Source organism: Coturnix japonica, chromosome 2, assembly GCF_001577835.2.
Source record: "Coturnix japonica isolate 7356 chromosome 2, Coturnix japonica 2.1, whole genome shotgun sequence".
NCBI lineage: Eukaryota > Metazoa > Chordata > Aves > Galliformes > Phasianidae > Coturnix > Coturnix japonica.
Window position 1 is genome coordinate 113487940 of NC_029517.1, and position 68523 is coordinate 113556462.

The following is a 68523-nucleotide window of genomic DNA, read 5'->3' on the forward strand; positions in this document are numbered from 1 at the left end:
CACATAGGCACTTTGGTTCTGGGATTTAGTAGTTATCAGAGACAATTGGAGAGTATTCACAACCATCCTTCTCTAGCTGAAATGAGAAACATGGAATGGAGAGGATCTTCTCTGGCCATGCAAGGAGTAGAGTTGTCTTCCAACCTGCTTTCTTTGATTTTGCTGTTAGCAAAGAGGGACACGAACAACAAAATCCTGTACAGGTTAATTCACTCCTGCTTTCGTGATGCTTTAGCCCCAGATCAGAGATGGCGCAATAAAATTCAAGATATAGAACTTCATCTTCCTTCAGGTCTGTATGTCCCAAAGTTAGAAATGTTCATGTAATCATTAAAATTAGTATTGATCATCTTGACTTTTGTTTTAGAAATAAGCATTGTTTTTAATAGTTATTCATACAATCATTTGTGTAATGCACATTGTTTTAAAAGGAGAATTTTGCCAAGGCAAGACAAAAGAATTTAGTCTTACTTTGATAAGTGTGTTCTGTGAGTATAAATACTCAAAATAAAATTATGGGAACAGAAAAACAAACATTGAGTAAAAGCTATTCTATAAAAGCTACACAGCCTAATTAGAAAGTCAGAAACAGAAACTATTGTAGTAATAAAGAATTAGAACACACAAAAAACGAATATAGATTTTAGATATTTATTGTGGATAACCAGCACCATGTATGGATTATGCAGCTGTGAGGAAGTCATTTGGATAAATGTTTGCTTACCAATGTAGAAAGTGTAGTTGTTGAGGACTAAAAGAGCATCCATTAAAATTACACATTTTTAATAAAAAATAAGTCAATAGTTTGGACAAAGAACATAGGGAGTATTTGTAAATTAGGAAAGCCAGACATCAGTTGCATTTGCAAGATTTGCTTCTAATTATTCCTTATAAGAAATGTAACTGAATTTGAAAGAAATTCTGAAAATAAAAAGAGGAAACTACAGGATAAAAGGTTTTTCATACTATGATAAAAAAAATCTGAAACTGCATTTTATGCAAAGCTTGAAGTGAATTCAGATCCTTTGTTATGGTTCACATATTTTCAGCTTCCCACGTTTAATCATAACAACCTCCTTGTGGTTTAATTATGATCAGAGTTCTGAAGATGATTCAACCACTTTCACTGAAAATTTGACTTGCATTGATCAGAAAAAAAGAAAGTTAAAAAAAAAAAAAAAAGTCTCCAAGTTCTAATTAACCATTTAACTGAAAAATATTCCTTTCTTGAGGCTGCCTTATACTATGATAAACTAAGGATGTGTAAGCTTTGAATCATAACCTGGGAAAAACATACAATAGCTGCGTTCAGTCTGTAAATAAGATTTCATTCTAGTATGCTGGTATGAGTTTAACCCCCTTGTACACAAGCTTTTGCATAGGTTTCATGCCAGAATTAATCTGATTTGGGGAAGAAGAGGTGGGTAGGTACTATGTACAATTGGTAGACTTCAGGTGTGGATGCTTTCTATGGGGAGCTGGTTCTTACAGAAACAAGTAAGGGATTTTCAGGAACATTCAATGTGTTTACATCACCATTTGAATGCTGTGGGTCCAAGGAAGGTGAAGGCCAAATATTTCCAAAAATCCCACCCTCTGCACATGAAGCCTCTTGACTACATCACCCATGTAAGAATAAGCCCTCTATGCATTCTACGCCAATTTGCCTCCAGTATTTAAGCCGAAAATGAAGGAAGTCTTTAATCTGTGGCAAAATTTTCACATAATTATTAAAGCATTTATTATTTATACACAATTTATTAGGGAACAATTATCAGACCGCTTACACCTTTTCTATCTCAGGGACTAGTTTGGATGTCTTGAATGAAACAAGTTCACGTAAATTTTGTACAATAAAACATTTTCTTCATTTCCCCTATATAATGTAAAAGAGAAAAAGTATAAATGTCTGAATGTACTTCTGAGGTCATCAAATGCATTGAAAAACCATCTCAAAAAAGCAACTTGAAAGGTGAAGGCACGTTGCTGTAAAATTTGCCCAACAATTGATTCCATACAACACTTCCATTTGAAAAATTCTCAGCTGCATAGTAATGTTAGCTTTAAATCAAGTAAAATCATGGGAAAATGAAAACACACCTGCTTACTCACATGAGGAAATTCCTCAAATAAAATAATGTCTTTTACATAAATATTCAGTGAGCACACATGTGCTTATCACGCACTGACCCGAACTTCAGATGAACAATACATAAGTATAAATTCAAAAATCTGTTCTTATTTGTATGAGAATGAGGCTTTTAACAAAGATTCCCACTTCTGCTAATCCCTAAGTATTAAGAATACTGGAAAGGAATTCCTGTGTATGCTGAGTTCTGTTCTCTGTTAATATTTAAATTCTTCAGTTTCCAGTCTTAATAGAAACTGTCTAACACACGCAGTATAGAGCACTCTGTACTGAGAAGGAGCTGCTGGACATTATCACAAATTCCCACCTTGGTAGAACTCTCAAGGTGTCAAGTTGTAACGACTTAATCAAGTGCAGATCTTAAGACCTTCAGTAATCACTCCTGCCTTTGAAAGAGGGCAGAAAAAATATATGAAGGAAGGAAATGTAAAATTTGACTCTATTTCCAGAAAATGAGTTTATTTTTTAATTTAAAATAAAAGCTGAAAATTACATGGAAATTAGTGTACACCAACCTTATTTGAGTTAAGATTAAACTGCTGCAATGCCAAAATTTGTTGTTGATAAGGAAGCTCAAATGTATTACACTATGTTGTATTTTGCCTCCCTTTCACTCAGAAAGTGTATTCATTATAATAAATTTACACTTTACTATGTAAAATTCATTCATATAGCCAGAAGCTTATAAAAAGAATATAGACTAAAGAGCAAGTTGCATAATGAGATCTAATCTATGTAAAATAAGTCCCAGAAGAAATGTCCTTTACTTTGATCATATCCCTTGAAACAAGATCCCCCGCTGGAAACCACAATAAAATGAGAGCTCGGGAAAACTCGCCTGGCAAGCAAGTTAGGTTTTTAAAAACAAAAGCTTGCCAATCCCACTGACCTCATGATCCCAAGCAAAATGTAATTAAGGCTAATAAAATCTTTCAGACTCCCTATGGCTTACTGAGCGAATGAAGATTTTGGGGATCTCACTGGATGCTCCATAGCCTTCCTCTTTCTTCCTGTGCAGCTGAACAGGTATGCTGCCAGGTACAGGAGAGGAACTGGCATCCATTCAGGAGGAAATAATCATGCAGGGATGCCCCTCTGCACACTCATGTGAACTAACAGAAGCCATAGCAGCTCTTCTGGGTCCTGGGGAGCTCTGGTGCTGCCCATTGGCTTTGATTTCACAGGGACAGTCTAACACTCTTCACTGCAAGCATGGTGGGTGAATCACTGCTGCTGGGAGATTATAATGCTAAATTAATTTTTTTAAGTGTTTTGCTGTTCCAGGAGGAAAGGTGTTATGCAAATGAAAAATCTTCTCTCTGTGAACTGCAGATTTGGGAGTATATGTGGTGGTGGCCTCTGGTTTAAGTTACCAGCAAATAGAACCCCATGTCTGGAAAGAAAATAAAGTTCACACATTTCTTCAGCAACAGTATCTTCTAACTGTTGTGCTTTACTTCATCATATCGTGGAACATTTAAAAGTCAAAAAACTAGATATATAACTGGTGGCTTGTCAGGGAACTACTGACCTACTAATAAAGAAATCAAATAATTAATATAGAAATGTATAATTTTCCTCCTGATGTGGCAGCCATTCTGAGAATGTTGTTGCAGGAAGACTTTGGAGTGCCCATCAGTACCAAGACAATCACAGTTTATGGGTGCAAGGCAGCAGCTGGAGGTTCCTATGTGCTGCTGCACTTCTCAGGACTCAGTGGTGGATCTGCCACCACCACAAGCCCCAAGGACATCAAAGCTGACACCAGCTTTTGGGGATATCTGGACTCAAGGAGACTAAGAAAAATTGTTGGTGGAATGTTGTGGAGAGCACCACAGCTCAGCCCATTTCATGGCAGATATGACTTGCCCTTTGTTTTGCCGCTCTCCGGCCAGTGGCTTATCACCAGCAGAACAGGTCTGTCTTTCAGAACAGGATGTGCAGTGCCAAGAGAAACCCACTGGCCCCACCACATCAAACCTACACCAGAGCTATTCCCCACCACTCCAAGGAGACCTGTGTGTCTCTACCAGCCTTTCCACAAGCCATCTTTCCCACCCTTTCCTTGTCCCCTTTCCTCGTAGAAGTTTGATCACCATAAAGGAAAAGAAGAAAGCTTTTTGCTCTCTCTCTCTGCTCCAGCACACATGAACAACGCTTCCTGGTCATTGAGGACGAAATGATGAAGACTAGTAACTGTTACAACATTTCTTTGATAGTTTTTTCCCCTTTTGGCTTCATTTCATATATACATAAACCAGTTTACAAATATTATTATCAAGCCTGAGTTATGTAAAGCTTATCTAACATATGACTTGCTTTAAAGACTGTTAGAAGAATGATTTCTGCATAATAAAACCTCAGGAATACACAAGCGATCTTAGCAAATACAGTATGACTGCTGTGTGGTTTCCCATTGCCTTTGTAGTTTCTAAGACACTATAACATTATTTAATTAGCTAAAATTTCCTCTCTCTTGAGGATGGAAACTCAATGAAATGTCAACAATGCTGTCAGTCTGCTTCAGGCTAAACTCATTACACAAAGGCTCACTATAAAAATAGTCCAAGACAGATTATTCCGTAGCAAAACATAGGCCCATGCAACTTATGCCTCAGAAACCAGATGTGAAAACCATGCAAGTGCTGCATTTTGGGGGTTAATAGGACTGTTATGTTCCACCAAGCAATTATTGATGCTTGTACTTTCATTGTTTTATGTATGGCTAATAAAAAGGAAAAAAAAACCAAAAACAAAAACAAAACACATTAAATCCTGCTAATGATTTCTCACAGGCTGTTTACTGAGGGACATTCTTACATCAGTCAAAGGCTGATATTAAATCTATATTTTTGCTTTAAAAATTCACCTTCTCCTGCACCTGAGAAAATGAGTAGATATAGTGTTTTAAATAAAATGTGGAGAGAAACAAGGAAGAAATTGTTTCGCTTAATCTGAATTATAACTGATGTTTCAGAATATATGTGCTCATTACTAAGAATAATAAAATTTGGCATTTTCTATTGTCAGAAGGTTTATAAAGGCTAAATTTCTTGATTTATTTAAATAGACAGATAGGAAAGAGCAAACTACAAAAACAAGTGCTATATACTGAAGGCATGTGAATTACCTCCTTCCCAAGGATAATGCAAATTAGAAGTATGTAAAGCTTTGTCTGCACCTGGGATCTTTAATGAGTATAAAGAAAAATCAGACGGAGATTCTCCTGGGAAAAGAGAGGATCGTTATTTGAATAACCTGCAGTGAATTCTAATCAATGCAACGTGACTTTGAAAATGAATGTGGTCTTTCAACCTGCTGTACATGAGCCATAATATTAATCATAACTTCATGGCACAGTAAAGCCTATGACAAATGGTTATTCAGTGGACTAACGAAAAGAGCATTCATAGTGGGAGGAAGGTAGGGGCTTTATATCCAGCATTTTTGTTGTTGTTTGCAAAACATCTGTCTGAATGTATATGTGCATGTATGTTAATGTGAGTGCATGTGTGCTAGCTCATATGTCACACATGTGCACCCTTGGTTTAGAACAGAAGCAGAAAACAGGTTTGTTTTCCTTCAGGTCTGACATGAACAAGCAGCATTGTATCCTGTTATGCTTCAAAGAATATGATCTAGTGTTACACTATTTAACACAAAGCTTGGGATCTTTTTTTTTTTTTAGAAGCAAGGCTTCCTGGACACACTAGACATATATATTTGCTGGTGTTTAATGCCTCTCCTCTGCCTCTAAAAGGCTGGAGGTAATTTGTGTATTCTCTCCGCTACTAAGCTTTGTTCACATTCCTATATTTGTAAGAAGAGATTAACATAAAGCATGGTTCACTGGCTACAAAGTAGAAACATGATGCTGATTTACTTTCCCAGAGCATAAAACAGAACTTTTATGTGTTTTTTTTTTTGTTTTTTTTTTTTTTTTTAGTTTCAAGAATTAAAATCAATAAACTTTTTGACATTCTCTCTATTAACATGTTTATATCAGTGAAACAAGCTGTGTCCAAAATCAGAATTTCAAAGAAGCACATCTAAAAGAAGTCAGATGTATTTCATGATGTATTTTAAGGAGTGAGTGCATATTTTAGCCAGAGGGTTATTTATGTAGGGTACAGGGAAGAAAATATATCTTGTTTGTTGATATGATGTGGTAAGGATGTTCATACATAAGCAGTAGAATGTGACAAGCTCTGCCATAAATTCTATGCACCAACATGCACAATGAGATTTTTTTTTCTTCCTGCAGGAAGAATTTGTCACCTTTGGTGGATGCACACCCTGGAGGTCTGCTGGGCATGGGGTCCAGTGTAGCAACCAAGCCAGTATCACAATGTGTTGTATTGCAGGGAGATAGCAACAGAATCTTTACAGTGCTGATGTAGCCACATTAATAGATTCACATATAGACTAAAGTACAACTGCTGCCCATGGCAGCCCTCAGGCAAAAGCTCCAGAAGAGCACAAAGGCCTTGAAGGTTAAGCTTGAGATCTGTCAGTCTGGGATATGAAGCACACTGCTGAGTTAAAGGTCTTCCACTTGCAACATCTTGGCATCTGACCCTGGCCACTCAAACTGGTAGCAGGAACCTATCACATAATTGTCAGTGATCTAGGGGAATAGAAGTTATCTTACCCATAGCTAAAAAACTAGAAGTATAAGAGAAAAATGTCAGGAGACTTACAAATAGGGAGAGTTATAGTGGATAACTGGCTGAACATGTTCTTGGAGTGCAAAGAGTAAACAAAATATTTGCCTTTAAATTCTATGTAAATGTCTAGAGGATGTGGCTTCACAAAGTTTGTTTGTTGAGTACTGCTTTGTTGTTGTTGTTAAATCATATCAAAAAGACAAAGTAAGAGCCACAAGGTAATTAGGGTCTGTTGGAAGGAGGTGGTTGCAGAAATCAGTCTAAGTAGCTTCCTAAGTTAAAGGGTCGAGTATGATTTTATCACAGTGTATATCTTTGGGCAGGAGATTACATAAAGAGGAGGAATGCTTAAATTATGGAACAAAGATCTGAGTATATGCAAGTTTTAACAGTAAGAATTCTTTGAAATAAGCATCAAGAAATGAGTCCAGTTTTCTGCAACTTCAATTTTTGAAGAGAAGATTAGATAGCATTCTAAAGCAGATGTCATCACTTCTTTGGAATCTGTGGGTTTGATGCAAGAATTGTTTGGCAAAATTTCATGTTCTACATTAATGCAAGTCAAATAAGACAATGAAAACTAGTAAGATGTTGTTTTAGGACTGTTTCTGCCTTTTCCTATTAATACCAGCCAGTCTGATGCACATTCTGTTTTACCAGATACTATGGAGTCCCTTTAACTGAGCAGTTGCATGATTGGGCCAATTTGCTCAAGCTTTAAAAACCTAACAAAAAGTTCAAGCTTTCTTGAAGATTTATGGAGAAGGATGACAGTAAGCCATTCCGCAGTCACAAAGAGGGACTGTCATCAGAATCTCCCAGTTGTTTTCTTGCCAGTACCTGTGGTCTTATCTGTTTTGAACTTGAAGTAAAGCTATTAAGGCTTGCTGTGGTATCTGGGAAGACAGAGTATCAATATTGTGCTGTACTGTAAAGGGCTCCATTTGCTTAGCAGCATTTTGTACTGTGAACACTAACCATTTCTTAGTTCTCTGTTGCTATTTTTAAATATTTTTAATATTCTGTTTTAAATATGAGGGAGATATTCTATAGGAAGAGATTAAATAACTACAGTGGGGGAACATGCCACATACTCATCTTGCAGCAGCTTGGAGCAGCTGAAAGTCAGGCTGTCTTCTTGTCAGGGGCATAGACTTAAGCCATCAAATGGTCTTTGCACAGCTTTCATGCCAGATGATCAGTTTCTCAGAGGAATAAAACTCGGTAGCCTGATTGTTCAAGGACAAGCAGGGAGCTTAAATCCCTCGGGGACATTCAGGATTTTTTCCGTGCTTTTCTGGAGGGCAACAAGTTCCAGATGAATTTCAGTAACAATGAACCAGCTACGTCCCTCTCTTTTGGGTAAATCACTGAAGAAAAAAAACAAATCAATTCACATGAAGCATGAGAAGAAAAGGGAAAATGCACTTTAGATTTTTTCCTAACTCCCTTTTTTCTTTATAGGTACAAATATATTGGTTTGATTAAAAAATATAAAATCCAAACCTTAGAATTTAACCATAGGTACTTGATATATCTATTTTTCAAATTCTGAAACAAGGCAGATGATCACAAACTTACAGTATTCCTGGCTGCATTTAGATAGTCTGGAATAATAATGTCATTTTTTCAGACCTCCAATGTGGATGATCTCTAGCTTGCCTCTGTATTTTTCCAGCATGGCTTTCTTTGACAGCCAGTATGGATGGTGTCACTTTCTTGAGGTTCCGTTTGTTTGCTTTGTTTGCCATTGTATTTTACTTTTTTCTAAGCTAGTCAGATCTGAAACCTGAATTCACTAGGACAAAAATTTCACCAGCTGGAGCTCCAACTGACTGATCCATGTTCTTATTCCCTGTCTCAGGAAGAAGAGCTTTGATATGATAACTAAGAAGAACGGTGCCAGTAGAATAAGATGATTAAACTAGGCTGCTCATACAATCAGATTTATGTCTAAGTCCAATTAAGTGGAAGATGGCTCTATTTTTGTTCTGTTTAGGTTATAGTAAAGCCTTGGATATTTATGGTACCAATGAAAAGTACGATCTTTGGTTATATATGTCTTCAAGTACAAAGTTTGTAAGAAATTTGTAATTCTGGCTCATTTTATTTAAGCCACTCTGTAACTGAACAGGGAACTGGATTTTAGACAGAAGAAAACTACCTGATACTTAAAAGAAAGCATAGGAGAAATTAAGCATCTCTAACAATTTATAAAACCTTCAAATGTAATTCCCAAGCTGTGCTACTAGTTTCATCTCTAATAAGGTACAGATTTTGCTGTAAGAATTTTATTTTCAAATCATTTTGATAGCACATCAGCTTAGGAGGGCCCTTAGGAGGGCTTTCTGCATGCCTGTTTTTGTATGTCCCACATGCGTGAATTGGATTTGAACGGAAAATCATTAATTCAACAGAGAGAAAATTTGAGTCCCATTGAAGTTGCAGAGTTTAGCTGCTGAATTGATGGAGGCAATATCACCCATGAGTTTTAACTGTATTTTCACACTATTTGAAAGTCATCAGAAATTCTGGAGTTATAGAAGAGAGAAAATAGCCCTTCCTAGCCAGAAAGGTCAAAGAAGAAAAAGCCTTCAGCTTCATCCATCAGAGAGTGAGAGATACTTTAAAATATTTCATCCAGAGCAGTTTAAAATAGTCAAACCTTTTCAAACTTGCTTGGACAGGTGTTGTCTTAGATTCCCCAGTATGTAGAATAGATAATAACCTCTCTTGATTCAGGGAGAAAAACAATACCTGAACAACTTTGTGAGCAGAGCAAATCTAGTGCCCTCCCTCCTCCTCCTTCCCCATTCTAACATTCACTATTCCTTGAACTCCTTTCAGATGTTGCTCCTTCCGCTTCTACCACCACAAGAGACCTGCAGTTCTTGTTTCTGGTGCTCAGATCCATACCAGCAAACCAGAATATCAGCATAGTAATAACAGCTGGCTAGAGCCCTTCTCCCTCTTCAGCCCTGCAGCTGTTCTCCCATGTCACTTTAACTTTGTCCACTTTACATTGTAGTAGTATACATGAGTTCCGAAAATATATTATAAAAATGGAATAAAACTGTGACACCTATTTCCTCCTGCTTCCTCACTACGGTCTTCTGTCAGTTTAGTCACAGAAGTAAAAATAGAAGCATGTATGAGGAGGGGATGTCACATGGAAGCAGATTGATATTGTATATCCAAGTAAAATTACAGCACCAAGGGTGTGCCCAGTTTCTCTATCTACTAAGAGAAGTGGCCTCTTGCAGAAATTTTTCAGAAAGTTTGACTAAGTGCCAGCATCAAATGAATAACAAACTACTGTCAATAAAAGAAATGATTCTGCTCCTGATAGCAACAGGGAAAACTGGAAGGATTAGACCCAAAAGAAAGAGTAATACAAGGGTCATATATCTGATTTCAGTCACATAGAAGGATTATTGATTTATTCGAGGGTTACTGAAATGAAGATCTGGCTCATGGTTCAGGTGAGGATGGGAAGAAAGTGATTACTGCTATATTACAGGCCTTCCCTGTAGATATGGGGTATGGAAATAACCACGGCTGATCTTACAGGGAGTGCAGCAGATGCACAGCATCTGGTCTCTGGTCTCCAAGGCTACATCTATACTAGTAAACTAAACAGGCTTAGGACATGTCTAAGCACTGCTCCGTGAGATCCATATTGTTTAACCCTTACTGCTGGCTCTGGCATTTGGCCACTGTCAAGCAATGCTGCCCAGGTCTGCAGGTGCTCCCCAGAGGCAGTGGGGATGAGCCTAGGGGCGAAAAGAATAAGCCATGAGCAGTGTGAGCTGATCTATGCAGAGCCCTGAGGCCACAGGAGGGGCAACCATTCATCCTATTTGTTTTCTTTGACATAGGCTGAAAGTGACCCCTTATGATCATGGGTTTCTGACCCTGCTTATAATCTCCATCCAGTGCATCTCGTTTTTTATGGAAATAAAATAAATGACCCAAGCATAGTAGTCTAAAATAAAGCTTAAATAATACTTAAGTAATATCCCACACCTAATAATATCCCATCATCTTTTTGATGCTGTGGGTAAGGGATCAGTTTATATCTCAGCTTTGTTCCCTACGTTTAGAAGAAAGCTCTTGTCTGCAATTGCAGCCCTTCGGCCACAGGGTAAATGCACAGAAATGTAACTCCAATGCTTAAATTGGATGTGGTCACTGTTCCTTGGAACACAGGACAAGGTGTTGGAACAGGATGAGTTCCCTTCCACACAGAATGTCAAATTCTTATTTTGACTTCAGTGAACCAGAACTCATCACTGGCCTTCCGGAATTCAGAATTACAGCCTAATGGGGTGGTATTTGTTTTATTATTATTTTGTCAGAGAACATGATGCTGTTATATTTCTCCACAGTCTCCAAGCATTTCCCACGTACAGCAGACTGGTAAGAGGGAAATCCCTGGTGGATTTTCTGGATTCTTTAGATCTTCTTTTGGGGGTTAATTTAATCAGAATTTTTAAAGGGATAATTACATTTTTACAACTTTTTTTTTTTTTTTTTTTTTTTTTTTTTTTTTTTTTTTTTTTTTTAAGGCAAAAATTTAAACCTTTTTACACTGAAGAAATTTGGAAGATGCCCAAGAATTCCTTTCAAAGTAACATCATCAAATAATATTGTCGTGTCTCTGAGATTTTAGATTCTTTCCTCTGCACCTTTTATTGTTCCTATTTACAGTGCACCTGAAACACATTGTGTAATTGGCAGAGAGCCCAGATTTTCCATTTAAGAACAGTTTGATGATTTCACTTTTTCTTTCTCTCTCTCTCTCTTTTTTTTTTTTTTTGAAAACAGCAGGTGCTCTACATTGTAAACAATGCCAGTCGCCATAATATTATTAGCTTTTGCATTTTTATTACATTTTTGCCTCCCTACATATTTTAAACTTCATTGCAAGGTATTTTTGGCACCAACTCAGAAAGCCTCTTATTTCATAAGGAAGATGGATGCCAGTGAACACAGTGCTTTGTTGTCATTTGTAATTAGAAAGAGCAAGATTTACTTAATCATTAAACCACTCGATATTTGTGGGTTTGTTTCTCATTTTCTGTGTGATACAGCCACACCTGTCCCATGCAGTACATTAATTCCTTTTTCTGCAATATGGATTTTTCAAACGTTTAACCCTCCTCTTTTCATGGTATCAAAATCATCTTTTCTAACATTGCTTTCCTCCTCCCTATCACCTCACCTAAGATCCTGTAAACTGCATTTCAGATTTTTCACAGTTTGATGGGTCAATAGCCAGAACTGACATAGTCCAGTGGTTCTGCAATTACTCTTACTGTGTACTGAGAGTTTATATTCCATTGGTTATTAAAAATGTGTGCAAACAAATGGAGTTGAAGAAAAAAAAAACCCACTAGGAAATCATTTTAAAAGAAATCCTGAAAAAAATATATGCATGAAGGAGCAGGTGAATACTCCAGAAATATAAAAAGTATAAGATAAGAACTGTCTTTTTGTTTAGTTTATCTTTTTAATGTTTGTGCGATTTCTAGATAGAGGAGATATCACTCGAAGAAAAGATTGAGGCTAACATCACGTGCAATAAATATTTATTTGTGGTTTCAATGAGGTCTTCATTAGCAAACAAAGGGAAAAAAATCAAGCTATTTTCATGTTTATACAGCAAGGATGTCTTTTGCTAAACTGCATTTTGAACTACATTTTTTTTTCCAGATCAATTCAATAAGTGAAAGCCCAACAGAGAACAGATGCAATATAAGAGCAATAAAGGGAAGTAAAAAAAATTAAAAATCCTTTGTTCTCCCTGCAGTACATCCGTAAATCTATTAGTGTTATTTTCCTTTCTTCTCTTTTTTGCATCCCAAGCCAGATCTCAAGTTCTCTGAAGCAATCCTTAATCAAGCTCCCCAAAGGCCTACGACTGCATGCAGCAATTTCTCCCCTGCTCTCAGCACAGATGTTTCGAGCACATTCCATTACACCTACATGCCATTACAGCTAATGGCTTATTCTGATGAAGAAAGCTGCTTTCTGCTCAGTGCAGCAAAGGGGAAAATAGCCTCCTGTACAGTTCGTACACTGCAACAATGAAATGTGGGGGCAGGTGGTACAACAGAACTCTCTAATGTTAATTACATACTGTATTACCCCCAAATTTGGCTGGTCATTAATTATGCTAATTTACCTTCCTGAAAATTAGCACCATTCATGTGAACATTTGAGCAGTTTTTAGCAAAATGAACTATGGTGTAGTGGTTTGTAAACTTAAACCTTGTGAAGCACCCGGATCCAGGCTGCAAGATGCGGTACGGGAGGGAGGCCAAGCTGGTGCAAGGGATCCCGCTGGGAATGGTGGGCCCACAGTGTGTCTCCTCTGTGACTTTGGGCAGGTTGCACCTCTGTGCTTTGTGCTTTGGTTTCTATCTGTGGAAAACGACGCCAGTCTCACACAAGCTAAATCTCCCAGTGTTTGAACGCAGCGCTTTGGTGCCTGAAGGATAGTGATTGCCTTATGCAGGACAGCACGCCTCAGACTGCTGAAAGAGCTGGAGGTGTCAGATAAACAGTCAAAAGGTTTTGTTCAGGCAAAGAGTATCTGTCTGTCTTAACAGACTAAAACAATAAGCAGTTGAAATCTTCATCTGGAAGAAATGATGAAGTTAAAGATTGCTGTGTTCTGTAGCGAGCCTGAATAGATTCCATGCCTAGCTAGAGAGAATGAAAAATACAAAGAAGACGAACAAAAAGCTCTTTTAATTTCTTAAACCTGTCCAGGCCATTCTGCAATGATTTTAGGAGGCATATATTTAGATTACATTAGGTGTCTACAAAGAGAGATGCAGTGACTTCAAGTCTGCCTATAGGTATTGATTGATTTTTTTTTTTTTTTTTAATTTAACTCTTCATAAAAAATTAATCTCTGTCTTCTTCTAACAAAAACTAGGATTTTTCCATATTGATTATAGGCCTAACAAAGTAAGGTATCAGATTTAGATTCAATTTGTTTTCCTATGAATTAAATACATTAAATCGCATTTCACTTCTGTTGAAATTGATTGAGTTTCAGAGCTAAACAAAATATCTTCTCTATGTTGTGAACTGTCTCCATTTCTTCCTCAAGGCTGCTGTTTTCTTCTATCCATCTCCAAGAAGCCATCATCATATTAACATAGATGACAATCTGGCAAGGAGGTGCTGATCAAAGATAAATTTCACACTCGCACTTCGCATTTTCTAATTACACCATCTGTGTCAGACTCTTTCGTGGCAGTTCTGCCCAATCTGTCAAATGCTGCATGCCTATGGGAATGCAGAGGAGCTGAGAAAATCGCCTCCATTTCCCCCACCAGCCGATCCATCACCCCAATCGGAGCTGGGTGGATATATTAGTCTAATTGGTACTGGAATGAAGGTTCCAGACTGCATATAAGATGAGGTGTTTGGGGGATGCAAGACATGAGATTTACAATTTGAATCATATTACAAGGCTTGCCCCAGCTTGTTTCATAGCAAGCTGAGAGCAAGCCATGCATGCAATATCAGCATGCGGAGGGATAAAAAAAGAAAGAAATGAGGAATATTTAAAAACAAATCATGAATGAGAAGGTGTCTCCTTTCATTACTCTTGGCTTCTTCCAGACATACTAAATGAAAATGATTACCAATAAGTGCAGATGAAAAGAATTCATCCTTGTGTTAGAACATAAGGAAAATAAACGTAAAGCATTATGTACCTTGACCTACAGAGATGGATAGATATATTCTAATTGAGTCTTGATCCATTAAGTCCAGCAGCCCTATCAAAATTGGGTTGGACCCTTTCACACTAAGTGGGCATTGCTTCCAGTCCACAATGAATAAGATTAAGTTGCAGAACGTGAGAAGCTGCAGCCTTCCTAGCAAGGCTAGCATTTGAAATTATCTACTTTGTGGGTCAGCTTCTTCGGGAAAATTCATCTCAGCTTTGTACCTGTGTTTAAAAAAAAATTGCAAACTACTATCACTGGGTGAATCCAATCTGGGGTAACATCTCTGCCCCTATGCAGTCACAGTGAGAAGTGAAAATGATTTGTACTTCTGAGCACATGAAGAGTGGTGTGTCTGTTTATACTGGGGTCTGCAAGGGAATGCAAAAAATGGTGTGATAAAAGGAAATTTGATTGTGCATTAACACTGGCTACATGCTGAAAAAGGGAACCATGTCTGGGATGTTATGTCATTACATCTTAGTACATTTGCACACACACTGTTTTTAAATTTTGCATTTATTTTTTCTAGATAAGAAATGCACCATGGAGGTACATTCAAGTCCATCTATTACATATGTGAGAATTTCTGGTCTTGAACTCAGGTTCCCATCCACTTTGGATATTGCCCTTAGCGTAAAACTGGTTCACCTAAAGGTTCTTTAATGTTAGCGTATTTAAAATGAGGCAGAGTTTTTTAAAAAAAAATAAAAATCTATGTATGGATTAAATAACTCTATTTTCAAGCCTACCTTTCTGAAGAACATAGGAATCAGGGTTCAAACACGTTACTTTGTGTTTCAGACTTTGGTTTATTTAGTACAGAACCAAAGGCATCACTGATGCAAGAATGCTGATGGCCTGCAGCAACCAAGGAGTAACGCTACCTGAGCACAATACTTTTAACACCCTTTTCTGCATTCAGAGTGAGCTGAGGAAAGCTGATCAAATATTCATAAAGGACAGAAGACAAATATTTGGCAACTCCCAACATTTCAGTGCTAAATCATTTAGTAAACACAGGCTAACAGCATTAACACAAGATCAGACAAAACTGCCCGGCATCACTTAGGGCTAGGTCAGCTGAAAGTAACCTTAATGCTGTAAATCAGGCTTTTACTGCCACATATTTGACTGAACTTGTGTCTTTACTTGAACTTTTGAATTTTTCCCTTTCAAAGAAACATAGAAGACAGCCTCAAGGTGGAATATGCCAGAATGACTCCACTTCAGAGGCACAATCAATGAACAGCAATTATCTCAGATATATTTGAGCTTTTTATAGACAAAGACCTTTGTCTGGATGGGTGCTGCATAACATAATGTGTCTGTATAGGCTACTTCTCTTTCCCCTGTGCATTTTAATTACGCTGACAATTTTTTTTTCTCCCCAAATAGCTATGAACAGAATTTCAATTACACTTATTCATGAGTGTGCAATGCTCATCCCTGCTTCTGGGAGCCTTGCACACAGGCATTGAGGAGGAGACTGGGAGCTGCTGAGAGGCAGGCTGGTTTCTGCAGGGGATGCTGAAGGGACCCACTGCTGCTTGAGGGTTGAGACAGGGCTGCAGCCTCCAATAGCACATTTGGCAAGGGATTCACAAACAGTTGAGGTGCACAGCTGCCTGAGAATGTGGTAGATGCTGCAAGGACCCTTCCATGCATGTCTCCATGGATCTGAGTCCAAGCTGCAGAGCAGGATAGGGGCTGCTGAATGCCTACCCCATGGGCAAGTGTTTTGGCATTGGGGGAGAGTAACTATTATGCTGAGGAGCAGCTGTGTTCTGTAGGTCCTTTAGTGTACAAAAAAAGCAGCTCACCAAATTTTTAGAAGGCAAGGACTTGGGACAGAGTCCTCCAACAAGCTTCTTGTTTCTATTAGGTGAGAAGTAGAGGACTGTATATTAGGAGGAAAAACTAAGTGCTTGCCCTAAAGTATAGTCGTCAGAATTCAGCCTTGATCTCCCAGAACTTCAGAAGCCTCCTTGCCCTGTCCAGTGGTCCCATATATTCTGTTGCCTTTGCCTATTGCTGTGCCTATGACACATGCCATCCTCCATTCTCAGTACCAAGCATACAGATTTGTAGTTTTGGTGTCAATAGGCCAGGCAGGAAGCACATGATCTAGATTTACTCTTCCCCTGTGAAGGGCTCCCATCCAGGTTTTATTCCTCCTTCAGCCACTGAGCTTCAGAAAATATGTGGGAGCTTCATGTCTTTGAGAGAGAAATTCCTGTCTTGTGTTATACTTGGCCTAGGAGTAAAGTTATCAGTGATGGGCAGGCAGATGGAGGCAGCATAGTTGTCAAATGATGGGGAAAAGGACACCACAGATACAGAAAATCAGAGAAACCTCTTTCTGGAGAGCTGTGCAACAGTATTGATAAGGTGAAAGTATGTCAATGAAATCTATAAGAGCACAATCAGCATAAACAGCACCAGTTAAACACCACGGGGTGAAGCTGTGCCAGTGTGCATACATAAAGAGCAACTGTTTGTGAAGTGGGAGAAGCTGTAACAGTCTCTCATATGAGATGTCTCTCTGTAGCCAAGGACATATTGACATGCTTGGAAAATCCCCCTTTTCTCTGCAAGGAAGCCCAGGCACAAACTGTCTGCTGTGGGAAAGCCAATGAACCTTCAGGCAAGTCTTTCAAAACTAAATAAACACGAAAGAAGAAATTTTCTTGGCTGCTCTTTGTGCCATTGGAAAAACACTACCTGTTTGTTTAAAACACAGTCTGGAGGGAAAGTCCTGGTGTCATCATAGTGCTGATGCCCTGTCACTGATACCCTTCCATAACACCACACGATGGATGTATGCAGGAAATATCCTGGTTTCCTGAAAATACATTATGTTCTCCAGAGAAGGGAAAACAGAATTATTCTTTCTGTGAAATTGGAACAATTTGCTTATGCAAATGACACGAAAAACCCTTTCTACTACTCCCTAATACTACAGGCCATGCAGAACCAGGCAGGGTTAAGCAGGATGAGCTGGATGGGGTTATTTACACATTGTCTGAAGGATCTTCGCCAGTCCCTGCTTGAGCCAAGGGAAGTCTTTGGAGACAGAGGGGCTGTGCATGTTGCACTGAGACAACTGAGCTGAAGAAACCTTTGTTATAGGTCGTGCTGATAGGTGAAAGGGAATGTGGACTCACAGTTATAGAAATTGTTCTACATTTGTAAAACAAATATATATGACACTAACATCAGTGCTGTGCAGCTGACTTTGATCTATGTTGTGTGGCTCTTTCAGGTTCCTTTCAGAGCAGGGCTGTGCTCTCTGTGGAGACAGTTTTTCAGAACTCATATGGCTGCAACCAGTAAGTGTATGTACCATTGTGGTTGAATAAATAAATATCCTCTAAAGGAACCTGGTTTGGAAGAGTAAAATAATTAAGAAACATGAAAAACATTACTGTCCATATCCAATTAACAGCTGAAGTATTGTTAGAAAGATAGATCAGTCTGGAATGATCTGACTAAAAGCAACAGTTTAGATAACTTGTCTGATAATGGCATGCACGAATCCCATAAATGCCTAGCAATCCCATATCATTAAGCCTTCAAGGACAAGCATGATTGATGGCAATGTACCTACAGGAAGCAGCTCAGATGGAAAAACTCCAGTGTGTGCCAGTAAAGTAATTACCTGGGGTGGTGGCTACCGTTTCGGTTAGATGGGACTGGGGCAGACACTACAGCGCTCTGAACACTTCCCTGGGCCCCTCTGAAAGGCAGCTCTGTGACCAGCAGCCGACGTGGTTCTTTGCATGTTACTTTGCACATATTGTACGGAACTGCAAGATCAACGTCTATGCCCCTTTACAGTATCTCTGCATTACTTTCACACAGCAAAGAAATATCATGTCCATCTACAGTGACTTTATGCTTTGTGAATCACTGTGTAAGCTGTTCCAAACACAAGAAAATTCAAGATGCACCAGAAATTTAAATCCAAAGTGTTGCCATCTCCCATATGCAGAGACACACAAGTTGTTTAACAGTTAACATTCACCAGCTATGAATCTATCCTTCTTATTTATTTTTTTCAAATCTCTGTCTCCTGTTACCATTCAGCATAAGGACTAAAAATAAGTATGTCACAATCATGCAACCCAATCCAAGTAATCAAGCACTCCTATTTCAGTAATGCTCTTTATGTATAAATATTTCAAGAATAAAGATTGTTTTTGAGCTCCCGAGTGCTGAAATACAGTATTTACTCTTGCAAAAGTAATACTTGGTGCAAGAATTCAGTGACACATCTTCCTCAGCTTCTCAACAAATGGAAGTTGTATTTTCTTCGCCATCATTAAAATAACTCATTTTAGGGCAGTAAGTGTGTAGAAATGTGAGAGATTGACAAATCTTTTTTGACTTGGCTGTGTCTCATTCCCAAGCACATAAGCTGGGCAACCCTCAGTTGAGCTCAGTTTTGTTTCCAGTGAAGTATAGAAAAGCAGGCAACAAAGCAGAAAGACTTACACTGAAACTTCTGGAGGTTATTCCTTTCCATCTTGCATCTGTTACTTGAATTAGCAGAGAGATTCTCAGGTCAAACAATTTCCCAAGTTAAAGGGTTTGAAAATCCAGTGAGGATCATCTCTCTAGTGAATTCCAGTAACATCGAGGCTGTTTAGGGAACACAGAACATCTCTTTTATGATACTTTAGCAGATGCCTCTTGTTTCCGACTCCTAAAAATTTGGCTCATGTCAGTCTGAGCCTCAAGGCTAAAGTAAGCCTTTTTCCTACTGTGTGCTTCCTTCTACAAAAGCCCTGATTTTTATCTAAATTGGTTTATTTCTTTCTAATTTGATTATTTCTTGGTCTATTCAGACATGTTGCCTTTGTTAGAGTCAGTGACAAGTGTCTCTTGGCAGTGGGACCTGTCCCAAGGAAGACGTATGTTAGTACACTTCTTTTTTTATGGTCTGCCTCTACTTCTTTTAAACAAGCTGTGATAGAGAGAAAAAATTGGCTACATTCAGAATGCTGATTTTGTGTCTTGGAATTATATTTTAAAAACTGCATTTAGCACATAGATTGAACAAACACCTTAAGAATCAATGACTATTATTATTTAAAAACATACAAATTTAAGTCTGCAGTAAGTACAGTGTTTTCCATTGAGTTATATGAGGTTGCCTCGAGTTGCTCAGAGAAACGCCTAGCAATATTAGTAGCAGCAATTACTCAGCAAAAGTAGGACAAATAAAAGGCTGAAATATTGTAAGTATTGCAACTGGATTCTGAGGGGAAAATAGTGCAGAAAATTTTCACATAGCTGTTCAAGGGTGTTTACAACTATCAGTGTTTATAATCCTACTTTCTCTCCACCTTTTCTTTTAGTGTCAAAATGGAATGTGGAAAGGAAAAAGAAGTACCAAAAATATGAGTTCATGAGTTTAAAGTATTTTATTTTTCCACTTTTTTTTCCCCCCCTTTTTTTTTTTTCCCCTATTTATTTTCTTTTTTTTTTTTTTCCCTATTTATTTTTCTCAGATGATTCTTGACTGGCTGAAGTTCTGTGTGAATTTTTATATGAGGCTTTTTACCTGTTAAGGCATCACAAATGCTCAGAAATTCTGGAAATATGGAAGTGGAATATGGAAGTAATTTCCAAGTGGAAATTACAGAGCTACTTTTGATAGGCCTCTAGTAACGTTTTTGGTGCCGTCATTTGGCTCTATATTCCTGTGAGTTGTTTACATTTTTGATATCGAAGATCCGCAACCCTTCAAGCCAAGGATTCAAGGTACTTTAAAATTAAAAGTAACGCAGTTTTTCATAGTGGAACAGAACATGCAAAGAAGCAGCTGTAATGTTAGAAGGAGAAGAGGTGTCTGTTTAAAATTTTAACACTGATAACACAGGGATAAATGAATTTAGTGGAACAGTCTACATGAGAAGTTACTTACATGCTTAAAAGTTTTGGGGAAGGATCTGTAGAGCATGACTGGATTTCATGACAGTCAACAGAAATCATAAAATGTTCCAGCAGTGACGTCAAGACAATGACCATAAACCCGACTTTGTTTGCCATGTTATTCTCATTATTTTTCGTCATGACAGATTTTATTAAGGCTATTTATTGTTAACACATGGGTTCATGGATTACTAATATTGCACATAGATATATACGATTCCTGTATTACTGCCCAATATAACTGAAATTTCAGTGGAAAGAGAGACTTGGAATTTTAAATATTGAATTCCAGATGTCTTCTCAGTAGACCTTTGCTACACAAAGATGCATTATGCATTTACAGTTTACTACCTGGAGAGAAAAGAATTAATATAGGAGTTGCACATGTCCAGCTTCTATGTCAGACTCAGCTGAGGAAATCAGTTCATACCACAGCTGGTCCAAAATCTATCACACTTTTACATTTTTGGCAGGATGTCACCTTAGGCACTGTAAATGGTGTATGTGTGCTATATAATTATATTGTCCATGGATTTATGCACCTGTGTTGCATATTTCATTACATTTTCTTGGCCTGCTTATTAGGACTACATTTTACATGTCTAATAATATGATTCAAATTCTACCAAATATGAAACACTGACTTTCAAGCAGAGCTAAATGAAGCTTAAGTAATTTAACATGAACCAATGGAAGACAAAAGAATTACTTTAATCATAACAAGGTCACGAGGTTCCTCTTACTGCTCTTCCACCCACATTTCCTTTCTCTCTGCTCATAAAAAAAAAATCAAGCCAGAGAGGCAATTTTTATCCATTTATTTACTGACAATGCAGCAGAAAGCTTTTTCCTTCTTTTGGAATTAAAGCGTTAATGGGACATTTAGAGGAAATCATAATAAGCTTGGTATCGTTTGCAGAATAGAATCAGAGTTCATACAACAAATATCACATGCATTTTGTTGTTTCAAAACATCAATTGGCCGTATAAAAAGTGTAATAGAAAAATTAAAATTTTGTAATTACAATGACATAGAGCACGTGCCAGCAACTCTGTGGATGGCTTTTTATCTCATTCCCTTAGTGAAAACAGTTAACTAGGCACTGGTGAGATATTCTGTAACTGCGCAACAAAAAGCTGGCACAACTGCCAAGTGTGGCATGCCAGATGTGTGAATACATTCTGGAGAGCAGTATCAGCAGCTCCAACAGAAAGCCATAGCCATTAATCTAGAGACCTCTGGGAGTTCAGGATAGTGCTGTAAAACCTAGACCCTGCCAAGACTGCATCAGATAAAGCCATCAATGCATTGTAAAAAAGACACAAAACCTATTTCATGGGCTGCACTGATCAAGCAATTACAATCATTGACTACATTAAGCAAAGAAACAGCGGGGTGCCCTATAAAATTGACTGCCAACTTGAATAATCAATAGACTCCATGTAGAGTAAATTAAATAACTGAAAAACTATTTGGAAAAGCTGAAGTTAAAAAGCCAATCTGTAATCCCTCATCCATGGAAAAACAATCCTGCATCCAAAAGATTCTTTAGCTTGCTTTCAGTCTTGTCACTGGGAAATACAGCTAATAGTAAACTGAGACGTTCTTTAACTACCTCATTCACTAGTTAATAATTGTTCATTTAACCCGGGCATTCATAATCAATGCATGCATTAGTATCATACCTCCCAATCTGCTAGGCTTCAAACATGGACCTGAATTGCAGGGCTGATATTCAGAATGAGGGAACCTAGAGATATTGTGTGTACTATGAGAGATTTAAAATGATACAGAATGCTTTCCCTAATACAAGGCATATTCAATTTGGCTTGATTCTCCTGATTATTTCCAACATAAACCATTTATAGCAATAGCCATAATTTTGAAATTGATAATAAAATGGATTGGAAATGCTACAATAGGGTTTCTTTTTCTTCCCCAAAAAAGATGCTGATTCATCAGCTAAACAAACAAACAAACAAAAAAGGTTGTAGAAACAGAATGTCATTGAGTAAATTGTTTTCTTCAGACCAATGAAGAAGGATGTTTAAGGGAAAGAAAATCCTCCTCTCTACCCCTGGAAAAGGGTGTGGGTTAAGGAAGTGTGCCCTCCCCCCCCCCTCTCCTCTCCTCCAGCAGTATATCAACACAGCTGAACCTACGTCTTTTGCAAAGACCACCACTCTGGGTTTTCCCTCTTCTGGGCCTCAAATGCTTTGCCAAGACACAACAGCTTTTAGATTTTGAATGAAAGAAAGCCTAACATTTTATTTCTTTCTTTCCCCTCCAATTTTATTATTATTTTATTTATTTATTTATTTATTTATTTATTTTAACTAGTAGAGAATATCAACTTAAATGGCTGCATAATAGGAGAGGGCTGCAGTGATGCTGTTGAGAAGTCTACATAGGTCAGCTGTCCACATGCAAATTGCTAAGACTGGGAGGGAGGAGTTGTATTTAATTGATTGCATTGCACAGTGTCATTGGGTCTCCTCCAGGTACCAGTTTGGAAAAGGATCATTAACTGAGGACTGTAAGTCTTTCAAGAGTGATACCTTCTTTGCAGTATTAGGACAGTTGGAAGCATATTGCAACAGCATAACCAAATTATTGTGTCTTAACAGGTACTGTTCATTGTATTAGATATTTCAGGGCACAACTCTTTGTGTGCAGTAAAATAAGTGAAGTATTGGCACACCAGATTTCAGGTATTACATCCTGCCCCAGCTGACCTAAGTGTCATTTCATGTAATTTTATACCCCAAAGAAAGTGGGTTCATTATAAGTAGCAAGAAATTGATGCCTATGCAAATTTTCTCAGTTTTCATTGCTTTGTTTTGAAATAAAAGTCCATCCAAACTGCCCCCCCCTGCTCCCCCCCCCCCCACTCCCCTTTCTTTTTCCCCCCCCCCCCCCCCACCCACACCGCACGAGCGGGAACAGCCTTCTGTTTTCATTCTCCCCAAACTAGGAGATATCAAAGACAGAGATGCAACATAATTTTGCTTTTCAGAGAATCTGAAGAAATGTGATTTAGCAGCTTTTTCCGAGTGGTGCAAATATTTTTTACTCACTCACACCTAACAATGATTTTTCTTTTATGCGGATAAATTAACAAGTAAGTAAGGGTGTTAGGCTCTATACCTATGGTAATCGCATGATTTGGGTTTCTTCACTGACAAATGTTTTCTTATTTTTTTTTAGCTGAAACATAATGTAGAACGTTGGATTTCACTCAGTTTTGGTCTGTGGATTAAAGAAAAACAGATGACAAACTGAAGTTAACTCCTCACTATACACTGCTTTTCTGTTGGGTTGGAATTGTACATCTAGAACATATTTAGTATATGCAGAATATATCTCCAACCATCATCACTACAAAAAATATACATTAAGGTGTCTGTGAAATCTTTAGAACTTTAATTCATTTGATCAGTATTTTGAGGATTTTTGTACAAGAAATTTTATTTTATTTTATTTTATTTTATTTTATTTTATTTTATTTTATTTTATTTTATTTTATTTTATTTTATTTTATTGTACAGTTTAGGTAAGCTGTCAATGAACAACCTGAGACATCATCATTATCTTTCTCAATTGTTCATAAAAATCAGGACAAAACCTCTGAGAACTTGTACCTTATAAGCAACTCACTGTAGCTGCAAGTGAAAGAAAGAGAAATATGATGAACTAAAAATGATTGTGGGTCACAATAAAATTTTCCAACTTGTCTGCTGATTAGATGGTAATGCTGCCCATAAAAGTGAGGGGTTATCTGGGGGGAGGGCAGCACTGCAGAGAACTTGATAAAGCATCCTACTAAAACCTATTGTATTACTACTTATTAGATCCTGAACTGAAATAGATCTTGATGTTGAGAGCTTGGTATTTAAAAGCCTTAAGATCATCAATTACATTACTCATAATTTCCACATCTGCCTGCTCCTAGCAATTCAGAAAGAGATGGCTGTTTATAAGAAAGTCTTTCTGCAACTTGATTACTATGAGTCTCTGTTTACAATGTGCACTTGAAATGCCTTTAAGGATTTGAACTCAACAGCATTTGCAGCTTTATGAACTCCTACATGGATTGCTTTTTGGTGATAGTGAAAATCAAATGCGTGGAGATGGCCCAAATTACCTGGAAGAAAAGCAGGGGTCCTTATCCACTCAAAAGGAATCCCTACAAGTCTGCCAAAAACACAGTAAATGCACTCTTCTTTCCTGTGTCATCTGGAAAGTGAATATGTATTTCAAATTAAGCAGAAACTCTGATTAGCTCTGTTGTTATGAAGCTAAACAGCAAGATGACTGTTTGCAGAAGGCATTTAAAAGCTGGAGGGAATCTTTCCTCCCTGTTGTGTCACACTTCAAAATGAATATTTTTAACAAATCTTTTTTTTTTTTTTTTTTTTTTTTTTTCCAGGGCACTTGCACACTGATCCTATATTCCATTAAAGTTAATGGAGAGCTACCTGTTATCTGTTATGAGATCTGGGTCACATTAACAGAGTGTACTTTTCTCATTAACAAGCATCCACATAGATGCTGCTTAAAGATAGTCTAAGGTGTTATACTGAGATCAACCTGACTCCAGAAACAGAAATACACTCTTAGTTACTATTCTGGCTGCTCCTTTGGTATTACGAGTACTACCTTTATTCTAATGCATTCTTGTAGAGAGTGGAATTCCAAAGGAAATGGATGCACCCAGCAAGTTGCAATTCTATGGAGGCCTGATGTGTAATCTTACTGAAATCAGTGACAGTATCTGTAAGGTAGTAAAGCAGGTATTGGAATAAATGCAAGTAAATGTACTAGCCTTCAGAATTTATGTATGTATTGTACTGTGATGTAGAAAGAGCCTGGCTTGTGCAAAATGGATGAATTGAGGAAAGCATATCATAGCAATAATGTGGAGGCACTCTTAGAGTTTGCAGAGAAAGGAGGAGATAAATAGCAGCATTAACAGATATTACTCTTGTAAAGGACAAGCATAGAATATGCAGTTTCCCTAGTTGACGACAGTTTGGTGTAACTTTTCCCTATGGACAATCTTTTCCCCCTTGTGCTGAAATATCCCCATATTTTTCATGGAGAGAAAATTAATCTCACTGCTACTTGAATGTTACTTTTTTTTTTTTTTTTAATGTCCATAGAACTTGAGTATATATAATTTTCTAATCATTTCACTTTAATCAATTGTGGAAATTACATCCATTATTAACATGTCATGCAACAAATAAGAGTCTTGGTTTAGTGTTTTTCTCCTTGTATCTGTCTTGCATGTAAGGAATCATGAAAAATTCCACAAAAAAAAAGACAAAATGTCAGAGTTAAGCCTTCAAATATTAGGAGATGGGCAACAGGAAAGGTGAGTTGAATTTCCCAAGGAAGAAATATTAAAAGAAATGTAGGGGAAAGGAAAGGTAAAAGAAAGCATGGGTACGATAAAGGAAGTTATAAAGTCACAAGGAAAGTACATAAAAGTGATGGAATAGGCCATAGGAGGAGAAATACAAAAAGGGAATGAATGCATTATAATGAAGTAATAGAAGGAGATATGTCTAGGAAGAATAACAGTTTCTAAGAAGCATTATCACCACTGATAAATGCAAGCAAGAGTGCTGGGGCAAAGAGAAGGATTGCCATCAGCTTCTTTTTTGAACTATCACTTGAAAATCAACTTTGTAATATCCTGCAAACCAGTATGTTGGTGACATGAAGACAAACTCTGACTTACGACTGTTCATCCAAAGCACCTATAGGAGGTGCAGGGAGATGTCAATTCCACCCATGTGGTAGGACAGCTTATGCTTTCACATCATTGCACTAGACACATTCATGATTTACACTGGTGGATATGAGTGGGAGGCTTTCTTCCTGGAGAAGTGTGACAACTCAAACGGAATGCAGCATATCTCATTCTGCCCTGCAGCAGAGAAACTCATTGTGGATGCTTACTTCTTCTGAAAGACATCTTCAGAAATCCAAATAACTATTTATCCGAATATGTTTTGCTTTTAATAATTTGGGCTTTTATTTCCTTCTGCTTTTACAGCATGATGGAGCCCTCAAATTCTTGTAGAGCAGGAAATGTCTGCCTTTCTGTTTCTCTTCAAGCTTCATGGTTGCTATTGGTTTTGGTCATCTACTTGGGTGTGGTGTGTAAAAGGTGATTTCCAACCTCTTGATGATTCTGCATTCATTTGTTTATATATAAAGATAAAAATGGCACCATTAAAACACACACCTAGATTTTCTCAGGTAAGTATATCTGATGATAAATGCATTCTACTGAATACACCACTTCTGTGACAATTTTATGGACTTTTCTGTGTGTTATTTATAAGTTACTGCACTTATATTTTGCCTTTTCACTTGAGCAGTTCTTCCTACAAATTTAAATAGAGATTTTCTAGAAAGTTCAAAAGCACAGAAAGATATGTTTCTTCTCTAACAACAGAAATTCAGGGAAAATGGAAAATATCAGCAGTACTGAATTGTTCACTGAAGCTAAATACTATTTTATCATGTAACTTATCACATAGAAACACTATTAAGTGCACTCACAAAGTAAGCATGAAATGAGTAAGAGTACACTGACAAGAATACTTTAGATTAGAGATGAAGCTGTGCTCCACACTAATGGAAGTAATCGTGTGTTTTATCAACATCACAAAATGGGTGAAGTCTAAAAATAATGAAAATTGAAAGAATTAGTATTTTCCTCTTAGAAATAAAGGCTGAAGCACATGTAAGCAGACATTTAAGATGAGAGTTATCTTACTTCATCTTACTCACCTGAATGTTAAGACACCAATTTAGTTTAAATGTCTAGGGTGTCTTTGTGCTTAATAGAGAGAAAGAAAGACCATCAGAAACTGGATCAACTTATGCCCCAGCCCATCTCAGATTAATGGGATGAATCACTCTCCAGAGGTGCATTAAACACATCAAATACCCTGGACTGAGCACCTGATTTTCCAGTGTCTGAAGTTAGTTGTGGGTCTCTCTTTATCCCAGAAAAAAAAAAAAATAAATCTTTGAAATAAGCATGATCATCCCTACATACAGTCATGATAAGATAGCTTAGTTAATAGAGAAGGAAAGCCCACAATAAATAGGGTCCATAATGTACAGAAAAAAAAAAAAAAAAAAAAAAAAAGCATAATTAAACATTTTAATAGCTTACCACTGTTCTAAATATACCTAATCTTTAATACTTGAGGGAGAACAAGAAACCAAATGAAACAATAATTATATCGTTTTAAACCTTACTTCAAGGTTTATCTTCACACTCTAAAAGAAAATGTCATATGGAAATTTCCTTTATTATTTTGGGTATTCATAGAAGGTATGTACAATTTCGGCTTTTTTCTAGTGTGATCTTTTTATCCTACTAAAATTTAGAGGTTAGTTTGTTTCTTGACCTTTTCCATGAGTTTTTCATGAAAGAAACTGTGAAACTCTTCATAAGAAAATGTAAGCTATAGACAGAAGCCTATATTGGTAGCCTTAAAGCCAAATGAAATAGAAGAGAGGTATTAATATCAAACATTATGATGGGAATGGTGGTTTCTGGTTGGACAATTAGTGCTGGCAGTGTAGAGGTTAAAATGTGAAGTGCTACATTCTATCATTTGAAGCCAAAACAGCATTAAAGAGCACTGAAAAATAAGAAGTCTAGTTGGTGTGATAGACCTGAAAAGTAGAGAGTGACTTGTTACTGATCTGGATAATAAAGTGTTATTTGAGGAAATTCAAAAGATTTCAAAAAGACCTGACTGTTGTTGCATGGTGAAGGTGCATGTCTTGAAAAGTCGAAGTATAGCAACCGGTACTAACGTCCACAGCAGACACACTTTTGCTATTTTTATGAGTATGGCCAAATTAGTCACTCAAATAAACAATAGCCGCATGACAGTATACAATTATAATCAGGAAAGTCTGTAATATAGACTGCAAGGATCTGTTCAAATGTGTATTATGGAAATTTGTGAAACTGATGCTTGTAGCTAGACTTATGGATAGATGGATGTCAACAGGAGCTGATTTACAGACAACACATTATGCCGTGTTTTCAGACTTCCATGTTGACCAAATAAATTAATCTGTTTGATGAATCTTCTTTAAACTGCTTCAGTGAGTTAAAGAACCAAAGTCTGTTAGAGATCCTGGTGACTGCCATAATGGACTTTGGATGAATTCTCATTTTTGTTTGTGTAAGTGCACTAAGATGGATTAATTAAGAGATAGGTTAAGGTACTGACCACTAACAGTGAGCAGTATTGACAGAGCATTGAAAAAAGAAACAACTAACATGAAAGAAAACCTCTGTTTTTTTCAATCACTCCCTTCAGCCTCATTTTCAATCGTCTGCATAAAGGAGTCATTACAACAGGCCGTGTGTGATCTATCAAAGGGTGTTTTTTAATACTGTGAATGAAACAAAGTTTGAGAAACTTTACAGTCTGTGGCTTCTGTAAAGATATGAGCTCCTCACCTTCCAAATCTCTTGAGTGGCAGTTCTGATCGAAGCTGAACAAAGTTGAAGTGAGTCATGCTAAGCCACTCACAACCTGCACCATGACATTTATACTCTAAAAAATCTGAATCCACTAATCTATGGTTTAAATACCATTGATCCTAAAAGTGTAGTGCATTTTGCAGGTGGAGAAGATGCCTCAATATCTGAAGCTTTGTCAAAAACAGGAAAAATATATATATATATACCCACCTCTATACAGAGCTTGGTATTCAAGCAATATCATATTTCTGAGTAATCAACCTAGGCCTGCTATACGCTAAGATGTTCAAAGCAGTACCATTCCAGAAACTATGAAATTGTCACCTAGAACTGTTACTTCATAACTGTTCCCACTGCCACAGAAATGAATAAAACCAGTGAAAAGCAAGACAGTTTGGAGGAAGTCTTATGTATTATTTTCCTGACTTAAAGAAACAGCAGTTCTGATTCTTGTTTAGGAAAGGCAGTGACATTATCCAAGCACGTGCTCCTCTGTAACTAGTTTGGTGGGTCATGGTTCTAATAGATTTGAGCTACAGATCTCATAAAATCAAATGGAAACAACTTCTTTCAGTAACATCTAAATCTTATGTTGAGATTGAGCAGTCAGATTAAGTACTAACTAAGGTCTTGCGTTCAAAATATTAATTGAAATTTCAAGGTTATCATTTTAAAAAAGTAAAAGATTAAACTGAATATGAGATAGTTATATATCAACATGCAAAAGCATATCAATGTAAAGAAACATTAAAGAAGAATTTTTAATTGATAGGCACATAATCACAATTCTCTAAAAGAAATCAGTGCACCCAGCATGAAACATATGAGTTTTACAAACATCATTTCAATTTTTTTTTATTACCTAGGAGCATTAGGATATACTTCCTTGACTCCATAATAATTGCTTGCAGTTAATTACAAATGAAACAGAAGTGCTGGTAATATTAGACTTGCACCCTGCATAAAGCTAGAAATTACTGCTATTACTCTTATTTGCTGAGAATATTGGGTCATAGATGCTAATTAGCAGTTCACAGCCCCCTACAGGAAAAAACTCATTATTATGAAAATCTGTCTTGGTAGCCAAAGCCACCACTCATGTCACTGTGAATGTTTTTGTCAGAGCAATTATAAGGTATGACAAAACTTAAGATTTACTTTTGTGTAAAGAAAATTCCGAAGGTTAAAAATACAGTGTGCTAATCTAGATATTGTCGTATGAAAAAAAAGAAATTCTGACTTATTTCCTCTTAGTAAAACCTTCCTGTATACAGGGTAGAAAGACAGCAAATTTTTATTAAATGTGCACACAAACAATACTTCTTTCAAAATACATAAAATATAAAAGAAGTCTCTCTACAGGCAAATAACAAAGTAAAATGAGACATAAACAGCTAACGGAAATTAATGTTGCAGGGTCATATACCTACAGCAAGGAAGACAATTTATTGTTTATTAGTAATTTGGGGGGAACATTTCATTTCCTCATAAACAAGAACCTGATTCAGGAAAACAAAAATAAAAATAAAGAAAAATAAACATAAAGCCTTGTTTACCCAGAGGTTACTTGAAAAATATGAAGCAGAAAACAGTGTTTTTGTTTGATTTATTAAACCTCTCTCTCCATAGCACATGCAAACAGCTTTGCATGCTTGGGGGAAAGGAGACAGTGAATAAAAGAGCAGCTAATTGTAATGCCAAGCTGAATTCTGCTTGTTTGAGGAGAAAAAAAATTCTATGTTGGATCAAAGCAGTGGCATTGGAGCAATTCTAAGTCACTCAAAGATGTGGAGCAGTTATCACGCTTGATTTCAGCCATGTAAATTTAGGCAATTTAAAATGCTTGCCTGTTTGCTCCATGTTGGCCAAAATGGGGAAGGGTACACCAGCCAAAAGGAATGTCTTACCAGCCTTCATAAAGTGGTCCTAAAAACAAACAAGTGTAGGCTGGAAGTCAAAATTTCCACAGCTTTGGGTGGCAGAAAAAGTTTCTCTCCCACAGTTGCCTTAAGGAGATGAATCCACACAAAGTTATATATATTCAGCTACTTAATGTTACATAAAACATGGCAAAATGATGAAGAAAAAGTAGGAAATTGAATTATGTATTGACTCTATTAATGCTATAAGTTATGGTAAAGGATTGTATGAATTGTGCCACACTTCAAAGAAAAATGATTCCTCAAAATCATTATCTGCTCCATTTGCATTAGGCTGATCTTCATTTTCAGCATAGCTAACTGGATTTCCTTCAGCATACTACTAATGCAACCATGCTGCTCACCTACTAATGTCAATTAGCTTTCTTTTGATTAGAGAGGCTTTCATTACTTAAAATTAAACAGAACAGTGCACTATTTGGAGACATATAATAGCACTTTTAGAATAAAAGAAAAAGAAAAAAAAAATGTCTTAAATCTGGGAAATGAAACAAGTCATGCAATATACTTCTATAGAATTTGTTATCCATATAACATTTGGCACTTTCCTAATCCTCCAAAACTCTGGTATGAAACCTGGAACTGTGAATGAAAAAAACTGAGTTTCAGCTTGCTCATACTTTACAGGCCTTGTTTCAAAAATAGGAGACCTATGTGAGCAAACAGAAAAGGGTCCTGGTGCATTTAGGAATGCATAAAGCAGTATACAAGGACTGTATTATAAAGAGGTATGTATGCACAGAGATTTAAGAAATTATAACTTTCCTGGCCACCCAAAGTTACTCTGCTACACAGAATACTCTTGTTCTACCACAATGTTTTAGTTAGAACTTTCAAGACACACACTTGAGGTATTGCTTAGATAATGCAGCATGTCAATGAATTAACATAAGACACACCGCAAGGTGAAGTTTAGGAGGCCTCTAATAAACAAAAAAAGTCAAATTCTGGAGACGAGTGGATTTTCTGTGTTGCTGTATCATAGACAACAAACCTGTAAATCTTTACTCATCCAATTAGCCCTCATTCAGTTGAGTGGGAAATTTGCAAAATTAGGTTCTAAATAATTGCTAGCAGTCTTTCTTTTTCTGACAACCAAGGTCAAATGTCACTCCAATCCAAGCATTGTGGGACCAAGGTATAGAGACAATACTCGTACATGACGGTGTGCTTGGTTGGTTGCCACCCTAGAATGAGAAAGCAGCAGAGATGGGTAAATCTGGGCTAACACTGAAGAGCTGAGCCTGAGATCACCCACAGCTGACCCCAGTTATGCCTCTATATCATATTCTGTGTATGTCACCCTCTGCAAAGTCAAGACCTTACTGGAATCAGATAGGCTCAAGGCTAGGGTTAATGCTAGTGATCTCTGGAAAGATTTGGTGGAGATGGCCCACCTCAGCTGTCTGGCTGATGACCCATGACCCATCCCAGCAGTCTGTGTATGCTCTGAAGAACAGTTCCCCATGGGCTCTCCTCTTGCATCAGCTAAGGAGTACGTTTGTAACTACTGTACACATTCCCTTACTCTTTGCATTTAGATGAGGCTCTAAGTTGATCAGCAATGAGAAAGTGCTTTTTTCATCTCACAAGATATCACTGTCAGAGCTTGATTCCAGAATCTTGAGTATTCATGTTTCTACATTAGAATAGGAGAAGCAACACTATATTATAATATTTTATTATAACCAGGTGTAATGTAACAACATGTGATGTACTGCTGTAAATCAGAATCCAAATATTTCAGTGTTATTAATGTATCCCCAAAATGCTATAATAAAATCTGTCCTGATATGTATTGTTATTACCACATTAATGGTCAAATAAGAACTATTTCCAGATCCGTGGGTTAGGCCCCCTGTACATTTTTTAAAACATCTCTGTGATAAGCCCTCAAGATAATCAAGCTAAGATTCAATTGTAGCTGTAAACTAGAGCTGTTAACGTACATCTTGTTTTTATATGTAGATCTCTTTATAAATATATGTACATGTCACTATCACCATTTTATAATCCCACAGCTAAAAACAAGTCATATTAGCATATGAGAGAACATTTCTCATCTAGTGAATGCAGCATGATTCTAATACAGTGGAGACTGTAGCTCTACTGATTTATCTCCCCCAAATTTCTTTAAGATTCATCAATATTAGATTACTTAACTCAATTAACTCAATCAATTAATTGATTTTCATGCAACTCATGTTAGGGTAACAAATCTATGAAGGCTACTGTAGGTATTTCACTTCCTCTATGAATTTGTTTTGAATTTCTGTTTCACCATCCTAGAGATTACTTTCATCCCCAGACAAATAGAATGGGTTAGATTTAAGGCTGTATGGATTTCTGGAGCTAAATAACTTCAGAAATCAACTGGAAAGAAGGAAATAAAGGCTTTAATTTACTGTTTCTGAGTATTTGTGTGCACAATTATGAAAGACTTGAAGAGTTTCCTAAGCCTAAAAAATATTCATAACAAATTAAAGGAGAATTTTTTGCCTGTTATAATGGAGCATAATGCTAAAAATCCAGGTCTTGTCTACCCTAGAGGACAGCATTTTAACTGCAGAACTAGTCAAATAGTTACATCCTGAGAGAATAAAGAAATCTGACAACTCAGAAAGCAGATGTTTTAGCTAGATTTTTTTTACTTTTCTTAACAACAATTTAACTCCAGTAACAAATGAACACTGATGAGAAATGATGTATTTGTTAAAGATTCAATACCTCTTCAGAGCTCCAAATAAGCATCTGAAATTCCTCAAGAAAGTTCTTCCACAAACAAAAGGTTAATTACATTTTAGTGTGTATCTTCGGGTGAAGGCTATTTTTCTCCCATGCAATTACAATAAGAGTAAATTGAAGGGTTTCAGGATTTCAGGGGTTTGATTGATGTGTTCATTAATTCACCTTTTCAAACTGAGGAAGAATCAAATTTTAAATATTTTATTAATCACTTGAATTTTTCTTGAGGTCATTTTTCTATTGTTCCTTTGTCTGATTGATTGGCACCTGATGGCTGGATCAAGATACTAAAGTCCATTTTTGTCCTGATTTTCTGAAGAAATGAAATTTGTATATTCACACATTTGGGAAGAATTTCTTCTTGCTTGTAATCTTTGATCTGTTTGGCCATTTTCAACAAAATTGGACAGAGTTCTAAGGGCTCCCACTGAAAACACAGTGTTACCAAATGCAACTCCTGATTAGATATCAAAGGCTGCTGAGGGATACATGCCCGTAGGAAACCAAGCGCCATCAACTTCTGTTTATTGTTTCCTTCTTTCTTTCCTCTTTCTTCTTTTATGGTGGTAGGACAAAAAGAAAACAAAAAATGTTACATGGACAATGACTTTGCAGTTCATACACTGATCGGCTGACAGATTTCAGACTCAAAAATAAAATTTATTTACCCTCAGGTAAAAGCAGTACAATGCACATCTTATGCTTATCACCTAGCAATACTACCCTGAAGGAAAGTGCAGCTGTTTGTAAGCTATGTGGAATTTTCATGTGAAGACAATTGTACATGGATGTATTTCCTACTTAGACCTGTAATAATGGCATCTACCAACACACATCACAGCTGTGGGTTTAAATTTTGCTTCTGATCTCACTTACCATAACCTAATGACATTCTTTAGCCTTGTTATGGGGATCTGACTGTTCCTCCAATCTCATCTACTGATTGTTCTGACATCAGCTGCAAAGCAAACAGAAAGAATTTGTTCATTCTCCAGGTAAGGTCCAGTGTTGATACATATGTGCAAGAGTTTTCTCCTGCTGCCTGAATCGACAGAGTAATGTGTGTCTGCTTCATTCAGTCACTGAAAAGCCAGCTGAATCAAAGGCCTTCAGTTCCAGCTACCTTCTTTTCCCCTTAGCAGTTACATACTTAGAAGGATGAAGGATATTTATGGGCAGGTAGCTGCAGAAGGAGATCCAACTGCCCAGGGATATTGCAAGTGAGGAAAGGAAAAGAAGAGAGGGGTATTCAAGAATAGTACAGTAGCGTTAACATCCTCAGGAGTCACAACCTTAGTCTTCTGGAACCTGTACTAATTCATTTAAATGTCAGAAGCAATATTTAGGTAGAAGTCATGAGTTCCTCCTGTTCTGTACCAATTTCTTGTCTTCCTTTGTTGTGTAGCCCAAGATTGCCTGGAATTAGTCTGGAGCATCTTCAAGCCTAGACCCAGATATACACATCTGAGGGTATTCCAGAGGGAACTGTTTTAAAATCTCTTTACTCAGGATACATTTGCTCCAATTTTCTAAGCAAGTGGCTTGGAGGAGGTCCCGAATGTGTGCCAATTCCTGAATAGATTACTAAGTCTCAGAAGAAGGAGATGCCAGTAAAAATTATGCCTGTTTTCCAGACCATAGGCTTTGATTGAGGGAAATGTTTAAATGTGTGCTTGCAGCAATAGAGAAAATTAACATACAGCAACACGCTGTCCTGCATGGCAGGAATGTAGTCCAGCTGTGCTGGATTTCTATGAGGGATGAGACATGTTTCCTATGGAGAGCTTCTTTTTGTTCACTAAAAGCTGAGAATTGAGGGGAAGAGGAGAGGGAAAAGAGGGAGAGGAGCTACTGACTCTCCCTTTGAAGATGTTAATAAGATCATATTTTGATGCTGTATTTTGAAATAAGAGGATTCCCTTTTTCACTGTAAAATGTGCCATAAAAATGACACCACTATTTATTGCACAGCATTAACAAAGACTTTATGTCTATTATTTAACAAGTGAAAATGTTAGCTATATATACCACTCTCTCAGTGGAGTTATGTGGAAGTCAAAATCTGTGACTGCCGTCTACCAGCTTAAGCCCAGATGTTTCACTTTCCAAAGGATCATGGAAAAAAAAAAAAAAAAGAAAAGAAAAAAAAAGAAAGAAACGGACCAGTGTAAAATACTTTATCAGATGTTGACCTTCTGGCGGGAAGTCAGAACCGTCTTGTGGGAAAATGAATAACTCCCAGCTCTCATTCTCATTTTTCCTGATGCTGTTCATAGACTTGTTCTTCTTCCCTGTTCTTGTTAAGCTTTTATTTCATGCAGGACTTACAGTGATGTCAGGCGTCCATTATATTTATTCCCTTACGTTTTTACAGATACATGTATAAATATACGTATATAAACCCCTAAATCTAATAATTAGTTCTCCTTATGATAGCACTTGTTCCAACTAGTCTGCTGAAATCATTAAAAAATTCTCTCTGCCAAGTGAACCCATGTTTAGTCAATTTTTTTCCAAATATATGTGAAATAGTATGTTTTACCAGAGATAGACAGAACATCTTTTCCACAGTTGTATTGAGTGCAGCCTCAGCAATTCTGTAGACTGCACTAAGCTAAGCAGTGCATTGATATGGCAGAAGGAAGGAATGCCATCCAAAGGAATGGCTTTAAACTAATAGATGAGAGATTTAGGTTAGATTTTAGGAGGAAATTCTTTACTCAGAGGGCTGTGAGGCCCTGGCACTGGCTACCCAGATAGCTGTAGGTGCCCCATCCCTGGAGGCATTCAAGGCCAGATTGGATGGGCCTCCGGGCAACCTGAGCTGTTGGGGGCAGCCCTGCCTATGACAGGGGGCTGGAGCCAAACAGTCTTTAATGTCCCTTCTAGCCCAAGCCATTCTGTAAATCTAAGATTCTTTAATTCTATGATTCTGTGATAAAAGAAAGCATACTCAGTAAGTACATAAGCCTGAAAAAAGTCTCTAACCACTAAAAGACAATGACCATCCAGAATAAAACAAGTATTGGATTCCGCTTTATCATGATGTATCATTTTTCTCCTTGGTGTATTAAAGTCTCATCAGAGAGTCCTATCAGATTTATAGGTTTCCCACAAGTGTATAAGCAAATAAGTAACACTAAAGCAGACTCTGTCTAGCTCAGGACAGGAATAACATTGTGACTGTAGAGTAATAGGAGCTTAGTACAAAGTCATTATCAGACACATATTGCAAATTCAATATGTGTTGCACATAAAATATGCATGATTTCTCCTTACTCTATATCATGTACCAAAAATATAATGTGTTTCTGAGGTAAGAATTAAATTAAAATGAAAAATTTCACTGTAAATAAAAAACAAACAACAGAAAACAAACCACAGTTCTCCTGATATAGGTAAGTAGAACTTAAAATTGAAAATGTTTCACAATCATCCATTAAAACATACTTTGAAATATTCTTAGAATCCAGATTTCCTGCCAGGGAAATGAAGTAGAGCTAAATATTCTAAGCAGGAAGCTTGCCTGATAGACATTATTTACCACTAGAAATTTTTATGACATAAAAAGATGATAATTTGCAAGGTAAACACTCTCAGCCTCAAGTCTGGAATAGTACAGATAGCATGCAAAAAGCTGCCAGTATACTATTTTTTTCTCCACAGAAATGCATGCCTGTTAGAAAGATGATGGGAAATGAAAGGGACAAAGTCTTGGAAAAGATTGCTTGGTGTGTTGTGATTGTGTGTCCTTTTGTTTTTACTAAATTGAAACTTTTTGGAGGGTTAACCTGTTTTTGTTCTGGTTTCTACTGAAGCAAAAATTGCAAGGAAGGGGGCAGAGCAGCTATTCCAGGCACGTGTGCCATCAGTGTATGGCCACCTCACGCTACACAGTCAGGCAGTACCAGAGGGCAAAAACCTCAGCAACTCTAACCCAAGGGCTGTGGCAGAACCCAGTATAGACAGATTTATGTTCTGCAAAGAGAAAACTATGCTACTTGTAAGGCTGGAACACGAAATCTAAGCCAGTCTCTGTTAGAAATTCTCGTAGGGAATATGTGACTCCAAAGGCAAGAGCAAATATAGGCTGAAAGATACTTCCTTTGAGAGGACTAAGCAATACTTCTCTGAAGTGCAGGAAGACCATGAAGAAGCAGAGCTGAAGAAGCAGAGCTCTAGAGAGAGTCCAGCAGGCTGTGAAGATGATGAAGGGACTGGAGCACCTCTCCCATGAGGAAGAGCTGAGAGGTGGGACTGCTCAGCACAGAGAAGAGAAGGGATCTTAACAATATGTGTAAGTTCTCAAAGGGATAGTGCAGAGGTGACAGAACCAGGCTCTGTTCAGCAGTGCCCAGTGCCAGGACAAGAGGCCAGGGGCACAAACTGGAGCTGCCTCTGAGCACCAGGCAGAACTGCTGTGCTGTGTGGTGCTGGAGCACTAGCACAGGTTGCCCAGAAGCTGTGGGGTCTCCTCCTTGTAGACCTTCAGAAGCTGCCATGCCATGGGCCTGGACCTCCTGCTTTGGGTGTCTCTGCTGGAGCAGGGGGTGGGCATGTGGCTCTAGAGGTTTCCATCAACCTCAGTGATTCTGTGAAAAAGGCATATTCTTATATATACCCCTAGCAGTTTTACACTTCTGCCCTCCCAGCTCACTGTGCAGGTGTTTGTGAGGCTGCCTGTGATTCAAGGTTACCCCAGTGCTGTTTCAGACATAGACATGGAGCACTTGCCCTACTACTTCCTGAAGTGAACTGACAGAGCCACAGCACAGGAGCGCATCAGCCCTCTATAAGGCTGGGAAAGGCTTTGAGTACACTTTTTGAAATACATCACCTTACTTGTCAAGGCTTCAGTCTGTCTACACAGGGAAGTGTGCTGCCTAAGTGCAGAGGAAGTTAATTATGCACAGAATAATTAATAGCAATTTACTTAGCACATCTATATACTTACTTGCAGAAATAGGAAACGTGCTTGAAGTGCTCCCATTGATTTGAGAGAAAGCTTGCTTTAACCAGAGCTCCTCCACCCGTGGACTGGTAATGCAGGAAAGCTGTGATCAGTGGTGTTCTGTCAAATGAATAAAGGCGATCACCAAGCAGTATGTACCTTCATCGATTTGTAGGTCAAGATTTACGAGTCCATTATGTTTTAATAGTAAGCAGATAGATAGCCTTATGCTATGTGATGCTCAGGAGAGTTGCAGAAGGAAGAAAACCTACACCATTTCTCTTACCTTCTCCAGCCTAAAAGTTAACAGTTCATGCCTCTGAATACTTGTTAACAACCTGCTCTCCAAAAATGTATTCAGAAAACCTTGGCAGATTGCAGTTGTTCACAGCCTTTGCAGGAATTATAGAAACTGTCAGTATGACTGCTATTAACATAACAATATCAGAAAGGATCTAAGTTACAGCAGTGATGTGAGGCCTGGCCAGAGCATGCTCCCAGTTGCATAGCTCTCACAAGGGGCAGCAATCCTATTATTTTGTCACAAAGGTTGGAACATGTAGCTGAAAAAAAAGCCAAGATACCAATCTGAGTAAATATTTTCCATAAGAACAGACATCCCCCCTTCTCTGGAAAAACACACAAGGTGAGAAGTGAATATATGCTCATTTGTAGTTTTGGCTGAGTGATTTTCTCTGCAGATCCACCTTAAATCCTTTTCTTTTCTTTTTTTTTATTCCTTGAAAGCTGCACATCCCAGCTGGCATGTCCCAATCCTATAAACATCTCAATATAATACACCATCATTGTCTGATGTATGGGCTTCCATTTGGTACACCATGTCCAAAGAATATTTCTTTATGCTCGAATGACTCATCTATGAGGAGATTAATCTCTCTGGGGGAGAAATTGGTGTCTCTCCTGTGGAAGCAAGTTGCTATGCACACATTAGCTGCACATCTCACTTGTGCTCTTAATATTCAGGGTACAGCTTCTATCTGCCATAAAAATCCTTTTGTCCTTCCCTAACTTAGAGTCATTCTCCTGCCCTGCTTGCAAAGCAAAAGAGAAAATTTAAAGCTAATCCTTAAGATAATACCGTGAGGTAGCACTCTGTGTGATACTGTTCATACTTAACTCACAAGCTGGTTTCCAGTCTTTCTGGGTGTCAGTTCGTCTTTTTTACCCTTTTTCTTCAGCCTGCAGCAATCAGCAAGATGACACAAATGGCTGACTTCACTGAGTGAGGAGGGCACCAGCTCTGACATAGATCATCCCTGATTCTCAAAGAGGTGAAGGTTAAGCCTATACCATTTTGTTTTGTTGGCAAAGCAAGATTTAACAGGCCGCTTCTGCTTTCAAGAGAAGAGAAAGCAAAACAAGTATGTATCACTCGATGTACATTATCACTTCCTCGTTAGCAAGGAAATAAAATCTGTGTTCCAAATGTTTTCATAAACATGAAAACTTCGTATGAGCTCTCTTAGTCGTCCTGTTTGCTTGAAACCCTGCTCCCCTATCCAATGAGCAACGGCAAAAGCAATAAAGACAACTAGTATTACATATATAAACTTGCAGATACGTTGTCACACTACAAAGTGCAATTTAAAAGATCATCCAGAGCATTTCCCCCAAAAGGAGACTTTTCCTACACAGTTAGATTTAAAGACACAGATTCAGTTCTATGCAGCTTTGTCTTTTATTTAAACCTATCAAAAACTTGAGGCTGTCACAGACACTGCCAGTAATCTAGAGCTATTAATTAGTACACCCATGTTTCCTTCACAACAAACACTTTAATTTGTCCTTTAAACAGTGTTCATGATATTAGCCCTTTGCTCCTGCTTTATTTTTGTCTGTGTGATATACATTACACATGAGAGAATCCTACGTCCATATGTCCACAAATTGCAGTGGACATATGGCAGCATACAGAAAAGAAAGAGGTCTTTTACATTTTGCATACAGAAGCCCTTGCAACCATTATCATGGAGACATTACAGCATCCCTTTATATTATGTTGCTATTTTGTCAAGTTTATGTCATGCATTTGAACCTTCTCATCTGGCTTTATTTATTTAAATTGTAGGCACTGGGTTAGTCTGAAACAATATGCAGAAATTGCCCCAGTAATAATTCCTGCAACAAAAGTCATTCAGTTAATCACAAAGAAATGTTGGTTTTACTTGCAGTAGAGAACAATAAAAATTTTTAGACACGTATTGAACACTATTTGTCATTAGTTACCATTTTAAGCCAATAGCAGATAAAATAGCGGGTTGGTTTGAATTGGCCAGCTGTTTCAATACAAAACATTGACATTTCCTGTAAATGAAGGGATGTTTTAAGAGGGGATGTATGAGGATGCTGACTGTTGGACATTCAAATAAAAAAGCAGTCTCAAGGAGCAGTGACCTGTTCCTTCCTATACAGCTCAGAGCAGCCAGCACTGCTTTGCATATCACCAGTAGACGCGGATGGACCAAGCACAGAAACAATACTTTTATGAATGTGGGAGCCACTGGGTGTGCAGCCACATGGGCAGTGCCACTAGGGAACTTCCCACTGCCCCTCATTGTTTCAAGGCTTCCTTCTCTCCTCTCGCCTTCCCTTCTCTTTGAGTGATTTTTTTTCTTTTTTTTTTTTTTCTTTTTTTTTTTTTTTAAGTATCCAGAGGAAAAGCCAGTGATAAAGGAGAATGTCAGGAGACTGTAACTGCACAGGACACGGTTTGTACTGAGACATGCTCTAAGAGCAAGATTCAGATCAACTCACTCTAGATGTCTGAAGATAGTGGACATCAATTCCAGTACACTGAGCATGCTCTTGCAGGCAACATCAGAGATCTCACTGTTTTAAGGAGTGAAATACTGCAAGAGATGACTGTATCTGTCTAATGCCTTTAGAAAGAATGCAAATAATTAGCTAGATTAGCTACCTACACAGCTATCACTGTCATCTTACATAGCAGATATTAGGCAAGAGGAACTGTACTTTCAAGAAAAAGTTTATCCCAGTAAACAGATGAACTGCAAAAGATAATGAAGCCTCTTATTTGCAGAAAAGATTTACACAAGTCCTTTTATTTGATATATGGAAGGCTATCAGCTATACTGCCTTTTCCATCCTGCTCTGCTGAGTGCTGGTCCCATGGTCCCTCAAGCACATCTAGGTACGGGCCCAGTGCTGTTCTACCACGTATGGTATGTCAGTGACTCCCAGAGCATCATATTCTGTACTGGTTCTCCTATTCTACACCTGACATAATTTATGAAATACAAAAGAACATGGAGCTTCTCTTGACACTATGTCAGAGGTTGGCGAGAGTGGACCCTTATTTTGTTGTTACAATGGTTACTGTCAGCTGCAAAAAAAGGCATTTGCAGCCTTAGAAATAATAGCAAAGCAAGATCTGGGCTCACCCAGTGCAGGAAATTTCTCTGGAGATCCTTATTTAGACATACCATTTTGAGGAAGAAAAAGACAAAAGATAAAGCTTAGAAGTCCTGAGCAAAGCCTAGTTGTTCTGCTAATTCTGGTGGTAAAGAAGGGCAAAGGAGCAGAAACATCATTGCACACCTCCTATTACTCCCGCGCCACATTGGCGTGGGGGGAAAGATCTGAGAGCCTTAATAGTTCCCAAGCCCTGTGCAGACAGACAGACTGACGACAGCTGCGTGCCTCACACATTGCGGCCACCTACTTCTGGAAGGTATAACCAATCCGGTTTCCCAAGGTTAAGCAATAAAGGTTCAGAATATCAAGGTTAAGTAATAAACACAAAGCAAAGGGAAAGTATTCCCTCAATTCTTGAATAAAACATTCCAAGAAAGTGCACTGCTAATGGATCTGAAAAAATAAGCACTATGTAGCAACAGTGGGTCCTCAAGTGCAAGTAACATCATGCACACTGACTGGTTTAAGTTTTATGCAGCTTCACCCCATGCATTTCAGATGGGAGTGGTAACGTACCCCTCAGTTCTGTCTCCTTGCTTGCTGTAGGTACAAGGGTACTCTTTCCCTTCTTCTCATTAAATACTTTCCAAGCAGATGACAAGGATAGTTGCCAGCTAAACTAAGCATGGATTAAAACTACTTTTCATGTGCCCAGTTACAATAGTAACCTGGCAACAAGTATTCCTTTTCTTCCTTTCTCCAAGCTAGCAGTGTATGCAAAAAGACTGAATTAATTCCCGAACTGAATGTAAAACTCCAGCCAGGGTGAATTTCCTGGCTAGGATGGAGTGTGGCTTCACCATTTCCAGCCAGTTTCATAAGTACTACACTGTCCCCAAATGCTCTCCATTGCCTTTCCCCAGCTACAGGTCTATGGTGCGCGAATAAAAACCACAACAGTTGGAAAGCGGGGTAAGTGATCAGAAATAAAATCAAGGTCCTGCAATATTCAAAAACCAGGTCAATGCTCACAGTCCTCACCAGACTGATCTCAGCATGTAGCTGACTGTCCTCTGCCTTCCACTTTAACTTAGTAGACTGTGAATTTAAGGACCTTTTATATCAGAAAAGTTCACAGCCCCACTTGTGCTATCTAAATGATGGGAAGTCTCCACAGGGCATGGGTGGCTCCATGGGTCTAACTTGACAGCACACCTAGTTGAGAGCCCATCCCACAGTAGGTCTTGTGGTTTCAGTTGTCAATCTTCATAATCAAGAGAAAGTGAGTGTTCTTATACGTACATATATATATATATATATATATATATATATATATATATATATATAAAATAATTTTAGATATATATTATAATTTTAGCTTCATTCTCTTAAAATCTGAGAAAAACCAAGGCCTCTCCATACATTCTTATAATCACAAAGAAGACTTTATGACTGAAGACAGAATGGGAAATTCTGCCTAAATCTGATGTACCTACACTTAAAAAGTAGGAAAAAAATGAGAAAATCCATCTTATAACAGATTGAGTACAGCATATATGCCAGAAGGATTCTTAATGCTTCAGGAGTATGGGATGAAACAGGTTGTCTTAACTGCTGTCACATCATAACAGAGAGTTTGTTCACAGTTGTAGAAGCAGACGTATAAATACAAACAGTCACAAGCATCACCCCTTAGGTCCAGCCTTACTCCTCCCACAAATCCAAAGTTCCTGTTTCTGGTCCAAAATGGCTTGGCTTTAATGCAGTTTTACCTGGACAGGTAAGGAGGGAATTAGCCCAGGAAACCTCAGAGAGGAGGAAGGTTAAAGTCTCACCCGTCATACAATGCATGCTCAGTAGAAGGTAATCCCATGTTTTCCAGTGACATGCATTTAGATTACTCTTTATGAAACCCAGCTTAGTTCAGTGGATATTTTTCTTTGGTTCTAACAGTAGCCTACCACTTTTTAAATCTATTCATTATCTAAATTCCAGTTTTCATTCTTTTTTCTCTCCACTGCACATCAGCAAATATCACAGCAAAATTCCAATTTCTATAGCTCCTATATTTCCATTTTTCCTTGTTGCATTCCCTCCATCCTCCTACATTCTTTGCTGTGTTGTCATTCTGTTGCATCCCTTAACAGCCGACGTGCCCCACTCTTTCCCTTTCATTGCCCATAGATGCTGTAAGCTTATTTTTCTGCTGTCTTTCACACATCCTCTGCATCCCTCCTCCACCACAGCTGAACTCATCTTCTGCTGCTCTCCCCCCATTTTCCTTCCCAGTAACACTCCTCATTCAGTTGCTACACACAGCTGATGTACATGATGGGATGCAGGAATGACATGCATGTACAGGCACTGATGGGATGCATAGACAACATAGATTGAGCGATAGCAGGTTGGCATCCTCTATTTGACCTCAAGACTTCCTTGTGCTGAGCCACGGAGCTGAAATGCTGGCAGCATGGTGGGCAGGCGATACATTCCCTGTTTGGGTGAGGACAGGCATTCTGCCTCACTGCTGCACCATAATCGGAGGGCAGCGACCTCACAGCTGCGAACTATAACCTTTTAGAAAGTGTTTAGTGCAGTATTTATGGCAGCCATTATTTTTACTGTGTTTTCACTTTGAGAAGGAAAACAGAGCAAATGTTTACAGCAGCTTAACGAAATGAGACCCACAGGTGAGGCAAGACAAGGCTAGGCAAGGCATTAACCTCAGCCAGCCTGGCCCACCTGGCAGCCCATGGCTGGCCTTGGGTAGGAACCAAAGGAGGTAGAAACAGAAAGTAAAAGTTTCTTTCCCTGCTTCAGTTTTTGTTTGTTTCTTTAAGGAACAGACTGTTTCAGAAAAATAAACACACAGAAGGGCTCAGGGCAAAGATACATTTTGTATACAGCTTTAATGAAAACATGTTTTTCTTGTTAACACCTTGTTATATCCTAAAATCACAATACAGAAAAAACTGTGAATAAGGCTGTGTGCATAGACATCTCAGATTTTTAATGAAATTCACCACAAGCATCACTTCCCCCACATGCTGTCGCTACCGCGACATCTCCCAGTGGCATGAACCTGGTGGCTGCTACCTGCATGTGCTCTGCTTCAGCTCATGGCACCGAGCTCCTACCTGCACTGCCCTGCTCCATCATAGGCTGGTAGCACTGAGTTCCTACCTGCACTGCTCCAGCTCATGGCATGGATCCTCTCACAGTAGGTCGGGGAGAGGACAGAAGTGAAATGTAGCTGTCAAAACCACAGGCTGAGAGTATTATTTTTTGTTAGAAATCACTCCTGCAGTTTAACAGTCGGCTTTCTTAGAAGGCAGAAGCATCAGTCCACAAAGCAGCTAAAATACCAGCATCACTCTGCAGAGCATCTCAGAGTTGGAGTGGATTATGCTTCACCACATAATGATTAATACATTGGCAAGCTAACACTATCAGAAGCTTTTATCGGAGCAACTTCACAAAGCCCTTTAAGACTTGACATGGCATGATCTATTCATGACATGATATTTCTGTTTCAAAACTCTTTGACAGCCTCTCTCTCCCAATAACTTGTAACTTAATTCCCTGCTGAAGCACATTGGCCAGTGCCATAGGGTTGCAGGACTCAGCATTCACCAGATAGTGACAGCTATGCAAAGCTTGCAAGGAAACACTGTAGAGAAAAAGATGTGACTCTGTGCTAATGACCCCACAGCAGCCCCATTTGCTGATAACATGTAGAGATGTGCATTCTCATGTGCCATGGAGGAGAGGCACACTGCTGGGTCAAGCGGCAGAAGCACAGGAAGGCTCTGGGGACAGAAATGATGGCGGTAAGTGAGTGCTGGTCGTTCCACAGGTAATGAAATCCCACTTGTAATGAGGAGACAAGGAAAGATGGTACTGGAAATTGCCAGCGTTTGAACTCTGAAACTCAGTAGGAGGGGTAAGAGAAGCAGTTTTTGTGAAAGACCTTGTTCACGGGAGTTTCAGAGGAAAATCTGTGCTTTGGGGTGCCTGAATGCTCCCTCAGATCAACTCTGAAAGAAGGAGCTTGAATTCCCTCATATATTAAATGGCAAAAGGTGGCCTTAAAACAGGATTTAGACCTACTTTATACCACATTATTAATATCAAGAAGTCATAAAAGACCTTCAGTGTTATTGCAAATCAGACCTGGAATCCCAGCAGAGTACAAAAACTAAGGTTGAACTAGAATATCAAACCCAGACTTTACAAAGTTCAGAAATGAATCTCCCTTTAAAACCGTTACTCAGTTTAGAAAATAGATCAGTCATCCGATATGTGAGCTGCAATCCCATTCAGCTTTGGGAAATTCTCCCGTTGATCTGGACTCCCAGCATAACTGCACTTCTGCATAACAATTAGTGCCCTTGGAACACCACTACTTTGCTATAGGTAGGGACAAAATAAAACTACTGTGGATTTGATAGAAATAAAGCATTTTGCTTCTCTGAAGAATTTGGGCCTATCAAACCTGAGAGAGGGCAGCCTCTGGAACAGATGGGTACATACAGAGTACCCACTTGCTCTTCCTGCTTACCCATTGCAGTTAAGGTAGTATTATTTTTAGCACAGTAGGTGTAGAAAAGGGTGGTTTCAAAAGAAAGAAAACAAAAACAATGAATTATTTATGCAAGTTAAATCAAAATATGCTCCATATAAATGTTTAATCAGGTTTTCACCAACTTCTCTCCATATGCTCTGCCTTGCTCAACAGCAGATTTCTAATGGAATCACTAAATATATTTCAATAGCTCTGTACACAGTATTATGCAATTCAACTTCTGCCTAGATTTCATTGAAAACAGCTACAGTAAGGTGAACAGTGAACTTGCTCAGAATTAATACTTAAAATATATTGTGAAAACTACTGGGGGGCTTTCTTTCTACACCCCATTTGTCACAGGCAAGCGCTACAGTGGATGATACAGATGTAGCATACACAGGTGCATTCTTTGCAACGGTGCACACTGGGGCAGATGAAGTTATTCATTATGTTTGAGAAACAAAAGTTGCTTTGCTTGAGAACTTGCTAAATAAGAGAGGAGTCACCCTGGCTTTTGCATCAGGAATCCAGAAGGTGCTGAGGCTTCCATTATTTTTTTTCCATCTTTCAAAAGCATTCAAATGAAATCAAGGCCTGTTTGCAGCCTATTACACCTGTCTTGCTCAGTTACTCTGGGCTTCTACCCTCCAAGCCATAATCTCGAGAGCACCTGAGCACTAAAAGCCAGTACCCCAAATGGACTGTCAGTTACCACCAGCAACAGCAGCTTCCCCAACCAAACTCAAATACCTACAGAGCTCTTCTTGCTCTTCTAGCTCACAGAGCATCTGAAATGCAAACACACACTCACTCCCTTTCCCAGAACATAAGCAATTCAATACCCCCAGCTTTCCCCCAGCCTTAGCCACTCTGTTTCTTGTCTTCTTTTTTATACAAAGCAGCTGGTCCCTGCAGATTAACAGGGCCCAGCTGCATCTGGTCTCCAGCCACTTAACCCCTTCCAAGCTGGTTCCTTGCTCCTGATGAAGAAAAAAAGCATTGCTTGCTTTCCAGGGGCCTCCTGCAGTTGCAGTTAGAGCATCCCTACCAGCAAAGGCAGTGTGGATTTCAAACCAGCAAGAAAATCTTGCCATGGTCTAAGAAGACTTTAATTTCACACTATATGGAGCTTAGAGACAAGGATGTGTGAGAATTAAACAGACTTCAAAACAGTAATGTCATACCCAAATATACTAAGGATATGTGGATATTATTTTATAACTTGTTGGGTTTGATGTGGAATGATCTCTGCTCTGTAACTACAGCAATTATTTTGTAGAATGTGCTATTGTTCTCCCATCACCCGTTAAACATGATGCGTAGTGGTTAAAGAATATTTAGACAGACTGCACACCTGTATGAAACTCTTCCAGATTTTCCAGCGAGTATGAAGCCTTTATTCACAAGAGTTTCTTCTTACAGCCTGTGGAGTCCTGAGAATCATGAGGTCAGTGCTATGGAGGTATTTGTGACGGCTGAAGGGTTTTAGTAGCTACAGCCGAAAGTCACAGAATTTAAACATCAGTAATTCTGATGAAGGCGTCTGTTCATGATTTCAGCTATGCTTGCAGAAAGGATAGCCTTATAACTTTTACCATTGGGTATTTCTTAAAACTTTACAAACAGTATAGAGGGAAAGTAAGGATGTTTGGGTAAGACAGATTAATTTAGAGGGCTTTCCTTTTTATGAATTTTTCTTGTATTTTTTGTATTTCTATCATACCAAAAGAAATCCAGAACAGCCATGTGTAGATTAAGAAGATGACAAAAGAATAACGGCATGGAAAGAATAAAGGTTTGTGAACTTAGGCATTTTCTAGTATTGTAGAGACAGCAATTGGTTGTCTCCTAATCCTTTGGGTTGGTTACAGTTGTTTCTCCATCACTGTAGTTTGCAGCTCCTTTTCTCACCAAAGGATTTGTCTTTGGAAGGCTGTTGTGCCCATTCCTGGCAATCCGGGTGTAAGGCAGCAATCTGCTAAATATCAGTTTTATTGTCTTCCAAGTGAGCCATCTAAAGGACATTCTGGACTCATGTAAGTGCCGCCAAAGCTGTTCTCCAGCTCCCCAAATAGGCACCCAGACGAGCCTGGACGCCGCCAGCCATCATTCCAGACATTATGTAGTTCAGTTTTTTCTGTGATGGAAACACTTCTCGTGTCTGCATCTCCTCCTACCAATGCTCTGAGGAACTGAGGCCAGCCAAAAACAAGAAGCAACCACTTGTAGTTCAGCTGAGCCATTTGGACATTCTGAAAACCCAGTAGGTGTGGAGCAGTAATTTACTGCTCTGCCCCACCTCAAAGTATGTCCCATCTCCTTTAGAATTTTTTTTTTGTCTTTAGCCAAATTTTAGCAGCTCAGCTGTGGGACCCCAGCAGGTTGGCTTGCATCCTCTGGACCAGAAGGTTTCTTCTAACTTCATTTAAGCCAGTAATTTTTTCACATGGGAGTCATGAAATTCATTGCTGTGTGATGTGCTTCTGACCCCAGGAAGCCCCAGAGCTATGGGAGTAAGAAGACAGCTGTTAGTCTAGCAGAAACTGCCAGGTTTGCGAAGACCTTGTGATGGACCCAGAACATCAGCAGAAGCAGAGAGCCCTGGGGGAAGAACAGACCTTAGTGCAAGTCAGACTGAAAGGAGAGCAAATGGAAGCAGAGGAAGAAGAAATAAAGAGTGGAGAAAAACAGCTAAAAAGTCTCATTCTGAGCCGAAGAGATCAGCTGGAGAGCTGCTTGTTTGTGCAGAGTGATAGCTGAGCTGGATTAGGGCTTCGCTGAAGCAAGCAGGAGGCAGGAGATTACAGAAAGATCTGGTCAAGCTGGGAAGGAAAGGGGTTGAATACAGAGCTGTGTCAAGTAAGAGTGTAGTACAGAGTATAAACTTCAGAAACTAAGACAGGCATTCTTAGAAGTGGAGTATTAATTGTCATTTTGATCCTCTTCATTCCTATGGTGCTTACAGCCGCACTGACAGAATAATGCATAATATTGCTTGAGTGCAGAGTTTGTATTCTTGATATAAACCACTCCGGTATCAGGTTCATGCTGGGAGGTGTGAACGGCATGAGAAATTCCAGTCTGAGCAATCTACTTGTATTCTTGAGCGGTACAAATAAATTCAGAGCAAGTGCTATTTCCATCTCCTGCTGCCCTACAATACAATGGATGTCACTCATCGAGCAACCCAGGGTGAAACTGCCCACCACTTCCTCCCCTGGCTCATCACTTCCCAGTCCCGATTCATTTTTCCATCCTGTAGTATTCAGATCAAAGCATTCTTGCAATACCGGCTGTTTTCAGGGTAAAGGAGGAGAAAAGAAAGAAAAAAAAAAAAAAAAAGAAAGAAAAGGAAAGGAAAGGAAAGGTTAATAGTTGAAGGTCGGCAGCCCTGGTCTCTCAGCACCTTGCCGTGCCGGGGACGAGCGCTCTCGCTGCAGCTGGCGCGGGGCCGGCAGCAGATGCGCAGGGCTGGGTGCTGCCATCGGGGTGCACCTGTTGGCTGCCACCATCTGCCAGCCCGAACGGGACAAAGCCCCACCCCGCGCCGGGCAGCTGAACGGCCTTAATCCCCTCCCGGGGGCTCCGGGCTGGCGGCCGCGGCACACGCCGCACAAAGCCGCACCGCACCTAATCTCCCGTCCTCGAGGGGGGTTGCTGCCCTGCTGCCAAGAAAGGGCTCTTTAAATAAACCCGGAGAGCTATTACCTGACAAGAAAGCCTCTTATAAACTGCCTTTTTTTTTTTTTTTTTTTTTTNAGTACTTTTTTTTTTTTTTAATGGGAAAAAAATTCCTAATTGCACTAACAGATGATCCCAGTATACTGGCACCAAAGACCTCTTCCAGGCACAAGCAGCTACCTCACCTGCCCCCATGAGCCAGAGCATCAATGCCCTGCTAAAATGCACCTCATGGGTCATCACAGTGCATGAAAGTGACTTTATTACGAAATTTGCCATGCAATAAAGCCAAATATACATAAACTACTTAAAAGGTATTTATAACAAAAGTAAAGGCTCTTTCTGAATTTTACTGCTCCAGACCCTAAGACAGAATTAAATACTGCACGAACTAGGATGTGTAAATGTATTACCTATTCAGATTCTGTTTTAGTTCACCTGTGAAGTATTTTCTTACATTCAGCTTAAAAGGGTAGGGATAAAATCACAGAATCATAGAATGGTTTGGATTGGAAGAGACCTTTAAGATCACCTAGTTCCAACCCCCTGTTATAGGCAGGGATGCCTCCCTCTAGACCAGGTTGCTCACAGCCCCATCCATCCTGGTCTTGAATACTTCCAGGGCAGGGGCATCCACAACCTCACTGGGCAACCTGTTCCAGAAACAACTTTAACCCACTAACCCTGAGCCTTGAGTCCTTGTAGTGAAATACCCCTGGTTTTGTCAGACACCTCAGCTTCCCGTCTCCAAGACCTTGAGCACAGCCGCCTCATTACAACAGCAACCTGTGCTGTCTGCATTTTTTGTCCACTCGTGCTTCAGCCTGATGTCTGCAGCAGGAGCTCTCAGGGAGAGCCTTGTCTTTGCTATAACTCACTGCTCTGTGATGGGACTCAATCTTATATTATTTTTTGTCCTCCTCATCAAATACATTAATGGAAACAAGAGCAAATAAAATAACAGTCTTGTAAGAGCTGTTCCTCTCTCCCAGGCGCTGCAAAGTGAATTATTTTAGTGTATGTAGTATGTAGGGAGAGTACTGGAAATTTTGTCATTTGAAATACTGTAATTTAAGCTAGATAAAGTAATGGAGAATGTACAGCCGTGTAATGATCTTACATCTGGAGGGATTAGGACTTTTCTGTCTCTAAATTTGCAGAAGCTATCTGAAGGCAAACATTGACTAGAAATGTATTAAATTACCGTGAGCAATCCAAATTTTTTAAGAAAGTTAAATATTAAAATATATAAATAAATTACAAGTTTTCCCTTTAAAATATGCACGAGGTAATTCAGAGCAAATGTTAGAACAAGTCTGTCTGCTAAATTAGTCGCAAGGTAGTAGTGGCTACTTTTCCATTTACGCTAATGATGAGAAATGTAAAAGGCCAGCTTCATAATTCAGAGTGTTCATTTCGAGAGGTTCCAAGAACACTTATGCTAGATGGATCCGTCTAGCTAATCAGCCAGTTTCTTCTCTCCTTTTAAGACTGAAACACAATTACTGAACCTGTAGTTGCAATGCAATGCAATGCAATCCTTGCATTTTTTCCCCTCTTACTAAAATGTATTTCAGTGTAAGGAACACCGGAGGATGATAGAGTTGAATTAACACCCTTAAACTAAGCATATTGCGTTCTCTTAAATCAGTGGTTTCACTTCTGCCCTAAAGCAATATGTGATTTGTAAATCTGAGACATGCTACCTTTAGGCAGTAGGCAATCTCTTTAAAAACAGGAAAGTAGGCAACATATGGTGGTACTATGCAATATGAAATTGTTCTAAAGATACAAGTTTCCAGCCTCAGTAGTACAAGCCCAATTTTAAATAAAACATGCTATCATATGGTTCCTTCTTAAACACTGCAGTAAAAAGAAAAACAACAACAACAAAAAACTGGCTATATGGTCATCTTCTAAACAACAGAGGGAACAGTTTACACATGCACACTTGGAAACCCACTGCCTATAAGCATGCAATCACCTACCTCCTTCCAATAGATGTAAATACTGAAATATGTCAGCTTGCGTATTCACAGTCCCTTGTAAGCTCACAAATTTCTTTTTATTTTTGTTTTTGGTTAATCACACAAACATAACTGGGGTATTTTTTGTTGTCAACTTATGTGTGTATCTCATAAACCACACATTCCATGTTCACATTTTTCTACCGCTGAGACCAGCTGGGTCACATTAGTCATGTCAAAGCATGTCAAGGACTATAACATGTAATTCTGTCCAATGTTACGGTGAAGGTGAATCTGTTCCATTACCCATGCAGAGAGGGGATAGCAGTATTTTAGCTCTGGGACATGAATTTTTCCTTAATTCCACTCTTATCCTTGAACGTACAAATGGATTCCCAAAGCATAACCTAACTTTTTATTCTTTGGTGACAAGGATTGTAAGGAGCTCCGAGGAGGAAAATGTTTTATTACTAGTCATCAATGATTTGCTCCAGTAGTATAATAACTGATTCGAGAAGATGTAGGACTGGACTTAGTAAAGCTATTACTAGACTGGTAAGCGAATACACGGATTCTCACTTTTATTCTTCTTCTCGGTGTTATAAGGCTAAATTACAGACAGAATCAAAATTGTACAGACTTTGTATGTCCTACACTTCACCATTCCTGTCTGGAAAATGGCTTTCTCTTCATGAATAATTTTCTTGTAAAAGAGGGATAAAGGATGCTACATAGAGGGTTCATATCCTTCTGTCTTTTCTCTGTTGACATTATGTATTCTCCTTCCTTGAGACGGTCTTCAAAAAGAAGAGTCTGAATGTTCTGCCCACCGAAATCTCTAATCAGCCGTTAATTATAAAGGCCTCATGCCTTTATCAGACTGTCTCTTAGGCTCACTCTTCTACAGCAACTTAATACAGCGGCCTCTGGAAGCTGACGCAGCTAGAATGTATATTGGTAAGTACTCAATGAAAGAGTCTGGACTTCTTCTATCCATGAATTTTAGAAATTCATCTGTTGCCCTCAGCCACAGCCATAGACAATGGAAAGGAGACTAGTGCTATGTTCCTTTGGAAAGAATATAATCAAGACTGCTTGGTCTTGATCATTCCTGTTGCAAACATATTCTTTACAGACAAATGACCTCTAGGCTAGTCCTTTGAAACTCCTTTCAATGCAGGCCATTCTGTGATTGTACAATTCTTTGAATTTAGACACATCCCTTTAAAATTCCAACTCTCGTCCATGCTGCAATAAGAGAGTTTGGATAAGGTTTGCAGTTATTCAGTTTCCATCCTCATCTGGCTGTCTTTCTCAAGGACTGAACAATGAAAAAATGTAGAGAAGAAAAATGAAGATGAAATATATATTTATTTATTTTTGGTGAGGTTTCTGTTTTTTTGCACTGAAAAAATTTCTGACTTTTGCCCTATTCTATACTTTTCAGTGTCCAAAAGGCAACAGAGCCTCTCCTGCTGCAATGAGGGCCTCCTCAGGGCAGACCAGCATAATGGTACCTCAGCTAGCCTAGATCATGGTGCCACTTAGGATAATTAGCCAGGGCAATTACACCAACTTGGCTTGGAAGTAAAAAGAATATAATTGTTTTATATGGCCTTCTTATCTTTACCTATAGTCAAATCCTCTTCAGACATGCAAAGAAAGGAGCACTGCAACCTCTTTCTTAGTAGATTCTGACTCAAGCATCAAACACAAAACTAATTTTTCTGTGACAGGCTTACATGTAGGTCACTCTCCTGTGAGTTTTCCCTATTTTGAAAATTTCCACAGGATTTATCTGAGTTAACTCTGGAGTGGTCAATCTTATTACAGGCATTCATAACCAAGCTATTTTATTTGTTTCTTCCACCTAGGTTTGCATCTCACTTGTGTAAGCATATTTTGCAGTCACTGTCTGTGACCTCTGGCTGGATTCTTGGAAAGTCAGATGGGTTCTTTTTGTGATAGAACCATGCAGGATTGTGATGAAGTGTAATGAACTGGGAGATCTTGCAAGGGATACGGATCTTATTCCAGCTTTTATTATACTTGTTACGGTACTAATTGTCTTAGGGTTTGGCTTGATAAACAGAAGAATAAGATGATGCATGTGGTCTACAGACAAAATAATGATGCCAGGTAAATAGTTTGTCATTACTATCAATAGTGGCAATTATGGAATCCCCTTCACTTCAGCAGAAATAAGTACACATGAGTCCTTACAAAAGCAACACGACAACCTGAAAAATTCAAAACAGAGAGCAAATTAGACTTCATATTACAGTAGAGCCAGAATACAAAAACATGCTTTTTCTTCTCTCCAAGGTTTTGTTTCAACATTTAAGTGCTTCTATTTATGGTTTATAATAAAAAGTTGTATTGTTCAGCAAACAAATGCAAGATAATTAACAGAGAAGCCCTACAATCTTTCCTAATTTCCTACAATCTTCCTATGACTCTCGCATATTCTGCCTTAATGTCCTTTCATAGATCCTGGTAACATAATGCTCAATGATAAAAGAGTTTCAGTATTAACTTACTGCAAGAGTTAAGATTCAAAGCAAGTTTTTGCTAACTTGTAAAGCTTGGACTGTAACTAGATTCATTTTTCAATTTATTAGTGATTCACCGCATACAACCAATCTTGTATTTCGGTACATATCTTTGGGAAGGTGCCTGAAAGTGTCACACAGTTACTATGGTTACACCTACAAGTATATCAAGTCGACCTGGAAATTACCAGCTCTGTGGTTAACTGATCACCTGCATGTACGAATGCTGTGACCCATGGACACAAAACATTATAATGATATGCAAAAACTGTATTTGCTGTGAATATAAATAGATGAACATAGGATTACAGAAATCATGGTTCATGTTAATACTGTCAGACAGAGGACACGGCAACAGTCTTCCAGCTCCTACTGCCTTCAGCCAAAGAAGAACATCACCTAGCTATTGGACTGTGCTATCAAGATGAGAAAGATGTTTGATGAGATTCTCAAAACTACAGAGCAGGTTGGTCTGTACTTACACAACAGGATAAGGTAATATTTGTGGTATCTCTTGGCAGCAGCTAAGAATCGGGTGAAATATGACAATTTTGATTAGATTTTAGAAGAGCTTTGGGACTCTTCAAGTGGGAAAATCTAACAAGAGTAAAATGATTTTAATATAGGAGTAGATACTTATAAAATTTGTACATACTTTTCTGCAGAACTGGCTTTGTCAGAAATACTTTCCAGCACAGAAAATTTTTCCTTGCTTGTAAAGAACTGCACCAGACTTCAAAGGTGAACATTCTCTGTGTGGAGAATGCACATCAAATAATAGGTGACAGGTTTGCCAAGTCTTTCTTTCCTTTCTCTGCCTCAAATACACAGGATTGCACAGGTAAGCTTTATTTCAGACCTCTCATAAATACAGAGCAGAGGAAATGTTCTCATGAACCCCTGCAAAGAGAAGCCATCAAACTTCACCTCAGGCTTTTAAAATAGTATCATATGCTTCAGGTTCTATGATGTATTCCTACTTGCAAATGTCCTTGTTCTGCCTGGACTTCATAAATCAGATCACAGGATAATAGAAAATTGAGATAGAAGGAGCCTGATAAACTCTCCAGTTCACCTGATTTTTATTGCTGCACATTTTCCACTGTTTTGTCAGCCATGGTTTCAAATGGGCCAAGTGATGAGGCTTCTACAGTATCCCTTGCAATTTTGATTCTTTAACACACCTCATTGTCTGGGAATTTCCCCTTCTTAGTCAGCTTAAAGTTTCTCTGCCTTGATTTCATCCAATCATTTCTTGCAATATTTTCTCTGTATCAGGCATAAATACTTAATCTTTCACCTGAAGTTTGAATAATTTTAGCAAGAGTCAAAAGGAATGGAGTATTTGCATGGATAACAGCAGTGTCTATAATCATTTAGATATCTAAAGACAACATGGATTTTAGAAAGGAAATAAAAGGTTTATGAGAATTTTGACCACTCTTTTATTATCAGAAGTTAGAAAGGGAGCTTATTGAGCATAGATTGTGTCTTGTCTGATCTCTCTGATGTTCTTCATCCCTCCCTGTCCCCTGTACCTGGTACAGTCCATGTTCCAAGATGGAGTACTTGGAGTATTCTGAAAATTTGGGGACCACAGGGATTTCAAAGCCTGCCCCTGTCTGATAACTCCCACATTTCTATGACAGATAAATTGGAATTTCACAGCAATGGAAAACAGATCCCGGATGTTTGTCAGTGATTAATGGTAACCTCCAATTATTGTGGCTGGATTCATGGGAAAGAAAGGAGGGAAAAGCTTTTAAAAACCATTCTACCTTTATTTAGTCATTTTCCCCACATAGACACATGAACGTTTGTTGTTTTTCATAACTCCTCTTAAAAGTCTTCACAAACATTAAAACTTCGGCATAGTGTCAGGTGAAGTCAGACGTTTTACATCCTCTTTCTTGGTACTCCAAGCAGTAGAAACCTGAGGTGTCTCACCACACTTGACATTCGTTTCCTCTCTCCACAGTCCCTCATAATATCCTGGACATGTACCTTCATCTATATTCATGAGAGCGCAGATGCAGCCAAATTAGTGGCAGCAAAGCACATTTTACACTGCAGAAAATACAATCTGTCTTCTTTTTGATTTTTTTTAATATAAAAAAGTTTTATTAAAAAAATAAATAAATAAGAGAGTAAGATTTAAATTCAGCACCACCCGTTGCAAGAGTCTGTTTAAAAATGCACAGCTGGCTTGATGATGAGTGACAAATCAAAAGTCAGAGTGAAACTTCCCAATCATCTGAGCCCTTGCCACCCGATTAGCAGAAGAAAAACAGGGCAGATGGAGGGAGACGCAGCAGTTCGGAGGGAACAGATGGCCACTACGAACTTGATATATGAAATTAATAACACTTTCTCAAATACAATTAGTAGCAGGAATACATTACCTGAATTTTCATAACTGTGAGCAAGATGACATTAAATGAGGTTTTTCAGATTAACAGTCAATATAGCATTGATATTTGGAGAGAAATAAAAAATTATATGGAAAGTAATAAGGACCTTTCTGCTTTTTGTGCTATAACTGATTATGAGAGCCCAGCTGTACAAAGTCTGCATGATTCTATAGTTTGAAACTCCCTAGATATGTGCTTTTATGATTAACTCATTTATTTCTTAAACCAAAGACAGGCGCCGTGAGGTTTCACACAGATTCTGACTGCGTCAGAAGAATCTGCATTACAGCAAGGGCTCATTCTGTCCTTACAGCAAAAGGCTTATATAAATCTGGAATATAATTTGCAGAAATGATGACTGGCTTTGGAAATCTAAACTGAGATATCTTAATAGGTCCTGACTTCCTGTGTTTCAGCATCTTCTGAAAATCAGATCTATTTAGTTTGTCTTTAATTGGGTATCCAAAATAATTAACCTGCTTTGAAATTCCTGCTTTTACAGTTACTTTGTACAAAAGGGACAGGATTCAGAACAAGAACAAGAAAAAAATATGTAACATGTTTCAAAGGCCAGCTCATGGCCTGGGAAGAAACATTACAACACTGCACATAAGCCAGCTCAGTGGACTGCACTGACATACTCCGCCATGGTGGGTGGATGACAAGGATCTTCCCTGGTTGCCTATGTGCCTTGCCATACCTGGAAGGATGATTTAGTTGGTGTTTATTTAATCATATCTACTGTTGCTTTTTCATAAACCAGTGGTGGCAGAATCAGCACTCATTTTCTTGACTAAGAAAAAAATGTTACAAAGGGAATTAATGAAAACAAATACTGACACTCTTCTAAGGCAACAGAAGTAAAAATGATAGCCTATAAGCTAAAGTTGGCCTTTCTGGAATGCATCTATGCATGTGCATACACTCACCGATGAAAGTATTTTCTTTTTCTTCAAGATCAATTTTTTACTGTAGTGCAAGAACTGCTTCTGAAGAACCCTAAATCTGGTGTTTAATTCTGTGGTCATTCACACTGATTTACCAAGTTCATATGTATAAAGAGGACATTCCAGAAAAGTCAAGATGGGATAGGGAGCAAAAGAAATACTTTAGAAACATTTCCCTGAGACAGGCTGAAATAAATAATGCCATTTTTTGTCTACAGAATTAAAGAGTATATTCAGTGTTCAACACTCTTGAAAGGCTTTAGGGGATGATTTAATCCTCAGTGACCTGATGCTTAGCATGATAAAGAAATGTAGCTGAGTTTCTTCCTATCAGCGTCGCTCAGTAGTCACTTTTTTCTCCCTTTCCTTTCTGTTTTGTTATTTTCTTTATTGTCATTTTCCCAGCCATAGCCGACAGATGCAAATGTAATTTGTTTATGAATCACAGCACATATTTATGTGAATATACCATATGAATATGCTTGCAGTATGATTTCAGCTGGGTGAATACTGCAAAAGATGATTTGCAAACACTGCTATGAATTCAGGGCAGGATACAAAGCTTGTTGCGATCCATGGGATGACTCCTGTTGGCTTCCAGGAGTTTTGGCTCATGCTCTAAGCCAAGACTTTCTATTCAGAGGAATTTTTGCTTGCCGGTTGTCTGTTGTTCATAAGCATGTATCCAGTCAGGGTTTTGTTCATGCAAATTCTGTGGAGAAGCATCTACTTGGAGTAATGCACAGTCCTGCACAAATACATGTATTTTTTCTATGACCACATATGGTCATACACAAGTGTTATCAACACGAGAATCTATGAGTAATCATTATTAATAATGGATACAGCAATGTTCTACATAGAGTTCAGGAGTCACACACACATATGTTTTAGCTAGTTTCTCAGAGAAAAAAATAATAATTCTGTCCCAAAGAGTGCTCTCAGTCCAAGATTAGGAGGCAGTAGAATTGGGTCAGTGGCAAACTAGTAGAGCTTGGCCTTGTGCTCCCTGAAGTTAACAAAATGTTTCCCACTGAATTCAGCAAAGACAGAATCAAGTGTGTTCTCAGCATCGTAACTTACAAAAATGTTGAACACAGAATGAACTTGGGCTTTAGGTTTCAGAGTTTAAGTATTTCCTGATCTGTTTAGAATTCAGTTCTGCAAAGTGTCCACTCATAGGACCTTGCAGAATTGGGCCAAAGAGCACAGCTGTTAATCAATCTTACACTCGCGGACAATGGTTATTGTCTTTACTCAGATAAGCAGGTTTTGGCCAGAAGTACCATTTCTCACATCAGACCCACAATAGTATGATTAACATCAAACCCTAATGAACAGTAATGAGAAAACCTGTTCCAACAACAGAATAAAAATGTTTTTCAGTGTAAATGTTAAAGCATCCTTTTTGAATTCTCACTGCCAACATTTAAGCTGCAGAATTTGGTAGTGTTTATTCTTCAACTCTAGAAACTCTGTACAACTGCCCACAGTCTTGTCTTTTTCACTTCCTTGCATGGCAGAAAATATCTGCAGATGATGATATGAACTGGCACCAAACAAGATCTTTCTATGTATTTAAACTTTTGCTGTTCGGTTGACTCAATGACCCAGCAGTACTGTCCAGAATTGCATTAACCAGTTCCAGGCAGTGGAGACAAAAATTCCTTTCATTCATCAACAGATAAGGAGTTTTGACAACTCTCTCTTGGGAGCAAAGAGGAGGGGGGAGGTAGAGTGGGGGGAGGAGAAGGAAAAAAGAAAAAAAAAAAAGAAAGAAGAAAAAAAAAAAAGCAAGAAGAGATTACAATGTAATAATGCAAAAAACACAGTCAAGGAGCCAAAGGCAGACTGAAGAAAGCTGTAGGGCTGCCCCGGCAGACAGGGAGACCACTATCAGAATTGAATGAGAGAAAATCCAGATCCCTCCTCCACTCCTCTACCTGTTTCTTCTCAATGTCACTATCAGTGCACACACTGATATAAAACAGGTCCAACAAGTATTCCAGTAACTCCTCAAGACCACCAGGGCAAAAACAAAAACATTCAGGGCTTGACACTTAACCAAGGCAACATGCCAAGCTTATCACATGTGAAAAAGCATTGTAGAGGAAAATAATCATCTTCATGTTCACAAGGCCTGGGTGTTAACTCTCTAAAGAGTCTCCTGTATTTTCCACTCTTTTGACTGTTGCCGTTGAGAGTTCTTGCACAGAAATTCAGATATCTGAAAAGATTTCTATTAACTACAGAGCATGGGAAGAAGCCAAAGGTTTCCCTTTTGCATCACAGAACTGATTAGAGGCAGGGTGCTTTTTTGTTTCTACAGAGGCCTGCACAGTGAGATGGCCTGAAGCATGGCTGACTTACTATGTAATCTGGAAACCACTCACAGAGCTGAGAAGTTCCACTTTCTCGCAACCTTCAGAGTTCCAAGTTTTTTTTTTTCTTTTCTTTTTTTTCCTTGAAGTGGAATATAGTGAGGAAAAAATATAAACTTTTCAAACATGTTCTAAAAATAGTTTGTGTCAACAAGTGATATTGACCCCAGAAACAGGAACCCCCGCCCAAGTGACTGCCAGTTTGCTTCATATCTTTCTTCACCTCTGCAGCCTTATGCCTGGAGCCTCCAGACCCAACACCTTACTCAGAATGTTCTTTTTTGGCTCTTACTTTGGCCTTCTAGTAGGAGGCAGAGGACTGGTTTTTGCTAGCCAGGAACAAAGAAGATCCAGATTTAAGTTCTTGTTAACCTGATTTGGGGTACACTGCTCTTGCGTGTAGGAGATCCCCTACATTATTCTACTCAAATTATCTAGGGCAGTGACAAATACACCAAGGTCTGTTGTAACCCACTGTTTCTCTGACATAGTTACTGCTAATCATAAGGGAACAAAACTTGTTGCCAAGACTATTGTAGGACTAATCAGAGCAGACTTTAACACCTGATAATATTTTATCAGGTACCATGCCATCTATTCATGTGCACCTGAAGATGCACGATCCTGTGGAATGCTGAAGGCTTCACCTCCTCAGCCCTTAATCACAAGTAAGTGTTAGGCATTAATCAATGTTAATTACAGATATCGTATACACACACATGCAGCCATTTAAGAAAATATCTCTAATTTTAATTGAATGCTTCCAAACATATTAAAACTGTGGTTTCTTTTCTTCCATTAAACACCACATTACTTCTCTTCATTAGAATCCTATGATCTTAAGTTCCCTAACTTAAAACTTAAGTTCCTATCCAACTTAAAATTCTCTTTGCATGTACTTTTGTTTGACTGAGGTCTTGATTCTCTGATATACTTCACAGCTCAGTGAAGTCAACATTATAAGCTCAGCTCCATGGAGCATCAGAACTTCAGGAATTTGGGAAATAATGATAATTAGGAATAAAATCTACAAATCCTGTTTCAAGACACAAGTTTCTTGCATTTCTATTCATGCATTTTGCCTTGGTAGATGAAAGAGGTGAAGGCAAAGATGAGCACAGCGTTTGTATGTTCTCCGAGTGAAACTTAATGAGACACAGCTCTGAGGGGAAGTGGGAGTTTCATGCATTATTTCTTCCTGATGTTGGAGGGACATTGAAATATTCATTCGATCAGAATCTATCAGTAGATTTCAGAGCATAAACTTTAAATTCTCACTGGAATCAAACTGAGTGCTTGAATGCCATACACAAAATCTCTCTTATATTGGTAACACACATTTATAAAAAGTTAGCTTTTCCTGCTGGTAAATACAGCATTAGTTATCAGCCAATTGCTTTGACTGTTGTTTTCCTTACCAACCTATTAGACAGGTTCCAAGTGCTGAGGGCAATGTGATGGCTTTGTAGAGGTCACCTTGTTGTCTGCTCCACATAATGTAGACTAAGCAAAGGAACCACAAATGGAGACTGGAAGAGATACAGAGAAAAACCTGTCTGCTTTACTTACGCCTTCTGTTATGGTTGTGCAATTATATGTAAATAAATATCATGGTCCTTAACAGGTAAGTCAACAAACTGAATGAAGCTGAGGGTCCTTCAAGTGAGAAACAACAGGCACTAATTTCCTGTCTTCTTGTTTTGTAAAAAATGATGGCTTAGTAAGGGAAAGACCTTTTTCTTTCAGGGAGAATAACTAATCAGGCTGGCAATGCCAAACAGAACTTCCTAACTCTTTCAGCCACTTGAAACGTTGCCTTCTGATTGCCATCCTTTTTGCCTAGTTACTCTTCCTGGAGTTTCAGTAGGTAGTGAGCCACCCACTCATGGTGTGCACCTTTGCCTGCAGCTTGTCTGAGGATCAGTCTTCTGACCTTACGCTCTCTTTCCTTCCCTCTCCAAATAACTTGCTTTCCTGTGTTCCAGTTTCCTGGCCCATCTGCTGCCCTCCCACACGTGGCAGAGGGCAACAGATGGGTTATAATCATGCGGAAAAAGGCAAATGGAGGCCATGCGGAGGGGAAATGCAGCTCTGTGGCATCGTGCCCTGGCAACACAAAGCCACCACTAGTCATCCACCGCACACACAGGGCCAGTCAGTCACTGACAAGGGAGATGTTTGGCTGGTTGTAGTAGAAACAGGGTGGGATGTGTTGCCAGTGATGGGTGGCTGGTTTCTACTGGTAAACATTGTCATTTATGGTTCTGCACCCCTCAGAGCACCTTATCTAGCTCTTCAAGAAAGGCTCATCCTCCTTTCTCATGAGGAGGAAAAGATGATGTTTCATGGTGCCTCATTCAGTGTTCCTTTAGGACACAGAACTAAAGGGTGGAGTGAGCTATGACATTGGGTGTAGGAAACCATTCACAAAGCAACAACCAACATGTCTGATCCCCTGTGATTCTTATAGGCTTGACCTGGAATGCACAACAGCTCTTCTACTTCTGATGACAGCTTGCCAAGGCATGTAAACTAACTGGCAGGTTAGTTTACCAGAAGAGGCGAACTTTTGGCAGTAGCTGTCAGTCTGTCAGTCACATGATGACTGTGAGCTACCAAGACAACAATGATGAAAAACAGCAACAAAAATAGAGGCAAAAAGGGTACATTATCTATTTTCAGTAAGGGAAGTGGCAATACAACAACACACATACTAGAAAGATCTCTCTGGCACAAAGCTGCCTCAAGAAAGTAAGAGCAGTATACAGAAGAGCATCTGGTATGATCCATATGTGGTTTGCAACACCAGGGCCTTGGACTTCATAGCCTAAAAATCAATTTCCAGTGGAATATAACTCACATCTCTAGAAAACAATGTTAAATCAGCCACGCTTGTTGCTGAAGAGTAACTTTGCCAATAAGTTATGGCTAGCTAGGCCATTAACTCCGTCAATCAAACAGTATTAAACTTTTTAACATGTCTGATTTTCATACTCAGCTACACAACCTTACATGAGACTCAGGACTACTAACAGATGATTCTCTCTCCCTAGTTTTCCTAGTTTTTCACTTCTCGTGGTGTGTAGTGCACACAATTTATTAGCCAGCAAGTTGGAATCTAATGTACAGACAGGGTAAATTTGTTTTGCAGTTGTATATACTGCATTACACTCTATTTGGTAAACTAAATGAATGTAGAAGCTTAAATCTGTCTCTTTTCAGCCCTGAAATAGGTAGTTGCTGGTATCTGGTAGTTCAGATAGGTAATATCACCTTTAAAACTGCAAATAACACCTCTGACTGTATCAACAGTACAGACAACCTCAAAAAATCTTCTTGTTCTCAGACAGTATTTGTATAATTGTTCACTGGAGCCTTTCTCTATTTCTACCATATAGTCATATACACTGTATGCAAAAGGTTCTTTTTATCTTCCCTTCTTCCTTCATGCTCTCTCATACTTACCTATCAACTCTCATTCTTCTAATACTAGGATTTGAGCAGTAAGGCAGACATTTCAAGAGGATTGCAGGACTGTGGCTTAAAAATTATTCTCTCCAAGTCCTTGAATCTACAGCACATAAGTAATATTACAGTTTCAAGATAGTTACTTGTTGAAGTGTGATGCTCAGAAATTATGCCACAGAAATAATAATAAAATGAGCCAATGGAAGGAACATACACATAGATCCTAATGACAATTGATTACATGATTTGTTATGACACAGTTATCAGCTAGTCTGAAAGATCTGATTTAGAATGTTTTAGGTGGTCTGACAAGGTAAAACCAGTTTTATTTTTGTAACCCATTTTTCTTCCCATTCAGTTCTTGTCCAAAAAGTAAACCCCTTGCATTCAAGATTATTTTCTAAGAATAACAGCTTCAGATATTTAGTTTGGCTAGAACTAAATTAGAAATGCTGGCCACCTGTATGAAGAAAAATAAGATGTTATTGCAGATGGAAGTTCTGAGCTACAATGCGGATTTCTGAAAAAAAAGTTTGTTTTTTTCTGAGGGGCACAGGGAATGAAGCAGGCAAAATACTGACACACACACACAAAATAATCCTTTATGTACATTTTGGAGTTCAGGTTAGATGAAACAGAATTAAAACACATAAAGATTCTCACCTTCTATTTCAGAATAAATGGTGGAAGTTTCATATCTTGAATGCTGTGGAAATGTACAGAACACTGTTATGCTAAAAAGAATGGTCTTTCACTAGCAAAGAGGTAGATGAGATCTCTTCTATGCTCCTGAAAATGAGCATCCTAAAAAACTGGAAATTTGCAGTATGTATATGGCACTTCTTACGTACAACATGGTCTTTCAGCAAATGAGTTACAATGTGTCAAAATGATTCATAGGGACTTTAAAACTGAGCACAGTACTTCAGAAACTTTCAGCTGCAGAGTAAATATTTGTGTTTTGTTGATTAACAGGAACAAGCTGGTTTCTGGCTTTGCAAATCCAATGGCAACCTCAGGGTTAATGAATGAATCCAGTGTGTCCCTTCTCTCTCCTACTCTTACTCTCTCATATATGTACAAACACACTAAGTATGTTCAAAAGATCAAATATATGTTGATGCTAATGAAAAACAGCTAAGCAGATCATAGGTATCAAATAAATGCAGAGAAGATTTAGGAGTCTTGCTTGACCAAAGTAAATATAACATAACCAGACACATTAAGGAACACCTTGAGAGCTGCACTGTCTTATCACCATTAAGAGTTGTGTATGATAATCAAAAAATGCAGAGATGGGGGTAAACTAATTCCAAAGAGAAAGGCAGTCAACAAATCAAACCTTAACATCTCTGCTCACTAAAAGGCTTTGTTGGAAATCTCGCAATGTCAGGCTTCCATGGGAGGTGCCTGAGTCCTCTTTCTCTCATCCAAGCCAGAAATGTCACACACTAGGATGACTATACTCAGAAATTTTATTTGCCTTCTTCTGGTGCACCATACCACAGAGATCAAGCATGGCAGAAGTAAGGGAAGTATGAAAGAACAGTGAGAGAAAACCCCAGACTTGCCCTCATTTATCCAGCAGATTCAGAGCGATCCTCCAAAGTGCATCCATAGGGGAACAAGGATAGCTGCCAGCCCCAGAATGCAAGGACTCTTCCCCTGAGGCCACACACTTACACTCCCAGCCAAACAGGGCTCTGAAGTGGCCCTTTCCCACAATGGCACCTGCCAGATCTATCACTTTGGAGCATACATATTGTGCCTCAGAAGTCAGAAGAGACTCAGTCCCCGTGGAGAATTGTTTCAAGGTCTGGGAACACTTCAGCTGCAAATGGCATTCAGAGAAAGCCTCTGGTGACTCCACAGCTAGGGAGAGCATCCTTCTTTGCAAGAATTCACCTGGGGAGGTCATTTCCAGCTCTGATTTCTCTGATCCCTTAATCATAACCAAGTTTATTAAAACACGTGAAGAAAAAAATGTACATCCAAAGGCAAGATAAAAAGGAATCTGCCTGCTGAAGCCAGTGAGAAAATAGAGCAGGTGTGTGCTTACAAAAGCAAAAAGAATTCTTACAGAAGAGAAAACAAATTACAAATAAATAAATGCTTAGAGAAAGAAACAGCACACTTCTGAGATACCAGGCTAGAACACAACATGATTCAGCCTGGTGGGCATTAATCACAGTGCTTCCTATTCTTGTTTCCTCTCTCCCTTGCTCCTCCTCCCCATACTTTTCCTTCAAAGCAGTTCTGTAATAAGCATTTACTTTAACTTCCAGAAAGAAAAGTTTATACAGAACAAGGAAAATGCATTTGCAAATTCAATCTGTTCAATATCCAGAAAAAACAAACAAACAAACAAACAAAAAACCACCACAAAAAACATAATGATTGTACAGCCAACAGATATCATTGACTTACTACATTTAATCCTTCCTAATAATGTTGATCTTTTTCCAGATAAAAGGAAATGTTGGATAATTATACTTTTTCCATTCATACAATTACATTTTGTTTGCAAGTTTCTTGAGATTCAGTTTGTAAAGGCTTGAGAGGTAGTCATCTATTCCTTGCTTGCCCTCTGTTTCTTAGGTGACATTCAGCAAGCTGTCCATGTGGTGAGATTAGGTTGGATTGTATGTTATTTTCATGCAGAAGTCCCAGGGATTCTCTGTGCATTGTATTTGTCTAAGCTCCAAAAATCACATCTCTGGTGGTCAATCATACTCAAGAATGAAATGTTAGACGCAAAATCACATGTAAAGTAAAATTATTAAAAACCCAGTCACACTCTTACGTAAATGCTGCATGGTAAACAAAATATATAGTTTTTATTATGATGTACTGATCTCAGTTTCTCTGGAGATATGGCTTTATTCTTACTCTTGAAGGTTTACATGCCTTTGGAAACATCTATATTTAGTTTAGTCTTAAAAAAGATACGGCACATAAAAATAAATAGTACAAATAGCCTAACTGGATTACTGGAGTGGGGATTTTGCTTTAGTAGGAATACTACCAAGAAAATCTTTGCATATGAAATATGAACTTAAATCCTCCAAAAGTAGCTTCACAATTCGGACTCTGAATTTGTTTCAGTGACTTTGCTTCTGTCTCAGACCCATAAATATTTTCCAGATTTGTTTCATATATGAATGAAATCTTCTAGAAGTGCAGTTAATAAAACATGATGGTACCTTTGTGATTCTCTTAGCTGATGGGAAAAACCTCATTTCTATTAAATTGTTGCCCTCACTCAACCTTGAATCCCAACTTAAATTTAGTGGCACAGGCTGTCCAGAGAAGCTATGGGTTCCCCATCTCCAGAGGAGCTCAAGACTAGATTGGATGGGGCCCTGGGCAGCCTCAGCCGCTATGGTCAGACCTGCCCATGGCAGGGGGTGGGGATTGGGTGATTCTTAATATGCCTTCCAACCCAAGCCATTCTATGGATATGAATCTGTGAAGCTGCATGGAAAAGTCTGATGGTGAGTAGAGAGGAAAACCATACAAAAGAGTGCAAATCCCTCAAGCCTCTGTCATTCACATATTTAACTCTCTTGGAAGAGTTCCCAAGAGTCAGTCTCATCCACAAGAAGCACATGTACATCTTCAGCACAGCATGGGTGAGGTTTAGACAAGACTGTTGCCTTTGTGAGTAGAACAGCCTCCTTCAGACATATGTATATGCAGATGACACCAAGTTTGGAGGGAGTGTTGATCTGCCTGAGGGGAGAAAGGTACTACAGAGGGGACCCGGGCAGACTGGATTGATGGGCCAAATTAAACTGTATGAGTTTCAGTAGGACCAAATGTTGGGTCTTGCATTTGGTCACAGCAACCCCAGGCAACCCTACAGGTTTGGGGAGGAGTGGCTGGAAAGCTGCCTAATGGAAAGGGGCCTTGGTGTACTTGGACAGTGTGACAGTCACCAGTGTGACTTGGACAGTCATCTGAATATGAGCCAGCAGTGTGCCCATGTAGCTAAGAAGGCCAGTGGCAACCTGGCTTGTATCAGGAATGGTGTGGTGAGCAGGACTAGGGAAGTCATCCTGCCCCTGTACTCAGCATTGGTAAGGCCCCACCTTTAGTAATGTGCTCAGTTTTGGGCACCTCAGTACAGAAAGGACATCGAGGTGCTGGAGCAGGTCTAAAGAAGAGCAGCAAGGCTTGTGAAGGGCTTGGAAAATATGGCCTATGAGGAGAGACTGAAGGAACTGCTGCTGTTTAGTCTGGGGAAAAGGAGTCTGAGGGGAGACCTGATTGCTCTCTTCCAATATCTGAAGGGTGCTTACAACATGAGTGGGGTTGGCCTCTTCTCACTGGTGACAGGTGACAGGATAATGGGAAATGCCCTCAAGTTGTGCCCAGATAAGTTTAGGTTGGATATCAGGAAAAACTTCTTTACAGAGGGGGTGATTAAGCCCTGGAATAGGCTCCCCAGGGAGGTGGTGGAGTCACCATCCCTAGATG

The 68523-nt window shown here is 38.7% G+C and overlaps 2 long non-coding RNA genes across 2 annotated transcripts; one reads left to right on the forward strand and one right to left on the reverse strand.

The window, feature by feature from the left end:
- Positions 1–33903: 33903 nt before the first annotated feature.
- Positions 33904–39187, reverse strand: LOC107310352. The gene is made up of 4 exons (XR_001553567.2): positions 38961–39187; positions 38678–38794; positions 34600–34681; positions 33904–34278 (listed from the first exon to the last, which is right to left on the reverse strand). It is a non-coding gene; the product is annotated as an uncharacterized LOC107310352 (long non-coding RNA).
- A 50-nt stretch (positions 39188–39237) lies between these two features.
- Positions 39238–41682, forward strand: LOC116652885. The gene is made up of 3 exons (XR_004306073.1): positions 39238–39320; positions 39874–40056; positions 41342–41682. It is a non-coding gene; the product is annotated as an uncharacterized LOC116652885 (long non-coding RNA).
- Positions 41683–68523: the final 26841 nt, after the last annotated feature.